Below are 72,089 nucleotides of genomic sequence, written 5' to 3'. Positions count from 1 at the left end.
AAGAGATACTTTTTCTGAGGTTTTCCTGCACCCAGGATCACATCCGGGCACAAAGCGCCAACGCTCCGTCTTCTTTTTCGCTGCCGACTGCATCTCGCCCTCGAATGACAGGTTGTCGCAAGGAACCCTACAAAAGAGGCGACGAGACCAAGCGACAGCGGAGGCACCGAAGCGCAGGCCAGCGAGGCTACGAGTACCCCGCCGCGAGCGGCAGCGCCACATTCCGCCAGGTGGCATCGGTGCGCAAGGGGTTCGCGCGCGCCCGAAGGAAAGCGCCGCCGGTATTTCACACATCCCCTTCTAGCCACCCTACCGTCGTGTTCGCGCTGCGCTCGCCGCTCGCCACAAGCGCTGTTATCAAACGACGCTTGAGAGTAAGAGACGTGCTTCCTTCGCCCTCTTTCTTTTCGGCGCAAGCGAGCAGCGGCGCGCGCCTACGGTCGCAGCACCGCGATAGCGGAGCGCTGCTTTTTTTTTTTACCAAGACTGTACAGTCGCGGACAGAATAAAATGGACCACGGCTCAGGCGGCCGGAGCGGCCGCGGCGCCGCACCACGCGCTGCTATCGCGCTTCGCGTAAAACCCCTCAATTTTTCAAAAGTAGCGACAATCAGATCTTTCCGGCACCCCGCTCACCCTGGCGCGTCCTCCTCCACGCCTCCTTTCGCCCCAGCCTCCTCCGCTCCCCCATTGGCCAATCTGTGTCACGTGGAAGCAGGCGCCACGCTTTTGTACATTTTTTCTTTCCAGCGCAGAGCAGGCGCCGCGCTTTTGTATATTTTTTTTCTTTCCGGCGCGCGCCGACCTCCATTGTTGGGCCTGCGCGACGACAGTAGGGCAGGCGCACTGACGGAGTGCGTTAGCGTAATAGAATGTGTAGGGCCGAGAACTTATTGCGATGCCATGCTGCTGCGCCTTCGGTTGCCGCAACAGACACAGCGAGGGCAAAAAGCTTTTTGCTTTGCCGTCCGGCGAGCGCAACGCAAAAATAAGTGTGGATTCGCAGGATCGGGCGGGCTGACTTCGAGGAAGTGGCAAAGAGCACACGGCTTAGTGAAGTAAGGGCCACGGCTACTCACAACCTCTTATTTCGAGCCTAGTTCACGCCTTCCGCTTCGAAAAAGTGTGTTCATGCTCTGCGTGGTTTTTAGCGCGTTGTTTGACTTTTTTTTTTCGAATGTGCTCTCTTTATTTCATGTAGTTTCGTCTTGCGGTGAAGTGCACGCATCTGCAGCTGGCCTGTGACATAAAAGCGACTTTATTCAGGGTGCGTTTAAGCTCCACCAGAAGTTAGCACATTCTCAACGTTTTTGCAAGGCTCAATATGACTTACGATGCAGTCTTTCAGCTTCGAATGTACGCCCGCATGTATTGATTTGGTTTGTGGTGATTAACGTTTTTATCGTTCCGAAGCGACTAAAGCTAGGATGCAGGTCGTAGTGGATGGCTCCGGATAACTTTATCTAGCTCGCCTGGGGATGTTTAACGTGCACTTTGATCGTAGAGTCGTACGTGGGCCGGTAAATTCCTCGTTGGCGTTTTATAATACTCGCGAGGGCGCGCGAGCGCTGCTTTAGAAGTTGGCGCCTCGGCGCGATTTTATTTCTTCAATAAATTTTATTTACTAGTTGTAACACCTTGTCATTATTTCGTATTATTGACGGCGCCTCCAGGGCACCAAAGCTAGAACCAGGGCTGGATGGGGCTCGCCGAAGCCTGTGCATGCCAAGGGGGTATAAGATCGCGGACAGCCAATTTTGTATGCGAACACTCCCTGCGACGCCTGCATTATTGTAATGTCACGTGCTCTGCAGAGGCCTCCGTTAGCCATTATATGTGCCCTCCTAGAGCAGTACTTTAAAGAAAAAACAATATATCGTTACGATTACCAAAGCACCCCGCAATGAAAAAGACGGCCCCTCAGGGCCGTTTTTTTTCACTGCGGGGTGCTTTGGTATGATTGTGACCGTACACAGCCATTCCGGCTGTGTGCCGGAATGGCACACAGCCGGAATGCCACATGCCGGAGCACACATGCCGGAGTGGGTTGTCGCGGGCGCGATGGCTTTCGCCCAGCTCGCGCTGTAGCTGACGGCTGCCACCTTAAAGCCACACGGTCTACAGATTTCCTTTCTTCTGCCGGGTGACCACAATACCGCGTAGGCAGATGGCCGATGCGGCGTATCGTCTGTGAGAGTACCAATTATTCATGCGCGACAGGTCGTTGGAATGACGGTGCGCGACCCACCGTTTATATTCGCACTGTCTGGATGCTGCTGGGTTTATTCACATTATGTAAGTGGCTTCGGTAGGCTTTCTCTAATGAGAACTGCTATCGTCACATCTTCGCTATTTTTTTATCTTTGTTTTTTTGTGTTTGCTGAAACATGGAGTGCTTGACACCTTGCAAACCGTGCGACTTCATGCGCTATACCACTCACGGCTTGCTGTTAGCAGACTGCTTGACCGGTGCCGCGAGCTTGCTGGCGGGCAGTTCTTGCTCCAGCATGTTCCAGGCGACAGTTGTACTGTAGGGGCCTTGTTAAAGTGGCGACCATGTTGAATAGAATTATCTGTTTCTGGTACATGATATTAAAATCTGTTCGTGATCCGTGAATAACCTGCTTGACATTTCACGGGCTACATATGTTATTGCATCTTTGGTATATTTCCTGGAAATTCGCTACGTGCGAAAAGGTTTAGTGCTTACGTTGCTGGGAAGTTGCTATTTTGCCATGTTCTGCGACGTTGTAACGGCACTGTGTCGGATGACACGAATAATTTTCTCATGAAAGGAAAGCTGTTCTGTCGCAGTGACTGCGTGCGAGTGACTCGGCTAGTATGAGAGGGGTGGAGGATAAATTCATGGGGATAGTTCGCGCTTCTGCTATGCATTAAAGCATCTGTAGTACATGAATGTTAGGATGTAAACATGCACGGAACGTCACTGGGGCAGGAAAACTGCTTCAGTGAATCTAGCGTACTGGTGGTGGTGCGTTCGACAAAAAAATAAGTAGAAGTGCCTATTGACTGGCAGCTGAATCGTCACTACCACTACCAGTGCACACGTAAAGGAGCTGGAGACGGTATGGAGCACGAACAAAAAAGAATAAACACGCATCCTTGCACACCAAGGCAAGGATGCCCCATGGAACGGCAACGCAGTCTCGTCCTGGTGACCGATAGCTAGCGTTGCACAGTGAAAAGCATACGATGGCGCTGATAAGTTTTTAGGTTGCGCGTAAAAGACTGCGGCAAATGAGTATGATGTCAGCGATCACGGATGCACGCTCGCTTGGCTCCAGCTGGCAGTCGGAACGGCCGCTGGTCTGGGCGCCGCTTTGAGCTGACATTTCCGCATAATGTGTTCACATAATCACGAGTTGTCTTTTAAAAAACATACACAAATAAAGCTTGACCAGATACACCGGCGCGATGATAAAGCTAGATTCGCGTTCTTTTCCTAACTGGGCATGGGTATGCTACGGAAGCTATAAATGGATGTAGCAAATGGTTCGCGTCGTCTTTCGCCAAGATGCCGGCTCGCGTGCCTATTGTGGAGCGAAGATTCATCGTGCGGCTTTACATAGAACGAATAAGCCAGCGTGAAATCTGTAGGGGAACAGGAAGAACAAGAACGGCAGTAAGCCGCATAACTCAAGCGTACCACGACAAAGCAAGATTCGGTGACGCCCCCCCGTACAGGGAGACGAAGAATAACGAAAGAAGAGGAGGACCAGCTTATAGTTGCAGCCACTTGGCAGACCCTTTTCTCACGGCGAGAGGTATTAGGGCTCTCCTTGCATGTATCATGCAAAACAATTCAAAGGAGGCTTCAAGAAGCCGGTCTCGAAAACCGCGTCGCTGCCAAGAAGCGCTTACTCACTGAATCCCAGAGTAGGACAAGGTTGCCTTTGCACAGAAGGTTGCTGGCTCGACCGTTGAAAATTGGAAACAAGTAGTTTTCACGGACGGGTCAACTTTCTGTACAAGGTGAAATCAACAGCAACGATTCTGACGTCCTTTCAACAGCAGGTGGGCAGCGCTTCACTAGTGCCCTTTATAAATTTCTGCCAGATGTTTGGTAGGGGCGGCGGTATTAGTTATGACAGCGCAATATGAAGCACGATAAATGTTCAGGTACTACAAAGCGATGAGCAAAGATTAAGTTGTCGAGATATCTTGCCTAACTTTTTGTTATTTGAATGACACTTGAAGATTACAGCTTGCAAATAGTGACCTCATCCTATGTCAGTCTATCCTCAGTTCATTATATTTTTTGCGCTATTTACCATAAACTAAAACAGATGTCATACAAACCCTCCTTCTTTAGTGCAGTCAACCCTTGAGGGTTAATTTTCCTGCTTTGCCACTTTTTCCCGGTCTCCCTGTAAGTACCAAGAAGCGTACATAAGAAGCCTACTCTAAAGCGGGCGCTGCTCGGTAAACGTGTGGGGCGCCATCCCCTGAGACCGCTTGTGCGAATAGAGGACCGCTTCACGGCGAAGCAATATTACGACATCTTAGAGCACACCCTGATTCCGTACCTGCTGGACGGGCCCTTCGCAGACGGCCTCTACTTGCTCCAACACGACCGGAGCCCCGTTCATACAGCGCACCGAGTGTCTCGCTTGCTTGAGAACCGTGGCATTCAGGAGGTCCAGTGGCCGCCAAATGGGGCAGATTTGAACCCCATTGAAAATATTTGGGGGCTTATGAAACGGCGCCTAGCTTCAAGGCGCCTTGGAAATGCCACTGCGGACACGCTTTGGCAAGCCATCAGTGACGAGTGGTACACGCTTCAAGCGCATCCCGAAATAGTGTCCCTGTACGATTCCATGGCGCGACAGGTGGCGCAAGTTTTGGATGCGGAAGGAAGCTTCATTTGATATCAATTGTGCAGGAGAATGAAAAAAAGTGTCGATTCTGGATAGTTTGAGGGCACGTGATTATTATAGTGCGAATAAACAATCGCCAATGAGTGCTCTTTGTCATGGTTCCCGTTGATTGCTTGTTCGCTGCATGCCTTGGGCGATGAAAGAGAAGGCAAGTGCCACGAAAGACATGCATTAATGTTTGTTCATTGAGAACACTTAGCGTCTCTGCACATTATTAAAGCTAAAAAAGAACACTCCTAAAATCCTGCATTGAGGTAGTTCAGACGTAGTAATACCTGGAAAATCGCCTTATGCCTTTTTCCTTACAATCTGTAGCGTAGTTTCTGTCTTTGAATATCTACTAATGGAGATGACTGAGATTCCAGAGGGGTCTAGCAATGGCTTCATCATTGCTTGTGCTTCGTTCCCACAACCCACCAGCGAGCCCCATGCATGCCCATTTTTAGGCAGTGAAAAGCAGGTAAGTTCGAGCCACTATAGAGGTAGACCATCAAGCCACACGGTTGCACGGCGCCAAGCGCTCCATGTTCCAGAAAAAAAAAAGAAACGAAGATTCGACGATAGCAGTTCTCATAAAAGAAAGCGTATACCGAAGCCACTTATGTACTTCGAATAAACCCAGCAGTGCGAGATAGCATCGGCAAATACAAAGAATGGATTGCGCGCCGTCATTCCAACGACCTGTCGCGCACGGACAATCAGTACTCTCGCAGACGTGACGCAGCAGCGGTCATCAGCCTACGCGGCATTCTGGTCACGCGACAGAAAAAAATATGTGTAGGCCGTGTGGCTTTAAGGTCGCAGCCGTCACCTGCAGCGCGAGCTGGGCGAAAACCATCGCGCCCTGACAACCCATTCCGGCTGCGCATCAGACGCTTCGGCTACAACAGCATCATCTCGTGCTGCTCCCTACCATTAAAGAGCGCTAAGCCGATGCTCACGGTTTGCAGAGGCTGCGAGCTAAAAAAGGACTAGCATGCGAAAGCAGACGTCGCGACACCAGGCACATTTTACACTAGTTTGCACTGGTCCGCGTTTTTTAACCGAAGCCATGCTTCGTGTTATTGTGTCATCGACTGCACATGGCCGACCAAAAAGAAAGAGATCGGGTTCTCGTTCCTTCTAAGTGTCTAGGTTTGATTAGCCGCGGCTGTGCGCTGCTGCGCGACAGCCAAAGTGCTGAACCACTGGCGATTCGCGCGCTCCTTCATCCCGACCTTAAGCAGCAGAGCAGCCGAACGTTGTACTAGAAATTTATCAAGGGCTACAAGCACCAGCGCGAGAGCGAGGGTGCGGTGGAGAAGCTTGACGTCACTCCGGGTACTCTCGTCGCGAGCGCGCGAATCGCGATAGCAGCGCTGTGGTGCGGCCCCGCAGCCGCTCCGGCCGCCTGAGCCATGGTCCATTTTATTCTGCCTGCAACTGTACGTCATAGCGGCATTGGGAGGTGCAAGTTCTGCCGATGTAGATGTAGTCATGTGTGCCAATTTGAATCTAACTGAAACCTGTCTTAGCTGGTAAGACGAATGCGGAAGTTGAGCTGGTATGTTAGGTGGAACCATCGGCATTGTATATAAGTGGTTATGATACGTCTGGTGCAGTAATAGGAGCGTAAGTTGCTTAATGGCCGGCCCTCGATGATCCACCTTGTTGGCAATTCAAGGAATACCCAAACTCACCTGAGGCGGTCGCAGGCACCACAGGGCTTCACCGCCGGTGTATAAGATGACGGTGCGCACTCTTGATGAGCGCTATTCACTCTTGAAAAGGTCACTTGGGGTCTCTTGGCTGGCAGATAGGCCAAATGATGGTCGGGGTTCCTTGACAGATGGCGAATGTGCGCTCTGAGAAAGTCGATAGCTACATATGTCTGGATGGTATAGCCTCCCGCGATGGAAATTGTTGCTGCTGGTGAGGTGCACCGAGGCAACCCTAAACACGTGCGTAGTGCTTGGCCTTGTATGATCTCGAAAGTGCGAATGTTCGTCTTGCATGCATTTGAAAACTCTGGTAGACTGTAACGTAGGAGTTTGAGGAACAGTACCTTGTACAGCTGCATCACAGAATAGACAGGTGTACCACAGTTGTTCCAGCAGGGAAATTTGAACACCTGAGCAATGGCAACTAACTTCTTCAGATAGACGCAGTCAGGGCTGAACGAGAGGTTGCGGTCAATGATGACACCCAGAAAGCGATGCGTCTTAACATGAGACACACCTAGACCATTGATTTCAACGGGATGCAATGACATGTATTTGCGCGTAAAGCCAACCAAGGCGCACTTTTCAGTAGCACACTGAGGTCTGGTTCTCGGAGATAAGACGCCGTCTTGGTCGCCGCCTCCTGAAGCCTGGCTCGTACCTGAGGGCGAGTCACCGCAGGGGCCCAGATACAAATGTCGTCGTCGTATATGATACATGCACTTTCCTCGTTAAATACTCTGCGTGTCCTACCAGGACGAGGTTGAACAATATGGGGCTCAATAAGCCACTCTAAGGCATATCACGGCAGGTGCAATGTTCAAACGTTGGGCCGTCTTCGATCTGTAAGAAAGAGCACTGCTCAGTCAAATAGTCCCGCATCCATCGATATAACCGGCCACCAACTCCCGCAGCCTCAACTGAGTTCAGTATGGCCTCATGGGCGATGTTGTCGTATGCTCCTCTGATATCAAGGAAAAGTGCCGCTGATAGGTGCTTGAGGCTTTTTTTTATATTTCGCACCTGGGTTAGGATGTCAATGACGTTGTCGATGGACGAGCGACCTCGACAAAAGCCATTCATGCAGTCCGGATAGATGTTGAATCGCTCTAGGTACCATTCCAAGCGAGCAAGAATCATCCTTTCTATCACTTTGCTGACGCAGCTCGAAAGCGCAATCGGACAATGTGGTGATAGATCTAGCGCCGACATTCCAGGTTTCAGAATGACGATCAAGCGGCTCGATTCCCATTGTTTAGGAATGGCGCCGTTCTGCCAAGGCTCATTGTAGTAGTTGAGCAGCTCACCACGTGCGTCATGCCCAAGGTGGCATAGGCAGCGGCAAGGAGGGCAGGTGGCCAAGGCGGGCATCATACGTGATGCCATCTGGTCCTGGTAACGAAGAACACCTGCAGGTCACCGACGCTGCGTCGAGCTCTTCGAGTGAAAATGGCACGTTCATTTGTGGTACTCGTGCCTCAGCGATGTCCTTCAACGCTGCGTCATAATGATGATTACGGACCCAGCAACCCGTGCACACTTCGTTTAGCGCCAGAGCAGCGGAGGGCTTCCTTAGATGCGGAGATGAGCGAGAAACCCTAACCGTTCGCCATACTTGCGAGAGCGATTTTTGGGAATCAAGCGACTGACAGAATGTTTTCCATCGATTGTCTTCCAATTTATGAATACGAGGCTAAAGCTCTCAGATACAAGACGGACTTCGCGCGCCGGTAGCTTCTCACCGCCTGTCGGCGTGCCTCACACAGCCTCTCCTGTTCGATTTCCAAGTCTGTTTGCCTTGCTGACCTTGTAAGCGAGCAGATTGATGTTCTGAATGCTTCAGCGATTGCATCTTCCATAGTGTGGAAAAGGCCTTCCCGACATGAGTCATCGATATTCTTCTTAAATCTTGACCAATAAACTGCATGCAAGACAGTAGAGGAGCGTTGTTCAATTCCTCTAATCTTATGTGTGTTGGAATACGGTCGCTTCCATGCATTTATATTTTCCCGAAATTATTGGATGCTCGAGGCAAAGCGCCCTGACACCAAAGTTAACTCAAAGCATCTACTATAGGCCATGCCTCGCAGAAATGTCGGCCTGCCGTCATTCACACAGCACATATCACAGTCGGCAGCAAGGGAGGCAAGACTCCTGCATGTGGAGTCAATTTTAGTTCTTCTCTATAGCTGGTGACGGGCGTTAATATCACCTGTGATAACTCGAAGCCCATTGTTCATTAGTAATATTTTCTTTTGTCTTTTGACGTGAAAGTGACCCGCCGGTGATATGTAGGTTCCAGTTAGTGTAAACTGCACATCCCTCCTTTTGACATGCAGGCAGACATATTTGTTGGCGTCATGACGTTCTACTACGTTAGAGACATATGCAATGTCCGTGCGGATGTAGATGATTACTTTCGTGTTTGCACCGCATATGGACGAGACGAAAGATCCGTAACCGGACAGTCTGAGTAGAGTTGATGTATTTGGTTCAGAAACGACCGGTATAGAATAGCGATTTGTTAAAATGAATTGACGAAAGTCTGCTATGCGGGTCGTTAGACTTCTGGCATTCCACTGAAAGATCGACGCACTTTTAACTTCAGTGTGGAAGGGGACTATTAGTCTAGCTATGATGCGTAAACGATGCTAGCAAGCACTGGATTTAGTGCATCCTGTATTTGCAGAGAACTTCAAGCTGCTGATCTTTGCACCTTCTTCAGTCTGATGCGCATTGTATTAATTAGCGATTGCAGCATTACAGCCACCTGCCTGTCTTTGTCGCACAAATCACCGACAGTAGACCTCGAGGGTTGTCCAACAAAAGTTTGCTGGGATTCTGTTGGTGAATGCTATCGGTTTGGTAGGGCCGGCCAAAATTCGGCAGATGTGGTCTTCTCAGTGGCCACGTTCTTTGTGGTCCTTTCCATAGTGCCTGGACTGGGCACTCTGGAAGAGGAGGTGGTGTTGTAGGCAGTGGCATGCGCGTCGCCGACGTAACAGACTTTGAGGAGCGTCGACGACGGGAACGTCGCTTCCCGATTTCATCAGCGGCTTTGCGATGAGACTATTAATCTTTCGCCTTTTCATTAAAGATCGCCATTTTCTTTTTAATGTGGGCAATTCTTCGATGAAGCTTCATGTGACGCGCCGCAGTTTGAACACTTCATTGCAGTCGCGCCACATTTCTTTGCAGCGTGAGGTTCGGCGCAGCGGGGGCACGGTGCCCGATTTTCGCAGACACTGCTCACGTGTCACAGTTTCATGCATAAAAGGCCGCACTCCATGTCTAGAGCGTCCCACCTTAACATGCGAGGGTATATATTTATTCACCCTTGCATGCAATCTTCACGAAGCGTGAAGTCAACAATGGCCTCATAATTTGCTGGCTTGATAAGAATCGGCAAGTCGTTATTAAGGATGGCGACGTCTATGTCGTAGATAACACCGCTAACTACGTCAGATCCCAGACGGATGTAAGATCACCTGAAGGCCATCGAGGTCCGTTACGCTCCGTATAGTGTTCATAGCAGCCGCATGCTGGACATCAAGCGCCAGTAGATTTTTTTCGGGTGTTCACTCGAATTTCCGATATTTGGTTTGGCACCAGTGCTTCCAGTGACATCGACACAGATTGCCTGTTAAGTCGCTTCATGTTGACGCTGAGCAGCACGGGCACAAATATTGCATTGGCGTCTGGCCTCTGCGTGATTTTTACTGTTTGCGTGCTTGAGGATGAAGACGTCCTGGTGTTCCTTCTCTTTGCTCTGTAGCTCTGCACCAGCTGGAAGTCATCATCGGGAGGGTCCTCGCTGCTGAGAGAGCAAACATGGGTGTCGTCGCTGTCACTGTCGCTCTGCTGACTGATCCGCTTCCTGAAGGCGGCCGCCGCTAACGCCGCCGTCGCAGGTAGATGTGCGGGGTAGTCCACTTCCATCACAACCGAGCAGTGGGCGAGTACCAGCGGATGCGCTTAAATTTTGAAAGAAATAAATAGAAAGAACAGCACTGCATCAAAAAACACTTCGTCGTCGTCCATTGTCCGTTAATATATATGATCTGGGACCTTGCCGCAATGGCCTCTCGAAAAAGAATACGGATCCGTCAGCTGCCGCGACGCGCAAGGACCCTTGTGCACCAATAAATGGTCGCACGAATTCTTAAACTTGGAACGTTTGCCGGGCAGTCAGCCATTGAGTGCCCTGCTCAAACGCACTAGAAAGTATTGCTACGGAACAGCCGCCACAGTGTGGCTGCACTGAGGAGAAGGAAGACGACGTGGCCACCGCTTGATATAGCGTCGCCATCATTGCCACCGCTTGTCTACGTGTAAATATATTGCAGACTCGTACGTCAGCTACACGTAACATTAATTTGGTGGAGGTGGACGTTCCCCGTACCCGTCATGGAGCTTCGCAGCGGTCGCAACGGCGACAGTGCAACTTCGGCTCCTGCTGGCGCCACTTCCTCTACGCAACCGTCTCCGCCTGCAGCCCCGACCTACGTCGCTATTTCCCCACCTCGGGATCCTGGTGTTTTCAACGGAGTCGGCAGTCCTGATGTTGACGACTGGCTCCGCTCATACGAACGTGTCAGCACCAGTCACAGGTGGGATTCGACTATTATGCTCGCGAACGTTGTTTTCTACCTCGATGGAGCTCCACTTGCATGGTTCCAGACTCACGAAGAGGAGATCTCGAGCTGGGATCTCTTCAAAGAGAAGCTCCGCGACCTTTTTGGCAATCCCTTCGGTCGTCAAGTCCATGCCAAGAAAGCCCTAGCCACATGTGTACAGACGTCGACCGAGTCCTACGTGTCCTACATTCTCGACGTCTTGGCCCTTTGTGCCAAGGCTGACCCGACCATGTCTGAGGACGATAAGGTAAATCACGTTCTCAAAGGGATTGCTGACGACGCCTTCAATTTACTGGTGTTTACCAACGTCACCAGCATCGATACGATCCTCAAGGAGTGCCGCCGTCTTGAGCATGCTAAAAGCCGCCGGTTATCCCAGCACATCACGCGACTTCCCAACACAGCTGCTACGTCATCCTGTGACGACCTCTTCCACCAGCCGTCGCGATGTGACAACTTGACCCGCATTATTCGTCGTGAGGTCGAAGCGGCACAACCGGCGGCCCCTTCCTTTCTGTCACCTGATCCTTCTCCGGTGACAATCTCCTTGATCCAGGCCATCGTCCGTCAAGAGTTATCCAACGTCGGCCTGCACTCCATTCGTTCCGCATGCTCGGAACCTCTCTCTCCACGCACGGCCCCACCGCGCCCTTCTTACTCTTATGGACAGCGCAACCCCTCCGAATGGCGAAACGTGGAAGACAAGCCGATGTGTTTTAACTGCCGACGCATTGGACATGTCGCTCGCCACTGCCGCAGCCGCTGGACTTCCCCCACACGCTATTCTCCTAATTACCACCCTCGCCCCTCTAGTGCGTCCTTTTCCTTCGCCCCTTCTATGCCCACCCCATCATCTGACCCTGCGACGCCTTTGACACGACCCCGCTACTCCCGCTCGCCTTCTCCCTCCCGTCGTCAATCTCGCTCGCCCCCGTCTCGCCGTGCTCCTTCTCCGACCTACTCGCCGCACCCCCGACCGGAAAACTAGACAGCGCAGCTTCTGGAGGTGAAGCTGCAAAGACGACATTGGCTCAAAATCCTCGCTTCACCTTACCGACGAACAAGAATCTTTTGGACGTTCTCGTCGACAATGTTCCTGTGTGCGCATTGATTGACACCGGGGCGCATGTGTCCATTATGACTGCTGCTCTTCGCCGTCGGCTCAAGAAAGTTCTGACGCCTGCCCCGAACCCATTTGTACAAGTCGCCGACGGAGGGACTGTCGCTATTGTTGGCATGTGCTCTGCCCGACTCACCATTGCTGAGAGACACACCGTCGTTCTCTTCACCGTCATCGAGCATTGCCCTCACGAACTCATTCTCGGTCTCGATTTTCTTGCCCATCATTCTGCCCTCATTGACTGTTTGGCCGGCTCACTTCGCCTTGATTTGCCTCTTCTTGCCGACCCTGTGGACCCGCCTCCCAGCCATCTGAGCTGCATAGATTTTATTCGCCTACCACCTCACTATGACACACGTAGACTTGTTGTCCTCACCAGCTGTACCTGACGGCAATTACGTGGCCCCACCAATTCCGGCCGTTATGCTTACACATGGTGTTATCGTGCCGCACACTGTGCTGAAAATTACTGGTAACCGCACATGCCTTCCACTCGTCAATTTCGCGCTCACCGCGCAAGTTCTGCCTCAGAGGATCTCCTTGGCTATAATTGGCGCTTTGCAGGATGATGAGGTCGAGCCATTCACAGTGGAAGATCGTTACAGCTCAGCCCATACCGTGACGTCATCGCACAGTACTGACGTCGACATGAAGAAGATGGTCTCCTCTGACCTTACACCTGCTCAAGCTGCAGCCCTTTGCCGCGTTCTTGAAGGCTATCGCGAGATTTTTGACTTTGACCATCGACCCTTAGGTCAAACGTCCGTCGTGACCCATCGCATAAACACTGGCGATGCGCACCCTATTCACCGACGTCCATATCGTGTTTCTGCGTCAGAACGAGCTGTTATCCAACAGGAAGTCAAAAAGATGCTTGCAAAGGACATTATCGAGCCTTCCTGTAGTCCCTGGGCTTCTCCCGTCGTACTTGTCAAAAAGAAGGATGGAACGTGGCGTTTTTGTGTAGATTATCGCCACCTGAACAAAATCACAAAAAAGGACGTGTACCCTTTGCCACGTATTGATGACGCTCTAGACTGCCTGTACGGTGCCACTTATTTTTCTTCTATCGACTTACGGTCCGGATACTGGCAGATATCCGTCGACGACATGGACAGAGAGAAGACTGCATTTGTTACCCCTGACGGCCTTTATCAGTTCAAGGTGATGCCTTTCGGCCTCTGTAACGCGCCCGCCACCTTCGAACGAATGATGGACTCTTTGCTTCAGGGGTTCAAGTGGTCCACCTGTTTGTGCTATCTGGACGACGTCATCGTTTACTCACCCACATTTGACACGCATCTAGACCGCCTTTCAGCGATTCTTGACGTGTTCCACCGCGCCGGTCTCCAGTTGAACTCGTCAAAATGTCACTTCGCTCGCCGCCAAATCACCGTCCTTGGACACCTCGTGGACGCCAGAGGCGTGCGACCTGACCCGGACAAGATTCGCGCCGTTACGAACTTTCCTGTTCCGAAGTCTACCAAGGACGTTCGTAGTTTCATAGGGCTGTGCTCATATTTCCGACGCTTTGTGAAGGATTTTGCGACCATCGCCCGTCCCCTTACCGATCTCTTGAAGAAAGACGCCCTCTTTTCTTGGGGACCTGACCATGCCGCATCTTTTTCGCAGCTCACTACTCTCCTTACCACGCCTCCAATTCTGGCCCATTTTGACCCGTCTGCTTCAACGGAAGTTCGAACTGATGCCCGTGGTCACGGCATAGGAGCAGTATTAGCACAACACCAGCGTGGACATGATCGCGTTATAGCCTATGCCAGCCGACTTCTATCACCCGCCGAGCGCAATTACTCAATCACAGAGCGCGAGTGCCTCGCTCTTGTGTGGGCTGTTGCCAAGTTTCGCCCATACTTGTACGGACGCCCCTTCTGTGTCATCACTGATCACCACGCGCTCTGCTGGCTATCCTCGCTCAAGGACCCCACGGGACGACTCGCTCGCTGGGCTTTACGCCTGCAAGCATATACCTTCTCCGTGGTATACAAGACGGGACGCTTGCACCAGGATGCCGATTGTTTGTCCCGCTACCCCGTCGATGACCCGGCTGATGCGGACACCATCACTGTGTCCGCACCATCACTGTGTCCAAGTTGCTCGAAATCGGCAATGAGCAACGCCGCGATCCTTCCTTACGAGCCCTCATCGACCATCTGGAGTCAACGCCTGGCGACGCCTCTCTCCGGTTGTTTCTCCTTAAGGAAGGGACACTATACCGCCGCAATCTCGATCCACACGGCCGTGACCTTCTGCTCGTAATTCCATCCCACTTGCGGTCGACTGTCCTCCAACAACTTCACGACGCTCCCGTGGCTGGACACTTGGGCGTCTCGCGCACATACGACCGTGTACGCCGTCGCTTCTTTTGGCCGGGTCTCGCTCGCTCCGTGCGGCGCTACGTTGCCGCTTGTGAGCCCTGTCAGCGCCGGAAGAAGCCCTCCACGCCTCCAGCTGGATGTCTTCAGCCGATCGACATCCAACCGGAACCCTTTTTCCGTGTTGGTCTAGACCTTCTTGGACCGTTCCCTCTCTCGGGCTGCGGAAATAAATGGGTCGCCGTCGCTACTGATTATGCTACGCGGTACGCAATCACCAGAGCCCTCCCGACAAGTTGTGCTACTGACGTTGCTGACTTTCTGCTCTATGACATCATTTTAGTGCACGGTGCCCCGCGCCAATTACTCACTGACCGTGGCCGCAGCTTTCTGTCGGCAGTCGTCGAGGACATCCTCCGCTCCTGCTCGACTAAGCACAAGTTCAGCACGTCCTACCACCCACAGACCAACGGCCTCACGGAGCGCCTCAACCGGACCATCACCGACATGCTATCCAAGTACGTCGCGACCGACCACCACGACTGGCATCTTCACTTACCATATGTGACGTTCGCGTATAATTCATCGCGTCACGACACCGCCGGCTATTCACCATTCTATCTCCTATATGGCCGAGAACCCGCGTTGCCCTTGGACACATTGTTGCCCTCGGCCACACGTTCAACCACTGAATACGCCCGCGACGCGATCGCACACGCCGACCACGCGCGCCAGCTCGCCCGCACCCGTCTCGAGGCCTCGCAGGAGCATCAGAGACGCCTCTATGATTGCCACCATCGCGACGTACAATTTACTCCGGGTTCTCTGGTGCTTCTCTGGTCCCCCATTCGACGTGTGGGCCTTTCTGAAAAGCTGCTGTCCCGCTACAGTGGCCCATACCGTGTGGTGCGACAAGTGACCGATGTCACGTATGAAGTCATCCCCGCCAGCCTCTCAGCGTCATCGTCGGCTGCAAGTGACATCGTTCACGTGGCGAGACTAAAGCCATATCACGCACCTTTCGCCGCGGATGTGTGGATTAAGCACCGGGACGGCGCTTCTACTGCCGGGGGTGATGCTACGGAACAGCCGCCACAGTGTGGCTGCACTGAGGAGAAGGAAGACGACGTGGCCACCGCTTGATATAGCGTCGCCATCATTGCCACCGCTTGTCTACGTGTAAATATATTGTAGACTCGTACGTCAGCTACACGTAACACTATTTCAACAAATGAAGTCAAAATTTATCACAACTCGATACCTAGTTAAGCAGTTGTTCCTAGGCAGACACCGAGAAATGTATCATATATATCAATACAGTCCCAAAGCGCTGAGCCGCTGTCGCAAGAAAGAAAAGGTTTCAGCATGTTACTTTGTGCAATTTATAGCGATACCTCCTAATTACAGATTAATGGAATATAATTTCATTCCGTGGTAGGTCATGCTGTGTTTCTCCTTCAAATGACTCGCATCACTGGGTGGATGTACATTCACAGGATAGTTATTGTATGAAATCAACACGAGAAAGTAAAAGCCATCATTGCTGCTGGAATGCGCCACGTAAAAAGCTCCGTCTAGCGCAACAGTACCTGCAGCAAAGCCGTCATCTGTTCAAAGCTATAGAGAGGGTACTCATGAAATTCAGTGTTTGACGGAATCTCATATAGTTGGGAAGAGGCCATACGAAAAGAATCTCAGTACACCTGCGCACTTCCTGAGTCGTGGATGTGAATGAATCAATCTCCAATTGTACGCCGTTGAGCGATGCTTTGAGTTATGAACTGCTCGCGCGCAAGCGAGTAGGATGAGACGCTTGGCCAACTCATTGCAGATAGCTCAAGGCTTTGATCCCTGACATCACGCCACCTTGCCCGACTGCCACAAAATATGAAGGGGACGCTCACGAGTAAGCCGCGGTGATTTGCACGACACCGCTTTCGTCACGCAGGCTTGAAGGTGGAAGTTTTGGTCCATGTAGCGTGACGTCATAAAGCTGTCTAGGATGCGCTGGTTTAGCTCAATGACGTGCCACGTCATTGCTCTTGTCGCAACGGTAGCAACATGGAGCACTGCGCAACCAAGCACCCTTTTCATATGCCGGAAATTGGACGTTGCTTTTCGCCATAGTATGACAACTGTTGCATAATGGGCACGTTTCTTCAGTAACTGCCACAGACGTACCAGCAGCAAGCACGGAAGCCGTAGGTAGGTGTTGTGCCGTTGGTCCTAGGTGAAGTAAGACGTCGTCGTGTAGAAAACGCCAACATGTGGACTCGCGCGCTAGCCTGTCCTTTTCTCTTATTTCAATATTAACGCGCAGAAATTTTAGCATTTCTGCAGTCTGCCGACCCCTCTCTTCAGGAGTCTTGTCATCTACCATGTCCTGCGACGCCTGTCTAGGCTTCTAGCGATTGAACATCGCGAAGTCGTTGGGTATTCACTTCCTCAGCAAGCGATTGGGGACTGCATTGCCGGGATAAGGTGAGATGCCCAAACCGGTCTATGCGTAGACCACAATCTGGACCTTGTCGTAGCGCAGGCGAAGTTTTTCGAACCTCCCTGCCGTATACTTGACTGGTGACAAGGCAAGGAGTTGGTCAACGTGTCCGTTTATGAGCAACTTGCGTCGACCAAATTGCTCAGTTAAAATCTTGATCGCGATGCTGAAATTTTCCATGGTCAGTCAAATGCTTTCTTTTGCTCTCTTGGCTGTGCCAGTCAAACGCGATAACACGTACCAAAATTTGCTATAGGCAAAAGTTCTGTCTGCCTATTGATTGTCCCACTAAAGCGACCCTAGATAGACTACCAATAGAGAAGTGCGTCGGAAAACGTAGGAATTAGCAGTTCCGGCAGGACCACTGTGAGACGACGCCGAGCGTTCTCATGACTGGGAGTTATCGTCTCTGTTGGTATACTTGGTGAAGAGTCAGTGGCCTCATTTTTTTGTGGAGGACTCCTCACTCTCGGTGCCGGCATTCGGTGAAGTTGTCTCCGCGCGTTCACCCCTACCGTCATTTGCTTCGAAAGGTCTAAAGGAAATAACCGCTCTGGAGACTCCGCGTACAATACCTTTCGCTCGTGCTCAGCTGCTTTTTCTGAGTTCTTCCTTGGAATCGTCGTCAGTGGCGTTGAATATTTCCTGGTCAGAGCTGATGACCTCCATTTTCTTTTCAATAGGGTCGGCGACGTGCGAGTCTAACACAGAGAAACCGAGAACGCAAGCACGCAGTCCGTCAGTCAGTATGGTAATAGTTTTTATGGCACTAACCCAGAGGACGCCATGGTTCCTGGCAGCCACTCTACTGATGCCATTGAATATAGAAGCCTAGGAAAATGGATAGCCGCCGGATTACGGTACGAGAAAAACTGTGATGTAATAAAGACCGAAGCCCTAGCCCAAGCCCTCTATACCTTTAGCAACTGATTATTGTGAAGGGCCGGTCACTATAGTCATGACCGGGTAACAGCTGTCAATCCACAACGTGTGTAATAGCGAACCATTCTGTCTGGTGCTATGGCGCCGCAGCTCACTTTGTTGCCGAAACTATGCTTGATGATTTGGCTTCCATGAAAACTTGCTAACAACTTTTTATAGCCGCAACTGTGTTTTTTAAATGCTAAGGATTTTTTGGCGAACATTTCCCACTTTGACAGTATCTATCTATCTATCTTACCGCCTATGTCTCGGTGCTCTCAGGGTCGTTTCGGTATCTTGGCGTAGGCAAAAATTGGACTAATATGACAAGAGCGTATGACAAACATCGTCGTCGCATGAATGTCGTGATATGTGTGTCACGTAGTTCATGAAACAGCCGCCTAAGTCTTGGTGCTCTCATGGCCGCTTCGTTACCTTGGATGTACCAAAATTGGCATAGTATGACAACAGTGTATGAGGTACATAAAGGATAGGATTAATAGGAGTGCCAGGACATGCGCGTCATGTATGTCATAAAATACCGCCTACGTCTTGGTGTTCTCATGCTCGTTTCGTTAACACGGTAGGCTCTCTGCACACTGCTTCGTATAACATCCATTCCCACAGCGCGTGAGATCTGCCGGCCATTTAGATTCGCTTGAATGTTTGAGACTCTATACTCGCGTATTCATATGCGAAAGAAAGACGCAACAAAGAAGAAAAGTGTCACGGCGGCACCGTAATGCGGCGCCATAATAGTGTAGGGCCATAATAATTGGGTCCGGACTTTGAATCGCGTGGCGGCAATTTTTAAATTTCTTTTTCGTTGCTGCATTTTGCTTTTTTTTTGTTCGACTTCTGCCGTACTTTTTTTGTCCTATACTTCACCACTAGGCTTGACATGGAGGGCTCCTGCCGAGAGGCGCGAAGCGGCGCCTTGCCTAGCCAAGGCAGAGGGGGGTGTGGTCCTTAGGTAGACGCCGTTTTAGCTGCCCCAGACCAATTAAGAATGGCGCGTTCTGACGTTTTACTGTGCGTCCCAGCGAAATGGGTCAACCACTGACTAGTGAAACTCTGTGCATAGAGGATATGATGAAATTGAAAGGCGTCTACTCTCTTCAGCCAGTATACAATCAGGGTGCCCGTCATAATAATGTATGCACTATTATGACGCGCCCATACACAGTAATGAGTGCCATATCTTTGTGGAATTGCTCGTGTTATTCTTCGTCTTCCTTCCCTTATCTACTCCTTCGCCGCCCGTCAGCAACATTCTTCAGAAATTTCATTTCGATATACAATGGTCTTTGGCTTAAAAGCGTGGCAGCAAGGGCGTCTGCTTGTTATCTTCCGGCAGGTGCGTCAAAAATTGGTAGTGTGGAGAACCATGCATTCCTGATCAAGAGGCGCTACGGTGGCTTGAATGTACAGCTATGATATGCTGATAGCGTTTTGCAGAGAGGCTATGAAAATGACGCATTTTGAATAATAAGACGTGCGCCTGTATGAACATTTGCGTTAGCCCTATGTACCCAGCCAGGCTCTATCCATGGCCGTGTGCATTGCAGGGAGCGCATGCACTGCTATTGCTTGTATGTTTTTGCATGCCAGCACCCAGTCGGGTGAGAGGTTGGACGCACCAGCCTTAGTACAAACAGCGTATATGCTGACACGAAATGGCCGAATGTTATCGAAAAGCACAGTTTCTGGGCTCGCTAAGAGGTCTACTACAACGCTTCAGTTTGTGGGCGAAGTTGTCGGGGTCACGCGGGTGCAAAAGCGCAACGCAGCGTGGGTTTCTGGAATTATTCGGTATTTCCTAGAAACTTCACCGAAGAATGAACAACACCGTTATCTGCAGTAAAATTTCCTGGAGAAATATTCAAAATGCGTGGTTTACAGTTAAGAAAAAGGCTTATGTAGGCACGTGCACTGCTCTTGCATCACAACAATATCGAAATGCACACAGAGGGCACTAGAAGTCGAAAACGAAGAAGAATGCAGCGCAGTGATCTCTCGTGCCACCGCTTTCTAAGACAAAGAAAACTATTAGAATACTCATTTACCAAACTTGGCCTCTCGCTAACTTCGCCAACCATTCATTCTTTTGGGGCGACTTCACTGGGATGCAGCCACAGGGATGCTTTTCTGGCAGTTTACAATTTTATTATTGACTTAAAAAGAGTACCTTGCTGAATTTCTAAAGTTATCCATAATTTATATTATTTCATTTCTTTACGTTTACTTATTTTATTGGAATTCTTGACAATATTTAATTACACTGTTAAATTACAGTACTATCGTCCCACGCTCCACTATACCAATCTAGTTTCTCTCTACGTCTAACCATACGGAAAACTGCCTGCTCCTTGGCCAATCCCCCATAGTGGTTACGCGCCACTGTCTGGGACACAAGGCAAGACAAGACAAGATGGCACCATTCGACGACCTTCCAGTAGAGCTCATCCTAAAGATATTTTCCTACCTGTCACACCTCGTTCTTTCCTCGATAGCCGAAGTCTCTGAGCGATGGAAAACCCTAGCCTTCGACCCTTGTCTCTGGACTGAGGTGCGTATCCATTGGCGGCAAATGCTTAGCGCGCTGCGTGTGCGCGATATCTTGGACAGAGCGATCCTGATACGCAAGCTCGACATCTATGGAAGCATCTACACTGAACAGATCGCCTCCTCCTCTCACAACTTCAAGTTGTTGAAAGAACTGTTGATCCCTTGCCGCGTGCTGCCACATGAGAGGATGCCGTTCATCCTGCGAAACTGCCGTCTTTAGCCACCATCGTCTTGCGTGGTACGGGCGAGCTGCAGCCGAATAGCGTCCGTGCTCTCAAGACGTTAAAATGTCTGAAAGTGGTTTCGATTTCGCGAGATGTACGCATCGAAGGCGATGCTTTACAGGAGATCTGCTTCAGCTGCCCTATGCTCGAACGGCTCGACATTAGCTCGGATAACATACGCCATAGAAGCACATGGGAGTGCCTCGAATCATTGGAGCGGCCTATATGCCTCTCGATCAGCCAGATGACCACCAGCGCGTTGTTGCACGTGTCTAAGGCTTGTCCGACACTGCAGTCACTCAAGATGACCACCATTCGAAATGACTACGACGTCACAGTGGCCCAGGCTCTTCAGGCTTTCCCGAAGCTACGAATACTGTCAGTGGATGGTGACTGCGGCACCGGATGGTTTTACTCGGGGTTCAAAACACCACGAGGACTGGAACGCTTTGATGTGCAACAGCTTGACATGGATGAGCACCAGATCAACCGCCTCTTACAGATATGTGGAGAGAAGCTTCAGCATGTCAGCATTAGTTCCCGAACACTTACACCGAATGCCATCAAATTGCTGTACGACTGCAAGTCACTTGAAAGTGTCGCAGTTTACGGTGGTTGCTCCGGCAACATGCTCCTCAATATGCCCTGCACGCTGCCAAATCTTCTTCGGGTTGAGATTAACCTTGTTGGAGAGGCAAGGGATGTCGTAGCCCAGGTGCACAATGTGGTAGATTTGATGGACAAGTCTGGCCTAGGCGGCACTCGGTTCGTGCTCCGTGGGCATTGCGCTTCCCAGGAGGCAAAGACGGTGTGATGCGTGCTGTATGGAATCTTAAGCAGTTTCTGGTTCTCAACACGTGCCTATCGCAGAACAACATCCGAAATTTAGAGGATCTGTGCTGGCGGATCGATGACAAGGAAGTGTGCTGGGAGTGCTGGGGAAACAAAATAGTGCGCACCGTCGAAACATCGCTTCCGGTCATCAGCAAGACGTTGAAATACCTTGTTGTCAACGTCTATGAGAAATGAAGGCTCGCGGAAACTCGAACAAAGAACGATGTATTGTCTACTATTTAGTTCGCCCAAAATAAATGCAAAAGTACTTTCAGCAGCCTGAAGTAGTTGTCCACTTTTAGAAAACGCAGGAGATCTTGCGGTTCCAGGGAAAGTCTTGGCATAAGGCGCAACTATAACCACTGCTTCTTTTTTGAAAAAATTGGCTGTAAGGTCAAAGGCTACAGTTGGACTAGCATGTAATTCCAAATTTATATAACGGAATGTTTTTATAATTTGTTGCGTTACGTGCCATCGTTTTATTTCTTAAATATGCTATACTGCTCCACAGACTGAACAAGTCTCCTGTCCTTTAGACCTGATCAAATTTTCGTACAATGCCAGGTGAATTTCCGGAGGCGTCAGCTTCTAAAGTCAGTTGGAACGTGGAAAATACCACCACCGGTGGAGCGTGCGGAGTTGACATTGTGCTGTGGCCAGACTTGACCCAACGCGTCTCTCCAACGGCAGCAGCTCAGCTATGCAGTTTCGCTCACCCCAGTTTATTTCGTCACTAATCGACACCTTTGTTCGTTTTAAATAAAATATTAGATGCTGCGTCTAGGATGCACGCTGAAACATTGTACCGCTAAGCAGGATCGCAACCTGAAAGCGAAATCACGTGAAGAGACCCTGATGGTTTTACGCCTGCTCGAGCTCATTTGTTCGAACTCATACATGCCACTATGTCCGAGCTCCCCAATAAGTTGTGTGTCCGTTGCCGTAAGTCTAACGGGTAGCTCCTTCAATGCTCTACACCGTGTTACTAAGACAGCATTGTCGTGTTGTAGTGACGTTCAAGAATGGGACGGTGGCACAACTTCAAGTCACTAAGTTCGCCCCCGTATTCACAAACGCACCTGGACTAGACCCTGCACTCGAAATGCTCCTTGAGTGCGGTTTTTCGTTTTACAAATCGTCCTCCACTCGAAACGCGCCTTGAGTGAAAGAAAGCTCGAGCGTTTTGCTCGAGAATGTCAAGGTATCCTCGCAGCTACCTTGAATCGCTCCTTGAATGAAGTTAGTGCGTAAACATGGCGGCCTTGTTATCTGTCGCTCGCCTCGTCAGCTTTTTCGGACGGACGCCAGTTGCCTCCGTAAATTTCCTTTGGTTAACAATGGCTCCGCATTTTCAAACCCTTGGTTTTTTAGGCCGGTGCAATCCTCTGGAGCACTTAGGCAACGTAATTATTCCAGTGCAGCGCCGAGACAGATTCGCCGTCCTGTCAAGAAGATTGCGAGCTAGTGCAGCGACTGTCGTATTACTCCTGGCATGAGCCAGTTGTTGAACTGCATACAGGTATTCTTCGCGCGAGTGCTCCAAAACTACTATGGGCGCCAAGGCATTTACGTGTTTCTCGCAGCTGATCGTGCAAGGCCGCATCAGTTCAAGCACGGCGCGATACATAAGTGCGGCGGACTTCGAACCAACGAAAAGAAAACGACGACGAAGGTTCCTGCAGTTAGTGTGTATATTGCTTGTGCAAGCGCCGGAAGTCACCCGCGTTTGCGCGGTTTGCACTAAGGTAGATCGTCACTGACTACTCTAATCCAAGGACGGCGAAGCACCAAGGCGATCATCTCTATAAACGAGCAGCTGCGTTCACTTAATTTTTTTTTATTTTCTTTAATCCATGCAGCAGTTGCGCTAGGGAAACCAAAATAATGTACTGTAATTTTGTGCGGAACGTGTGCACTTGGTGGATTTAAAGTCGTAACCAATAATTACGTGAGCCTCGTTTCAAAATATTAAGTTTAATTAGCCTATCGTGCCTATGAACATCCAAGCCCAACGAGGAAGTGGCCAGTTATGAAACGTATTTCAGTATTATACCTGCATGTATGCACAGGTGAATGGAATGTTTTATTTGAGTAAAAAACGCAATTAAAATACAACAGAGTATACTTTTTGCACATCACATTATTTTTAATGTGATAAAAAAGCTGTAGCAGTGCAGTGACAGCTCCTAGTACAGACATTGCTAGCAAGTGGTAGCAGATATATCTTGCATATTTTTGTTGCGAACATTCCCCGCTCTCTAGAGGGTTCATTATGTGTCCGATCAATGTATGTTGGCGCGGCTGCGCAAGCGCCAAACCAGCTGAGAAATGTTTCTTTGCAAATATAAATAAAAATATTATGAGCTTATTATAGTGAAAAAAAATAGCGCTTTAGACGACAAAATTCTTAAACGAATTTAATTAGCACGAAAAGTAAACTAAAGAAAACGAATACAGTACCTGAGCTTCTTTTGATGCGCCTTAACATCATTGTATATTTATCGCCTACTCTTTGTCTTATGCAGCAGCCAGGCTGCCAACACAAGCACGCAGGGCAACTGTCTTTCCAAGTGTGCTGTGTGGGATGCGCTTGCATTAGTGTGCACGCGGAGAGCTGCAGTTATTGTGTCCTGCTGCTCTACAATAGTTGTCGCAATATTTTGGCGACTATGTCTATCCTACTGTATCGGACATCCTATCAACTCAAACGTCACCACTAAAAGCAGTTTGACTGCATGCATTTGCCTTCATAGACACGTTGTAGCTGAAGTGATTGTATTTTTAAACAGGTGTTTTTCTTCAGCCATATTTATTATTATGGCATGTAGCCCTTAATAATTTCTGGTCGATCCAAGTGCCATTATTTTTTCTAAAACAACTTACCATTGTGCTCGTTTTTTTGTACTTTGATATTAGGAAAATACAGCGTGAACTCTGATCTTGCAATCAGAAGCAGTAGTATTGCTTACAAATGTATTCTAGAATAAAACTCCACCTGTATTCCAGATAGTAGCCTGTCGGGTGTAGGCACCCGATGGCGTGTAATGACAACCCTTGCAGAATATATGCTGTGTCTGCTCTGTTTCTAGCTTGAGCTCAAGATGAATTATGAGGGTTGCAATAAGGAATTTCATGAATGAATGTCACTTTCTTCCATTGGATACTAATGACAGCTGGCTGTCATGGGGCTTGCAGAACTGCACTCCTTGACCGAGGAACAAAACGCAGGGTAGTAGCGTGTCTTGTAGGATCCCAAATTAGGCCAAATGATGTTGCACACTGTCACAATGACGATCCTGAAAAATACATCGTAGAGTGCATCACTACCGCTAATTCAATCAAGCTGCAATTAACCTTAAAATTATGGAATACTTTGAATGTACACTAGCTCATGCTAAAGTAGCTTCAGAATACTAAAGTGCTGGATACAAATGCTACGAGACTGCTGCATAACAAATTGTGGGCAGTAAACGGCTCACATCCTGCACCAGAATACCAAAAATGTTATGTAAACTGGACGTTCGCACGCTAAGTAAAATCAGTGTACCTAAGCAACGGAAATGAAAAGACATAGCACAACTAAAAAAATGTGGCCAGAGCGTGAACTTAAGGAGCAGTTTATGGAACATGCATGAGATGCTACCACATAGCACATTGAAAAAGGCAAGGAGAAAAAACAATAACGCTGGTGATTAACTACTGACAAGGGAAATGTTCCGAAGAATAAAACATTGCGTAGCGTGTGTGTGAAGTGAAGAAGCACTGGAAATGCAGGCACGAATGCTGGCTCACTGAATTTGTGTGCTACAATTTGAACAAACCGACTAACCACCATGGTTTCGTAAACAAAGTACAGGACTCAAAAACGCTTTTCTTCAACCTGCCGGTGCTATGCACACAACCATATGCATTCTTTCACATGTACACTATAACGGCTTCTTCTCAGTACTGAAAGATTTCATACGCCATACCGGAATGGCCGCTGGACATAGGCGCCGATCGGTACATTCTGCATTTTTGTTTAAGGAAGCGGAACTAATAACAGACTGTCCTGCCAAATCTCCGACAAACTCCGATAAGTAAAAAAAAATTCTTTTACGCAAGCTTATGCTGCCTCAAATATGATTCAGGTGCTAATGCCCTTAACATGACCAACATTCATGCTTTAGTATATTGAAAACGTTTTATCGACAGCGCCGCAGCAACCTCGCGAAAACCGCATCAACATGATGTGCTTCTATGCAAAAATGATTCACTCGCCCGTATTTTCTGTCCTCTCGTTGCTTTCAGCAAACTTTCAGCACCAATCGGTCTTGAATCTTGAAGGCAAACAAAGCTGCCCATCGGCCGTTCTATCTGTGGCCTCTTTCGAAGTCAATCTACCTCAGTCACTGTACACAGACGGACAAAATCACCCATAATAACCGCGATTAACAACCGCAACCTGAAACAACAATGAAGCACTGGGAAACAAAGAGCAGCGGACAAATACTGGCGCAAATTTTGTTGATTTTCAGCCATAGAGCCATGCTCTCAGCTGTTGGGATGCGATTGTTGCCAGACCTCAAACACAGCTCCCGCTTGACCGATCAGTCGAATGCTCACAGTGGCAGCGTCGCCGAGCTAAAGTTGTGCATTGCGCCATGTAGCCGTTTGATTAGGAAGACGAATTAACGGAAACGCATACTTGTCCTAAATAATTTTAGTTTTGATATGCACATTTAGGAATAGTCTCGATATCCGACACTTTTCTCGGATGGTGCGCTTCACTCGAGTCAACGGCGCATTTTCAAGGCGTTCCTCGGCGGAGGAAGGGTGGAGTAGTGTTCATGAAACGCAACGGCGCCTTGAGTGAAGGAAGCCCCGTCGCCTTGACTTGGCCGAGTCGAGGACAAGCGTGGAGTGAAGGTGTGTTTAAGAATACGGGGTAAGTCTTAGCGAACCAAACTTGTGCCCACAAAGCAATACTCAAGCACATAGATAGCGGCAGGTTCCCGTCCCGCACACAATCTGATTACAGAAGGTTCTGTGAAAACATAGGCAACGAAGAGAACCAGAGATAACATTGGAGAGACTTCCTGTACACAAAGGAATGTCTTGCGCCGAGCAATGGCGTTTAACATTTGATAGGCGGTGAAAAGCGATCACCTGAAAAAGATAGTTACACGTGTCAATAGCCTCCTTCTTCAAAAGCATCCTCCCGATGCTGCAAAAAGTGCACGAAAGCGAGAAACAAAACCCAATTTATTAGAAAACAAATAACGTACCAAAGCTTGTTAGCGCGCGTACAATGGCTTAAGACGCACCGCGTGGACGGTTTGAGCTTTTGATCAGCGCCGCTGTGATTGCGTAGTGCCGTCCAGCGCGACCTTGTATAGTTGGAAGCACCAATAGTTGTAGAATGTTGCAGAATCGCAATTAACGTTGCACTAGCTTTTCACTCAGTCCACTTCGGAGTACTGTGGCGCAGATCCAAACACGTAGCGGGGCTGGTATGCCACGTAGCGAAGTCGAAGAATGTAGTCAGCGGCGTAGCCAGGCAGAAGGCTGATGGGGCCTAAGCACGGCACCCCCCTCCAATTTTTTTCGTGCTCTCATGTACGCTGACTAAAACAGCCCCCTGCACTGGAAATCATTGGGGATTTTGTCTAGAATGTCTATTTCACACTCGAAAAGGCATTTCGGCGCGAACGTTGAAAACTCGGGCTCGATTTTCTGGCAACACCCATGCACCTGGAGTCACATAGCGCAAGGAGCCCCATACGAGCACAATGCTTCAAGGGCATTTTGAAGGCCAGGCTGCTCGTCGCAGCATGTCGCGGAGGCCGCGGAATTGACGGATTCACGGAATGGTTATCAAATTTTTATAAACTTTTCGCCCGCAGCGGCCGAAAACGTCTGTGGTTTCAAACGATTATAAACTTTTCGGGCGCTTCGGCCAACATGATTTAAAGTTAGCTGGTGTCTACAGCGTTCGCCTTCCATAAGCAACACTCGTGTTTGCGTCCGCCTCGGAAGAACATTTTTAGCTAAATGTGATATTGCTGCGGGCGCGGAGCGTTGACGGCGAAAACTCGCAGTCCCATCTCCCGGTATGGGCATCGGCGATACACATGGCCGGCTTCTCCGCAGTGATAGCAGAGCGGGCGGTGGTCGGGGGCTCGCCAAATGTCCGTCTTCCTCGAGTTGGTGCGCTGGGCGACGGGTGGGCGTGCTGGTGGTGGCGGCGGCGGATGACGGAATTGCGTCGTTGCAGGTCCCTGGCGTGGTCGCGGAGGGGGACCTTGACGGCGTGCGACGGCGGCGTATGTCATCGCTTCTGGCTGGGGCTGCGGTAATTATGGTTGCAGCTCGGGAACTCCAAGCGATCGGTGCACCTTTTCTCTCACGATGTCGGCGAACGAAGCCACTTGGGGCTGCGACGAAGGCAGGACCTTGCGCAGTTTTTAGCGCACAATGGCCCTGATGGTCTCCTGAAGGTCGCCGGAGTCCAGTCCTTGGATGGCGTACTGCCACGTGAGTCCCTGGCGGTTATATTGCCGGGTGCGTATCTCCAGAGTTTTCTCGATCGTCGATGCCTCTGCAGAAAACTCAGCTACGGGCTTCGGCGGGTTACGAATAAGTCCTGCGAAAAGTTCTTGCTTGACGCCCCGCATCAGGAAGCGGACTTCTTTCTCCTCTGACATTTCCGGGTCGGCGTGCCGGAAAAGGGGGGCCATCTCCTTCGTGAAGATCGCGATCGTCTCGTTTGGCAGCTGCCCTCTGGTTTCTAGTAGTCCTTGGGCTCACTCTTTTCGCACGACGCTTGTAAACGTTTGCAAGAAGCCGCTTCGGAACAGGTCCCTCGTCGTTAAGGTGGCTTCTCGATTCTTGAACCAGGTCCTTGCGGCGTCTTCCAGTGCGAAATAAACATGCCGTAGCTTGTCGTCGCTGTCCCAACTGTTAAACGTAGCGACCCTCTCATACATCTCGAGCCAGGTTTCCGGGTCCTCGAATGTTGATCTGCGGAACTTCGGAGGTTCCCTGGGCTGCTGCAGCCCGATGGGGGACGATGGGGCTGCTATTGGGGTTGCCTTGTCCACAATCTTCTTGGTCTTCTCAGGTAGAAGTGCGTGCTCCGGGGGCAGCTGTTGAAGACGGCGGCTTGCTCGATGCTCCGGGACTACGTTGGTGTTCTCTTTGCGGTCCTGGCTTGGATCACGGCTTGTCGGGGGTGTCCTGTACATGAACAAAAAGCACCTCAACCAGATGTCATGTGGTGGTGACGTTGAAGAACACAGTAGCAAATACTGTGAAAGACAAAACTAACTTTTATTGGGCGAACCTGTGCCCACAAAAACAGGCTACACTTATAGCACAACGATAGCGGAGAACACGGTCGGCGATCGTCGAAAATCTGATAAGCGGGTCAAGTGCGTCGGCTTTTATACAGCAGTCATCGAATGTTCCAGACTAATCGTTGTGACCCGCATGCCTTCCACAAAGTTCTACAACATTCGAGTCGCGCGATGAAATCAGGTAACACAAGGTTCGGCGACAACAGACAGTGGATAGAAGCATCGATAACTTTCCAGAAACTTCGGATACACGCAGACGCGTCCCGCGCTGTGCGATAACATTTGTTAGGCGGCGAAACGTGGTCGCCCGCTAAATATAAGTACACATGTCAATATGACATACCTATCTCATGTGCTAAATGTGTACATCGCGCAAACCGGCCGATGCATTAACGATCGGCTAAGGAGCACCACAACAACAGTAACAACGCCATTTTAGTTCATCTAGGCGTGCGCTGTCGAGAATGTGGGTGCAAACCTGCCTTCGACAAATGGAAGATTCCAATAAGGAGAAAATCGAGCATTACTAGAGAGATTATCCAGGCTGCCGCAATTTGATCTCCAGGAAATAACTGTGTAATTTGTCCCCCAATAGCCTTGTAAGAAAAGAGCCGACTTCCCTTGATTGAAATTTGAGTGTGTGATGGCGGTACGAGCAGGTTACGTGCGCATGTGTGGTGTCCTTGCTTTTTGCCAAGTGTTCGCTTTAGAACTAGCTAAGCACTGACAAAATAAAATTTTTTTTCGAAGTTAACGCAGTGTCTGTGTTCATTGTGTGCCTCCGTTGTCTCCGTTTGTTCCAGTGCCGTAGCATAGCACTATGTTCAATCAACAGGCCCAATTAATGACTCTGATTACGCTTATACATTTTATCCTAGGAGACTATTTAATAAATGAAAAAAGCCTGTTTTTGCAGCCGAATTCCTGTATTCGAAGGCAGTAGCCAGTTACAAGCTAAACAGAATCAAATTAGAAATGAAGCACTAAAGCAACTTTTTTTCCATTACTGTTGCATCAGAAGTCGCTTTTGGCTCAAACAGAGCATCATTGCTGGGTTATTCAGAGCAAACGAGATCAGGGATGAGGCACTGAAGCAGATTTTTTTTTTCTTAACGCTGCACCAGAAGAAAATTTGGGTTGGGCCAGCGACACGGGCATACAGTGTTTAGTTACATGCTGTCACGTAGGTTAATTTAGCGTCTAATCCTGCAGGTGACACATTTCTTTCTTATCATTTGCACAGTGTCACCCAATCAACCTTAGTGCCATTCAATGGAGAATTCATTCAGCTTTAAGTGAGGTTGCTGAGCTCGCTTTCATCGGCTTGCACACACTTCACACTCTGCGAGTGAATAGTTAGTCTCCCTCTGCGGCCAAAATTTTTGTCCTGTGTGCGCGTGGCCTTTCTTCTAGACGATAGCTTGGAACCGTGCCGGTGTTGTCTAGCTGGAGTAACTGAATTCTGGCCATCTTTCGACGCAGCTGCTGTCGAGTAGACGGTCAGCACTGCACGTATTCGGCTTAATTCCTGACTGAAGAAAGTAGGTGAACTAGTTGTGTTTCGTTTTTTTGAGGAATGTCGTTGTGGGGGGGGGGGGGTCTCAGCACTGTACTGAGTATGCAATCTCCGATCATATCATCCTGGTGGCTCTTGGATGAAGTCGATTTGAGATGGGATGGTGGCTGCGTTGAAGTCTCAACAATGTGAAGAATGCACTATCTGTGGTCACAAAGCCCATGTGAGCCTGGAAGGGAGTGCACCCAAGGGGTTAGGATTCGCTTTGCAAGAGCATTCACAGCTCAGCAGAAATGATGCCATCAGTGGTCGTGGCTCTGGTGGCCCCTGGGAATAGGCGCTCTCAACTTGTGGAGAAATGGCTGCACGTGAGTTACCACGCCAAACAAGCTTTTACCAGCAGTAGCAGAGGCAGAAATGGAGCCATGGAGCTCAATACTTGTTTCAGAGCACTCGGCAATAAGTTTCAGCTATACACACGTTCAAGCGGCTGGATACCAGGCATATCACTGTCAGAATCCATGTCGTCCTCACGCAGATGTATGGCGATAGGCTCAACATGCGCACTTGCAAAATTGTCTCCCATGGACATTAGTTTAATGTCAATCGCATGCCGAAGAGCGTTTGCCCAGTGTTTGCCTTTTACCTTGACGGTTTTTTTCATTAGGAGCTCCTCTACACCTGCCAGCTTAATTGTGGCATTCGTGGCTGCCAGACCTTGCTTCATATGTGCCTATATGAGCTTAATTGGATGGCGCTCGCAATTTTAGGGCGGGAGCCAAAGTACAATGTGCCTTGCTCTATCAGCGGCACCGTCAATTTAATACTTGACGCCCCGTAGCTTTACAGAGGCCGCAAGGTTCAGTGGCTCCTTTTTGACCATTTTCTTTTCCCAAACAAGTTCTTTCGACATCAGTCAGTCCTGAATGACATTCATGCGCGAACCAGTCGTAGGCACTGCTTCTTCCAGCCGCGGGTGGTACAAGGAATTCTGCATGACAACAATAATAATAATAATAATAATAATAATAATAATAATAATAATAATAATAATAATATATATTTTTATTCACTTCAATTCATACAACGTGTTCCAGCCTGCATAAGCGTTGCCGCTTGTGTGCTGAGCTGGGCAGCCAGGTTAAGCACATGAAACAACAGCGAGTAAATCATAGTTGAAAAGAAGAAAAAATAAAATCAACAAAATACTCCGCAACTGCTTGTGCGAAAAAAGAACAAACAAACAGAACAAGTGATAGCAAATCAACTATGCACACTTTCGTACACGAAATGAAAACATTAAGAACATGGCCAACAGCAAATTACCTCATTCAATATTATCGTTCAGCCAAGGTCGCAGGAAATTCTTAAGGTCTTTTAATCCGGTAATACTCGGGAGGGTTCGTATTTTATTGAAGTAATAAGGAACATAGTAGGTACGGATTCTTTTGCCATAAGTGGTGAAGATGCGGCGAATGACATACTTTTCTGATTGACGGAGAGGCCGTACTTTAATGTTGCAGATTTTAAAGGAGCTGTGAAAGAAATGCTTGCACAATATGTCAAAGACAAATTGCTTGTGTACAGGTAGCATGTCAAAATATTCCATACTCTCTCGGGCTGACTTATCATGATAGTTGGTTCCATAGGAGAGATTGGTTGCAATCCTGTGCACTATGCGGCTTAATGTGTTTAATTTATATAAAGATGCGGTTCCGTAAATTGTTATCCCGTATCGTAATATGGACTCTCCCAATCCCTTATATACCATTTTTCTAACCGATACACCACATATAGATCGTAGAGCATATATATAAACGCACACTAGGCGTAGGCGTTTGGCTAACTCTGCAATATGAATATTCCACGACAGTGTTTCGTCAAATGTGATACCAAGGTATTTAAAATTGGATTTAAGTTCCAAAGGTGGGCATGAACAGCGCGTACAGTTCCTCTCATGAAGGTATATATTTGATAGTCTTCTAAACACTTTATATGGGCTATGAAAACAAAGTAGGCAGGTTTTTGTACTATTAGTAAAAATCTGATTAGTGTTTAACCATTCTATCAAAAGATGCACATCTTGCTGCATCCTGTCGGAGGCCTCTTCATACGTTTCACTTGGTATGGCCAGGGCGGTATCATCCGCGTATAAAAAGAGTTGCGAGTTCAGTGGAAGACAGGTTATGTCATTGACGTAAATCTTAAATAACAAAGGTCCTAAAATTGATCCCTGAGGAACACCTGTCGAAACGTTCAAAATTGGGCTGTATAATCCGCCTAGTTGGACGCATTGGGCTCGATCAGCAAAATAGCTTTTAAAGAACGACATGTATGGACCTCTAAACCCAATACTGTCAAGTTTATCTAATAGTAGATTGTGATTGATAGTATCAAATGCTTTTTGCAAATCAATAAAAAGTGTAAGGACAATGTTATTATTATCTATTTCTTTGCAGACTAGGTCATGAAAATCCTCTAGTAGGTTTACCGTACTGTTGCCTTTGCGGAAACCATACTGGGCTGCATTTAGTAGATGGTACTTATCAAGAAATGATGTCATGCTAACATGTATAATTTTCTCTATGATACAAGCGAGGGAGGACAAAATTGCGATTGGCCTATAATTATTATAATCCTTTTTGGAGCCTTTTTTATGCAATGGTCTTATTACGCTTACTTTCATGTACGTGTGAATTTGCCCAGTTGTTAACGTTTCGTTGATAATAAAAAGTAATATAGCTTTAAGTATGTCAAAATGCACTATTAGATCTCTTATCCTAACACTATCATAGCCTGGTGATTTTGTTATTGGCATTGTTTTCAACACATCCCATAATTCCGTCTCAGTGACAGTAGGCATGTAAGCTGAATGAATGCTCGAAGTAGCGTTCGCCATTTTGCTTCCCCGTCTACACAAGGAAGTAACAGATTCTACGAAGTGTTTATTGAACTCAGTGGCCAATTCTACCTTGGTTTTATCTGGAAAGGCCTGTTCTAAAGTATCGTCAATGCTTTTCTTGGATGGTTTTCCTATGGTGGTTTGCACTAATTTCCAAGTTTTTTTACATCCCTACTGCATGCCGAGAATTGATTAAGCTGGTACTGTTTTTTTGCGAGTCGTATTTTTGCTGTAATCTTATTTCGCAGTTGCCTGAATTCTTCTCTTAGTGCAAAGTCATGAGGGTTCTCATTGCGCCTTCTTAAAAGTTTACTCTTGATGTAAGATAGCTCAATAATTTCCTTGTTTATCCAAGGACTTGCCTGATTTCGCCGTTTCATCCTCACCTTAGTTTTCGATTTATTGTAGATTGATTTTAGTTGCTCTACGAGCAGTTCGTAAGCATGTAGGTGATTGTGCTGCAAAAAGGAAGTCCAGTCATACAACTTAATTAGTTTATCTACTTTTTCATTGTTAATTACAAGCCTTTCTGTAGATATCTCCTGTGCCACCATTTTACTCTCTTTTAACAACGTAAGCGTAATAAAATAATGATCAGCAACTTTTTCTTTGATAATACAGCTGAACGTTTCCTGTTGCGTTACGGATGTACTGATATGGTCAATGCATGTCTCTGTGAATTCACTTCCTAGAAATTCTTCTCGCGTATAGCCCTGAATTTTATTCTCCAAGCCAAAACTGGCCAACAGCGTTAAGTACTCACTTACACCTACCCTATTGGTCACCGAAACGTCAATGTTGAAATCTCCTGCGAGAATCACACGTTTATTTACTCCATACTTTTTCAGGAATCTAGTGAGCTCCTCTAAAAAAATCTGCAATATTCTTGTTAGGAGGTCTGTAAATCGCACAAACTAAAAATTCATCTTCACTGCCTACCTTGACACACACACACACACTAACTACCTTCACACTACCTTGAGCCAGCCGCTCCAAAACGGCATAATACCACCTTCCAAAGCAGCTGCTGTCCATCTGCTCGTGGTAGTCACCGGTATTTTTACCCATAAAAACATCCATGCAACCAACGACGAAGCCCTCTTTGCTGCCTATGTCCTTCGCAATTAGGGGTTGACTTTTCCCTGACGGCTGCTTCAAAGATGTCGTCAGGCCACGCATGAAGACTTCGTGGTGCGAAGCAACAGCCATGCCCGTCCAAATAGTCAAAAGCGTGTGCCCCGAATTAACCCAGATTTCATCCAGGTAGAATATTTTTAGATCGTCCTTCCTGTACTTGACGATGTCATACAGGTACCTCTGCTGCGAAGCGACGATGTCGTCCCGCTCGATCAGCAGCGAGTTCCGCCCCATCTTGTCACTCCTGAATCCGATGTCACTGAGCAGGTGGGGCACAGTCCACGGTTTAAAGGGTGTACTATCACCGCTAGTGTTGAAATCAGCGGCAACTATCTTTGTTGTCGGGATCTCATTAAAGGCGAAAAAAACAGAAGCGATGCACGCAAGGTCGCAATGCACACTTCATGAAATCATCGTGCACTTCGGTGCGTTCTCTCTGGCCCGCGCTTTCCGGTCAATTTCAAGAGGGCGTCGCAACATTTCCATCATTTTCCTTCACCTCCACCTTTAAGTCTATCACCAAAATCACGCTGAGTTCGAGATGATCACTCACTTTCGCGAACATTTTTTCCAGGAAGAGCTCGGGGTTCAGATGTTGCAAGTGAACGTACGCGTTCCTGATCACCGCCCGTCCGGAGCGTTTTTGTTTTTTCTTGTATCGCCGGGGTGGCGTGGATGTCAATGCACCACAGTTCTATGTCGAGAACGATAAAGCACATTCCGATGTCAGCTCATCAGGCTCCATGGCGGAACAGAGAGCCGGCAATGCGCAAAAGCAAAGAGGCGCAGGCAGAACCAAGGAAGCGGATAAGAAAAAATCAGCAACAGCATAAATTCAGCGCCAACAACAAAGCTGCAATCGTAATTCGTTCCTGAGGCTTAGTTTGCTGCAAAATGTTGGCAACTTCCTGTAGAAAATACGTTGATATTCACAACTAAACAACAACAGCAAAAGAAAACAAAACTTACTTTTTTATTGCACTGCATGCCCCAGCGTAGATTATATTTTCACAATGGCTTGGTGCTTAGTTGGTAAAACATCTTGAAGGGTTAACAGCTCAAGCAGACGGGGACAGAGTGAGCAGCAACAGGACACCTGTTGTTGCTTATGCTGTCCCCGTCTGTGCGCTCTGTTAACCCTTTAGGATCATATCTTAAGCTGCATTACCTTTTCTTGTTGAACTCACTACTCCAGTTGACAAATAAGCCATTTTACCTTTTGTACTCTAACGGGCAGATGAATAATTCTAGCTAACGTTTTGTTTTCGCTCAGAATAAAGGCTTCCTTTGCAACTACTTGTACGTGTAGATGCACTCAGAGAAAACGGGCTCCAATGGCGCTACACGTAGGTGTAAGGCGGTCGGCCGCGACGTCACGTTCTCGCAATGACACTATTGGCTGGAAGGGGTCCTTTGACAGGGGAAAATCTGCATTGCTCTTGACTTCTGTCTTGACTTCTATGGCGAGGCAGCAGGTGGGCCCTTTCACCCGCTCTGCTTCGTTGAGGCGCGCTTCTGACGTGGAGTCGCTGCTAATGGCAATGCGAGTTCAGGTGCTGTTCCGCTGCTTCAGCTGACCACACGCCGGCTTTTTCACTCAAAGGGCTATTTGACGCTCTTGCATCAAAAATATTTATATTTGGCAGTATTTATGGCAAAAGACCGCATGGAAGGGCTCGAAAACGTTAGAAGCCAAATTTCAGCTTTCTGAAAAGAAGAAAGAAATACCTTGATACCGTAGTTCACGTCTTGCAAAATGTGGAGAACCATATGAACAATACGCAGGCAGATTTTCAAGATTGTGCCTCATTTGGGGGTTAAATAAACATCATTAAACCCTAAATTTCGGTCTGTTCGTGTGCTTCTATGAAAGGCTTCCAATCTTTCTCAGCTTGCCTTAGAACTTAAAACAGCAGAAATTTGCTATCTGCGCAACAATAGGCATATATTATGGGTTACACGTATCGAAAGTTTCAAGTGTGACGGTTAATCATGCGCTCTCGAAACAGTTTGTCAATGCTCCTCCTCACTCAAATTTTATGCGATGTACAAGGCATGGAGTTGTGCACAGAGTGGTAGAAAAGTACGCGAACATGTGCGCACCGAGTAAAACACACCATGAACAAATTTCACGCTGTGCACATTTCGTGGGGTCATTACAATGCAGGCGCTGGGTCGATATTTGGGAAGAGAAAAAGCGAAGGTGGTGGCTTCCCACATAAGTTGCTAATCTATGTTGGCTGCATGACGTTAATGCTCTCCCCCAGTTTATTTTCTTCCTCCATGGCGATCGCAAACGACGGACGCAAAATTGTAGAAGGCCTGCATGCTGCCGACGCGTCGCGAATTGCAAACCGATGGGCGGCAGCGTATCTATGTGCGGTCTGCTAGGATCGGGGCTGTATGCCAACAAGTGACGCCAGATGAGGTGGTGCACGTTTTTGTACACTAGTACAGTGGCGCTGGGGCTGAGCTAAGGAGTGCTGGCTGCGAACCCGTCCACGCCTTTAATGCAGCAAACCTCGACGCGGCTTGGTACCTGTTTTACGTGAACGGAGGTCATCTTCTTTAGGAATGTGGTTAGTATGGCACAAATGTCGCTCACCACGACCGACCTGTTCTAGAAGATAGATGTTGGGAAAAAGCCGAGGTCTCAATCTGATGCGAAAGAATAGCTCGGCCGGTATGTTAACTTATTGCATACAAAGGAAGGAAAGACAGCTTTTTTCTTCCGCGGCTTACAGTGCTCGCAAAGTATAACGTAATAATTCCGTAAGAAACGGGCAAGACCGGCCCAGAAGGAGCGACGGCGAGCACGACAGCAAGTAAGGAATACTCCGAGATTCCCTGTGGTTGTTGGGTCGTGAGGTTCACGCAGAACTCGCAGGAGCAGTTGCTTTGGAATGAGAAGGAGCAGGTTCGGATCATGGGCTAGAAAGTTGCGATAATATGGCGTGTTGTCCTGACGACGGAACATGCTTAGTGATGCTTCTGTATAGGCGAGGATTAAAGGCAGTCGATGGGCATCGCAAGGAGACAATCCTACGTTATTCGTCAGCAATGTTGAAAATGTGGAGGACGCTTAGGCTTCGCCTTTAAAAGTGGGTCGCGATAGCATTCAAAGATCCTCACTGCTTCTACCGCTTTCCGGCTACTGCAGCTTATGTAACCTTAATGTTTACCGGCAAACACTGGCGGCGAACACTATGCACAGAGGCGAGCTGTCTGGTAGAAAGGCGGCGTCTAGTGTGCACTAGCCCAGAGGTATTGCACAGCCGCACCAAAAATAATAAATCATTTTTCTGGTTTTGGTTATGGTTTCCCACTTGTAATATTTCAGTCTGGGAAAACACAAAAGGCATGCGCTGTCGCTGTTCTGGTTCGTGACATTTGTTTGTGGGATGTAATTCTCAAAATATCGAGGAATCAGTTAGCCATTAATGCCAGACAAGGTATGAGCAAGTTTAGTGATTGAATGGTGCCACAATGTAACCCGCGTATACCACATGTCGCGTAGCAAGGCATGAGATATACGCATACTTAAATATATACGGGAATTTTCGCTCACGGGAAGTCGGAGCCGGACGCCGACGCCAGAATTTCAGCGACACGGGGACCTTCACACTGGCGCGTTAATGCAGCTGCCCTGCTAAGCGTCTCCGACGTCAGGTCAGTAAATGTTGCAATGCTACATATAATCGGAATGTTGGTGTAGGCCCCTGAATTTGCAAGGAATCAAGTACGAACACACTCGAAGTCGTAAGGCTAACGAGGTGAGCCGAGCAGGAGGATCTTTGAGGTAATAAAGCAAGCAGAGAGCATGATGATCAGTGACGACAGAAAAGGGCCGACTGTGCAAGTAAGCGGAGACTTTAGCAGCATACCAGACGAGATCAGGAACGACCCACTCAACAATAGAGTAGCTGCATCCTGGTGTACACTGGAGATGGCTGTCCTAGGCGATAATGCGATAACGCGGTTGAGGCCGTAAAAGGACTTTTACTATGCCGTGACTACACACATTGGTGCCAGCTGGGTTGGAGTGGGTAAAAAAAAAGTACGGGGATCGAAACCTCACACATTCAGGAAAAATAGTGGACGATTGTTTGCAAGGACGAAAGAATAGCGAAGTACTGTTCGCAGAATATATTGGCAGAAGCGTAGCAGCGCCGAGCAACATTCAAAAGAGATCGTGAAAAAATTATTTTGTCGTCTACGCTATGACGACATATATTACGGGCTGCCTCGTAACAATACCTATGGTAAATGTACTGCATATTTCTTGTTTTCTGCACACGGAGCATGGGTTCTTCAATTATCTCAATGTGATCTTGCTGCTTTGGATACACTTCCTGTGTGCTCTGTTGTGGGAGTCATGTCTGCAACTTGAAAACACCATCTGTGCTGCTAGCGGCCTCTCGAATAAGATACATAGATGACATAGATGACAATAAGATGACATAGGTCTATATCTGTCTTAATAATTGATTCACGGCACAATATTACGTTTTTTAGTGAGCACTGACTATCTCAGCAGCATGTACTTTTGCTGAACAACTGTGTCGAGGCATTTCTTTTACATTATCACACACTCTTTCCATAAAGCAGCCGCACGTGCCCAGTCAAACTGTAAATATAGTAGGCCTGTAATTCTTGCGGAAGATAGCACCTAAATTTCTGAGTGATTTGCATTAAAACATATTAATAAAACACGACATGAAAGTCTGCATGCATGCATAATTGTGGATCGTCTTGGGAAATCTGCGATGCCTGTATGCCTGGCACGCAATCAAAGATACTTCAGATAACAGTGTGCTCGGCCGAGTGAAAACGCAAGCATTCCCCGGAGCCTCCTATCAAACAATAGAGCTGGGCTAAGTGGTTACAAGTGGGTAAAATCCTGCGCTTGTGTGGCGCGAGATTGCATGCGCACTGTACTGCAGAATTTGGGTCAGTATATGCAAAGTGTTGGGCCAAAGGGGCCTGCGATTACACTTCCTGTACAATTACATTGCAAGTACCATAACGTGCGCCTTAGTGAAAGTCGATTATATGCAATTTTATAAAATCGTTTAGAAAGCACAGACGGAAGGCGTTTCTTTCGACGTGCGCGAAGCGAGATGCCACTGTGCAGTGATCTCTCCCCAAAAAATTGTGTTCTCCCGGAAGGTGCAGGAAAGCATGAAGTTGGCAAGGTTTCGAATTTCAAGAGTAGCCTGCGCGTGTAGCGTGGTCAACTAGTATTTTGGACTTCGGAAAAAGCTGCCTAATTTTAGGAAGTACTGTGTGTGCAATCTATACGTTTAAGATCCTAATGCACCGCTAAGATTAGTGCCTTGTTGCTGTTCCTCTAAGGATCGCGTATTATTGACTTCGCATACAAATTGACATGCCTTAGGTTTAGATAATCAGAAATCCTTCCATTGAATGCGCCATTCGGCCCAGATTGTGGCACCACAATAACTGTGGCTCCCGGTTTCTTGCTTGCTTGAAATTATTTTCGTTGCAAACCGTGAAATGATGTCATTGATAATTTTTATGCGGAGAATATATTTAAGTGCACATACACAATTTAGCAGCCCGTCCTATAACTTGAATGGACATGCCAGCAAGTCATCCCTTTTTCAAGCAGTCTATTCCCTAACTATGTATGTACAGGGGAACGTTACCTTAGCAACAAGTTGGCACCGGTGCCTCACACGGCTCTCCGACTTGAAGCCACTGAATGGCAGCCTCAGAATGGCAGCGGCTTGCGTCAATTATGACATGTCCGCTTATCAGATAACATCATTGTTAAGTGCGTCGCGCCTTGCGCACGAGTTTCACGAGACCCTTTTTGTCGGCTCTTCGCCGAAGGAGCACCTGCTGGCCTGCAGTGTCTGACACAAAGGTAGGCACCCTTTTGATACCCATCTTCGACTCCCTTCCATTACTTGGTTGAGTCGTTGTAGGCAAAGAACAAATTGATTCTATATTTGGTCTTGGATGTTTTTAAAGTGATTTAGCACTAAACAGTATGAACGGGCAGAAAATTTGCTGGTCATGAACTTTACAAACGGCTCTTTATCATGGCCTTTATCGTTCGTTACGCAAGATTGGACAAATACGAGCGCTCATGCGACCAAACTGTTACTAGAGAGTTAAAACTTTGGTCAGGCATTTATTTTGTTCAGGATTGTCATTTCCCGTCAGATACTTTTAACGGTGAAGAAAACCAACTAGCCGTTGCATTGCTTGCCTAAACATTTATTCCCACAGCTGTGCCAACGATTCCAGGGGGCCTACACAAGAAACTAGAGGGTAAGGGTGCTTGAAAGACTCTAGAGTTGACGGCAATCTTCACACGACACCTTGATTTCTGTGTCCAACATGCACCTTCTCAAGGCATCCTTTCTGGACCTATCTCGAAGACAGGCGGCAGACTGTCCTTACCGACACTTGCTCTTTTTCAGTGATCCCTACCTAGATGTGGCATCACAACGCAACTAATAAAGAGAAGAAAACACTGGTCATATAGAACAATGGGAAGTATATAAAAAAAGAAAAAAAAAGAAAAATATAACGACTACTACGACGACAAAAAATTTAAGAGGAGTATCTGTAGGAGTTAATTCTGACCCCTTATTAAAAAATTCTTTTTAGCAGGTTAGGTTACCCAAATTATTGGTGCAGCTCTGCCAGCCAACGTTTTTCGTTGACAACTCCAGGTTCATTCACTTATCCAGATTCTACGAGCAAACTATGCGCTTTGCGCCTTTCGACAAGTAATATATCGGCGAAAATAAACTGTTCTTTTTTTTTAGCAGTGGAAAGAATGTATCTTTGAATGGTCTAGTGCAGTCCCGGTGAGCGCGACACTGGACGTCGTAGGCGAAACAATGACATGGAAGGTGTTGTATAGTCTCTTCGGTTCCGCAAGGGTAGCACATTGACATGACACCCGTTCCAACGATTAAGCCTTTGTAGATGGCCCTCTCTATCCACCTCTCCGCCCCAAGGAAATCGCGGTCCAACAACTCTATGTGGTAGCGGCTGATTCACGTGGTAGTTGTACCTTCAAGGAAGACGGCAACGTATGCCGACGAAATCTAGAAAGCCAATTCGTATGCATCGTGGCTCGGGACAGGAGAGGAAAATTTGAACGATTAGCTGATTTCGGTGAGCTACCAGGTCTGGGTTATTGTATACAGCGCGATTACAGCAAGGTTTGTCTCCACTGGGATGACTGGCGCTTGAGGCACCTTCGATAGCCTTGGCTGACGCAATGTCAGCTGCAATTCGAAAGATATTAGATTGTGCGTCATCGCTCTTGCATAATATTAAGTGAAAGATGCATTCAACGAAAGGGTCGCTCCCGTGTTCTTCGGAACTGATTTAAGGACTTATGTGCAGTATATGTTGCTATTATGGTCTCTGCTAATGAGACATCATTTCACTTCCGGCAGGCCTGTTTCGCGCGATTGCACCATGTTCCACAAACACAATAAACAGAAAGTGAATTTGTGAATCTTTTAAATTCGTTTTCTAGACGTCGCACAGTCTCGCGCAGTAATATCTCTTTACACAAACCACGTGAACAGGTCGAATCGTGCTATATGCTGCATGTCAATTACAAAAACATGTTTGAAGAAAAGCGCCGTTACATACGTACGTATTTCCACTTGTATTTACGACAACGACCATTTGTGGGCTCCTTTTAAAATAGGAAAGCTGAAAGGAGCACGCCGCTCACCGCTTTGACTGCCGCACGTGGCGACTATTTCTTATATGTCTCATTTTTCCTCAGTCTGAACAACAACTATTGCGCTTAAAAGCTCGCGTCCTTCATATCAAATGCTAGAACGTCACAAATTCATGGGGTGAGACTAGTTAGCGCTGGAAACGCAAGAGTCTAGAAAAAAAAGTGGGAAGAGACAGAAGCATCTATCAATGGGACGCACTTGTTGAGAAGATAGTATGATACAACGAAGGATGATAAAACAATGCGTGCGTTCTCTTAAATTTTGCTTGCCGTCTCATTCATAGAATTGTCGTTGTTACTGTGCTACATGTTCCCTGCAAGGCGTGTTGCTGTACCGGCAATTTGTTGAAACGCTGAACCTATACTATAGCTAGAGAGGCCTGAGTAATCAGAGTGTAATAGCGACGCAAGGCAGTACGTACTCTAATCTAAAGAAGCCACACCAACTGCTACGGATTGTGTGGTAAAAAATTTATTAATAGAACACGCACTTGAGCAATGTGGGTACTATTCATGCTTACTACTAGCATTACCGCTGTTGGGCTGTGTAATTCACGCATTGACGATCGTGTTTATAAGATACTGCCCTTATTAATCTACGCAACAAAGTGCAAAAATTTCAACATAGCACGCACACCAAAGCGCTCTCGACTATCAAATACGACATCGCAGATCAAAACGACTTTCATATGGCCTAGACGGGGCATATTTGACATGATTCATGAGCACGGAAAAGAAAAATTAACAGGAAATCACTTCCTTCGGATGTACGCTTTTCTTTCGTGCAGTGTATGTTTCACAGAGCGCTTTTTTAGTAATCTCTAACTTCATTATGCATCACGCTTACCAAGTCACAGTTCCCTATTGTCACTCACAAAGAGCCAGCAGAAAACATGAACAACAAGGGGATTCCAGCGAAAGCAACGGCCGTGGCCGCTCAGTTGTCATGCCCACTGCGCTGCCCAGCTGAAGGTCGCGGCTTCGGACGCGGCGGCTGTTTTACGATAGGGCGTAATGCGAGAAAGCTCGTGTACCGTGCATTTGGTGCACGTTAAACAGTCCCAGCTGGCCAGACTAATTTCGCAGTTTCCCATGTGATGTTCCTCACAATAAGATTTCGGATTCGGCACGTAGACCTTCATGATTTAATTAGTTCATATTTGACTAATTAGAACCAGCCAAATTGTTACCTTGCCTGAATTAGCGGCGGCTTTTCCTTAGGCCAGAGCATTAAGGCGGACAGAATTTGCGAGACCGTCGCGATTATGCCCATTCTCGCACATCGTGCGAGGGAAAAAGGAAGCGCCTTGTCGTTGGGCTAAAGTGTAGCACACGACGCACTGGATAGTGCTGGTAACAGCTGTATACACAGCAATGTCCGTACTTTGGGTTATCTAAGGGTTTATGAGGCCTGCATGGTCACTACACGTGTGCGTGACAACGCTCGCTTGCTGGCAAATCATGTTGCTCCACAGTGCTTGTTTTGGCTGCCAGTTTATACCACCCACTCATCTTCTGAGCCCTTGTCTGCTCCAGGCTCTCTACCAAATGAGATCCCGTCTTGTCTGCTCTAGAGTTCACAGTCAGTGGTCGGTGTGTAACACCCCTGGCTATCCAGGACTTCCTCAGTTTTCAATCTCGAGTGCTTTATCTAAAGCTAGTGCTTTTGTTGAAATATTATAAGGCAGAACGCTCTCACCAAACGCTTTGCAACGTCCAGTATAAATATAATTGTTACAGCACATCCAACAAACCTCTCGTATTCGCCGTCAATTGGAGCATGAAGGATTCATTGAAACGTTTCTGTAATACGCTATGTCAAGACATACACCATGGGTGCATTTTCATTTTGTTCTAGGCGTGCGCAAGAGACTATTTGCGTTCTTGTCCCATAACAGAACTTTTGATTCTTGGTTATTAGTGCATGATACGAAGCTGTTTCCTTTCCTTCATAACAGCAACGTCATCAGCCGACATGGACTTTCTCGGTGAATATACACTGGAACCATAGCACTGGTTTCAGCACAGTTGACGCCACATGCATCGCATGCTTGTTTCTAAATTGGCAAGCTGAGGATGGAACCTTGCGTGCATGTGTAGACAGCATCTTAATTTTACGGCTTTTAGTACATTTCATATTTCCGCGTGGCTTTAATCTGGTTTAGTTGGGTTTCTTGTTATGTTTTTGCTGTCATGCGAAAACGAGCTCGCGATGCGTTATGGTACCTCATTATTCAATTAATCACACATACCATCAATCCCTCGAGCGATTATAACAAGAACGACAAGTAGAATGGTAGGTGTTGCAAACACCAAACCGATTATATTTACAGCGTTTAACTTGAAGAGTGTTAATGCAAAAGGTTTTTTGCTCTAGATGATAACCAAAAGAGCGAACACACCCTTACAGCTCCAAGATACGGTTACAAGATATGGTTAGCTAGTTAGAATCTGGTGCATCAAAATCAAAGAAACTAATTGAACATCGACATAGTAAGCTATGCGATAAAAATATACCACACTGAAAGGATAAGCATCATATACAAGTCCACATGACGCATTAGGGAAAACCTCAGTGTAACATACAAAAATAGGGCCATACTTCTTAACTGCTGGAACATATAGAAGAAAATGAACGGTAAAATTAGGTAGCTAATAAAGTACGTAATATTATAAATATTAGGTTGTTTACAAGCCATACTACAAAACATGTTGATTACAGACAAATCGGGTAATAAAGGAAAAAGAGAGTGCGGGCGTATAGGGATATCAGTGACAAAGCGAAGCGAGCAAATCACGGCTATAAGGCGAATATTTTACCACACAACAGGCAAGTATATATAATGAGCAGCTGCTACTAATGGACTGCCTCAGATTATTTCACGGTCGTATGACTAACAGAAATAAATAATTCTGAAAGCATTTGGCACGAAAATTATAGTTATTGAGTGTGTTGAGCGTTTAAAGAGGGTTGGCCGTGTTTTAGTTCTGGTGATGTATCTAGAGTTCTGATAGCTAAGCAGGTCATGTGAAAGCAAGTAGGCAAGCCTAGAGTGGGTTAGTACTGCTCGGCTTTGTAGTGTTAGAATTCCGGCTCTCATGAATGTTTCAATGGGCGAGTCTGTTCGTTTATCCTTATATATATATATATATATATATATATATATATATATATATATATATATATGTGTGTGTGTGTGTGTGTGTGTGTGTGTGTGTGTGTGTGTGTGTGTGTGTGTGTGCGTGTGTGTGTACACCTTAACGGGCGTTTTTGCTTGGTACGCCTTCTAGTTTTTTCAGTTTGTTAATTCGACCCTTGGTCTACGGGAAGCCGGAAGAACGTTTGCGTACTCGACAACTGACCTGAGAAAAATTTTGTACGCTACAATCTTTTCACCAGGCGGTTCTAGTCGGAGGTGCCTTCGAAGCAAGAAATCGCGCTTCATAGTGGTGGATGCTATATGCCTAATATGGGAGTTCAGTCTGAATTTGCGTGTAATTGTTCATTCGGGGTACCTTCTTTCTCGAATTTGTACGAGCCGTGCGTCATTAACGGCGAACGAAATGTTTGAGATACTTCTTCTCTCAGTGATTGATGGGACTGCAGATTTCTAAGTATTCATAGTCAGGTGCCAGTCGGCACACCGGTTAGTCATTCCATTTAAGTCATTGTTTAATGTTATGTGGCCTTCATACGAGTAAATATTTCGATAAAGAACGCAGTTATCTGCAAATAGTCTAATGGTTCAAGTGACTTTTCCTGGTAGGTCAGTAATAAAAATATAAATAAATTTAAAGCCACAACGCTTCCTTGAAGCACCCCAAATGTATCATGGGCTGTCCAGGAAATCTACTGGTTCGTCACCGCAAATTGGGTAATGTTAGTTACGTAGTCGCAATTACATGGAGACGACTATGCGGCTTGTACGTAATTATATTATCCATTGTAATGAGGATAATGAGGTGCATTTAGGCTCGGACGCTCGCAGTGAGCGCGAGTGGACATCAGAAGAATAAGAACTGGTGAAGGTTTCTGAAGCGGTGGGTTCCGGTTTCAGTTCAGTTCAGTTCAGTTTATTGTCCTTAAAGATCCCAGAGGGTGTACTACATAAGGGGTGGGTTTAACATAAGTTCTACATTTGGTACACTTTATTAGTTATATTCAAAGTGATCAATCACATGCTGTAGGAATTCTTTTCTTCTGAACAATGGTTCAGTCTATAGGATTCCAACCAGAGCGACTGGAAAGCTCGCCTTCTCGTCCTGTCAGACAACCAGTAGACAACGTGGACACATTGAGCCTGTCCGTAAAAGTGCGACCGACACCGGTAATTGCTACAGACGGCACTTAAGCCTATATGATGTACTGCCAAATTTTTTTCTCAACTGAGACGCGATAATTGTCTTCAAGGCCTCCTATCATCCCAAAACAGCCAGTGTCGCCCACCAATGTCGCTTTCGGTGGCGTGGACGAGAGTAAGGAATACAAAAAGGTGGACTCGAGTTCTGGTGCGCACACTGAAGGCACGATGGCAGAAAAATAAAAAGCAGCAGAAAGCATTCAGAACGATGATCTCCGGTTTTCTTTTTCTTCCTGAAAATAGTGTGTTTCAAAACGTATGGTAGTTTTCAGAAAAATGGTCTCATCGCTTAGCAATTTGCAGGCAGGCAACAGATGAACCTGGTACGTTCTAGGCTTTCCCTCATTGAGGCAACTGCACCTGCAAAGTTCAATAACACATGTATACCAGCTGCCAGATGCAAGCGGCCGTTCAACTCTTTCGCAACCATCGACTGCGCTTGATGCTATCGCCACCATCAAGTTCTATATTATTTGCGAGCATACAGCTTCGAGCATATTACTTTCGAGCAGCTCCGTCTAAAGTAGTTGTAGCTTACTACTTCTCTGCCAACTTGCTTGCCTATCCACTCAGCGTCACAACTACGTGACGGAGGTTCTGATGCTCAGCTCTACCCGAAAGAGCCGGGTTGTCAGCTCAAGTAACGTCTCTGCAGGCGAAGCTGATGTTTCTGAAGACTAAAATGTGAAACAGGTCTTGGTGACTACAAACTCTGTCCGCCAAATTTGAACTCTTGCCTGACATCTTGCGCAGAGTGAAACTGGGACCGACGGCAATGAAGCTCCGCTATATGCCAGCTACACCGAGCCTCCATCAAGCTCTGTTCACATAACGCTAGTCACAAGGGTGCTCTGAATATGTTTTATTTGCGCAATTTTTATATAAAATCAAAGTCACTCAGCACAAGACAACAATGTCTATTATTCTAGTACTCATGTTTATATTTCCAAGAAAATTTACAATTCCGCGATTTCACGTGCAAGAACCACGATCGGATTATCAAATACGCCATAGTGGGCCTCTATGGATTAATCTTGACGACATGAGGTCTTCTTACGTGCACCCAAGGAGGGTCCAAACAAAAATTCTGGAGTGGCAGCGTCCACAATTGCTTACCAGCAGATGTGAAGCGAGAGCTACTCTATACTTCACTTCTGAAACATGGCCGTGACAGCTGAAATCTGCTCGCCTTTCAATTACTTTTATTCAGTTATTGTAAATGTAGAATAATTGGTAAAATTAAGTCTTCTGTGTTTTTCTTTTTTTTGGGGGGGGGGCGGCTAAAACGTTTTCTTTGGCTGCGTACTGATATCATGCTGTCAAGAAAAATTGGGCCACATGTTTAGGCTTCCTTCGCAAGAAAGAAGAAATCCGGGACAGTTGGTGTATCATTTACACGAAAAACTAGTAAAAAAAACTAAGCACAAGAGGCGCGAATTCCCACCTAAACGACGGGACCTACAACTGTGCTTTATCAAAAACAGAGCATTCTAGCAAGGCTAACCGAGCATGCGCAGCAGGACCAGCCCTAGTGACAAGGCAATCATGGAGGAGAGATACAAGCCAAATCTGCCGAGATCGATCTAAAAAAGAAAAATCCTTTTCAAGCAAGCACACGAAAGTTGTCCTAACATAATCATCACCATGCAAACCTATGCAGTAAGCTTGTAGAATCTCGTGCTCTTCTTTGCTCCTGCCTCTGTCAATAACATTGCTGAAAAGCGGGTAGCAACCACATTCAAGGCAATTACAAGGCGGGTTTGGTCTGTGATCAGAACCCAGGAAGGTGAGGTGTTCACGCAGCTGGTGATTATTAAATCGGCCTGTTTGGCCTATTTAACCATTTTCGCACTCGAGAAGTCAGACGAAACTTATATACCACACGTGTAGCATGTGCCGTGGAAACGTTCTGAAGTAGAACGACATAATATTGCAGCACGAAAAAAATGAGAGAAAGATTCTCAGTGACATAAGAGCAAAAACACGGCGCTACCTTAAAATGGGCGAGGGAGACGAGCGGGATCCCCGAAAAAAGGCCAAGTGGTACCAAATTTCCACAAGGTGAGTCACATTCGAAAAGGTGGCGAACAATTAAGGGGTACCTGTTGTGCTTCCCGCCCTGAACAAACTGGCTGCCCCCGAATCACGGTATGTGCTGTGCATACTTGCAAAGTCAAGCACACAGCATGCTACGTGCAAAAGTGTGCCACTGCTGTGGCTTACCAGACACCGCTAAGCTGCGGAAAAGTTTATGTTGGGCAGACGAGTCGTTGCGTGAATGACCGAATGAGTGAGCACGCAAAGAACATAAAAAAATTATACGAGTGCCCATGTCTCTGCATATTGCAGATCGTGCTCCTGTGAACCACGTTTTTCTGATGTGAGAATTTGGGTATGAGCTGAGATAAAACCGCGCGGGTACTGCTCGAGGTGTACAACATTTCTATCAGTGGTCAAGCTAGCGTTAGTAAAACATCTGTTTCGCTATATTATGCAGAAATGAAATTGCTAGGTTACTGGAAAACAATATGACTTGTCGCTCGATCTCCGCCGCTCCCTGGTGTCGAGATGGTGCGCGGTATAAATGTAGCAAGCTTTATGCCATATAAACAGTTGCAGGTATAGCGCCTTCTTTATTGCTCTTCTGTCTGTCGCTTAGAATTATTAGTTTTCCGTGTTTTTACCGCTACACCATGTCATTCAGCAAGCAGCAACTCCCCCCCCCCCCGAAATGTTATTGTTCTCATGTTGCGTCGTACACCTCGGATTCCTTGCCCTGCCTATCAAGACACGCGAGCACAGGCTCGAAAGCTCGCAGGGAGCAGAGAACACAACGTTTATGCCCTGCTTGGCCGCCACCTTCCTAATGTTGTGGGCAACTGTGTGTATATCAGGCATGACTTCCAAAATTATTCGTTCAGTTGTTCGTCCAGTCGTTGTGGGGCGCATTTCGTACTCTTTTCCTTCGTTTTTATTTTTTTACCGGTTTTTCCTGTGAATTCCTTCTCGGACCAGTGACAGGAAAGAAAATACGTCATATAATATCTTTGCTGCAAATTTTACCATCCTAAACCTGAATGGAGCTTGAATGGAGCGTACATTCTCTGCTATTCGGTAACGCTTCTTTCGTGCCTATGGTAAAATTGTAGTGGTCCGCCTTCCAGTTTGGATGCATCCTTTCACCAGTCCAGCAAATTATTTTTTAAAACCCCTTTGCGTGCTCGCAGTTCTCAGTGCACAAGCGATGCAGCATTTTGCCCCTATCGAGGTGCAGCCGCTGTGGCCATGATTCTATCCCGCGACTCTGTGCTTAGCAGCGCAACGCCAATTTCATTAAGCCACCACAGAGGGTGCGTGAGAACCTTGACAAGGTAGAAAATGTGACGTGTGCAATGGCCCAATTTTCTAATCTTGAGTAATCTTTCAACATAAGAGTATTCCTACGTCTTCATACTTGGGGTGCAGTGCTTAGAAATAAAGTAAAGAAGTAAGCTCCGCCTATTTCACACATTCACAAAAATGGATAGAAATTCGTTTTTTAATAGGAAGCCCAAAAAAGGAGCCTATCTTGGGAATTTTTCAATGTTGGTGACAAGAATTGCTTCCACTCAAGAATATTCTGTGCATACGTTGTCAACAGCCTGAACTAGCCACCAGATATATTGACAACCTCGTGTACGCAGCAGTGTTGAATTTCATCGGACAATTTTGCAAAATATTATAAACGCACAAGAGTTCCCAATTTTTTACCGGACGGTAAAAAAGAAATCTATCTCTCCAATGGAGGGCATTTCGCAATGTTCATCTCCTTTCTCCTTGCATTGGTCAGCTGCACTCTCCAAAGAACATACCACCCCATATTGTTGGAAGAACAAAATAGAACAATGAAACATGATGTATAAGTTGAAGTGCTTGGTGACCCTCGGTATCTGCTGTGGAACGGCGCAATGCCCAGGGGCCAGGTGTATTTACGGCTTGCGCTTCTTTCAAGAACTTAGAAGCCATCTACGTTTCTGCGGAACACTGGCCCGTTGTTTACAAAGAAAGTGTAAAGACGTCACTAGTCTAACTGGGTTGACTGTCCATAAGTAAGATAACTTGTCCGCAGAATATGTGATAAAACGCCTGCGAATGATGACAGCCCTTATCGTAGTCTCATTGCTTCCAGAGAATTCACCAGTGCGTTTAACGAAATTGAGCTGACATCGGTTGGTACTAGGTATCAGAAGATTCTCCGTTGCGTGAGGTGACGGATGGCCAGTTTGTCGAACGGGACGGGGAGCGTTTTTTATCTTGACTGAAACGACTACAATCACGGAGAAAGCGTGCAATCGCCTCTGGATGTAAAAGCTTCAAACGTTGAGCGGTTTCTCCGCATTCGCATGTGGATGTCTTCTGGTCAAGATTTGAACCCCACTTAATCTCTAGCGCAAAAAAAAATTATGTTGGCACCTCAGCAGCTTTTCGGGCATTTCCACAATGAACCCCGTCTCCAAACACTATCATTCATTATGTAAAGGCTGTTTTCATTATGGAGGTAACATTTATTCATGTATTGGTCTTGATTTACGTATGAGTGATTGCGGGGAACCAACTCTAAGAGGGAGAGGTGAAAGAAACGCCGAAAGATTAAGCACAAGAAAGAGCCCGATACTATCGTGCACTGGGGAGTAGGAAAAGTACACGTAATAAGGAAATAAAGTTAGCGAGTGAAACGTAGCACATGTAGAGGGTCACGGTTGCACACAGCACAATATAACGGTTATAGCACTTGTAGATGCTACCGGCGCTCTTGCCGATATGTTGTCCCCAAGAAGTGCAACGCTGCATTCACAGCCCCATGCTGCGACAGCTTGTGAGGGCGCTATTCTAAAATGATGTCTGCTGGAAATAGCCTGTCTTCAACACGAGCCAGCCAGCGCAGTTGCAAGCGTTTGCCTCTGTACAGTGTATAGGAAACAGTCGTACACCATGTTCAGTCTACAAGAGCAGCACATGTTCTCCATTCATAGATGATATCGTGGAGGGCTTCGCCTTATTTTTACCATCTGTAATTCTACGACGTACAAATGAATATAAGCAGAGGCCGCCTTTGCAAAGCAGCCTCTGCGGCAGTGAATACAAGCTGAGACGTAACGTCTGGTTCAGCTGCAGAATAAAGTATAAACTGAACCACCGCAGTTAGAACTGTCGCGTCTTTGTTACTCGTTTTATATATAACAGAGCAGTACTTGTTCCACTGCGAACCCATCTACTTATAAGTTCTTGCGAGAAGTGGAAGCGATCGATAAACTTATTGACTGCGTATGCAGCGGGCACCGCGGGCAGGCAATTGTTGCAGCATAAAGATGATTGCATATTTTGCTATTTTGCACTCACAACAAGATATTCCGACGTGTTCCAGCAGAAAACAAGTAACCGATGATAGAAGATATACGTGGAGAGACTTCTGTGAAATCAGAGGTGGTGTTATTTCTTTATTTGCGTTCAAATATTGCCAAATTTCGGACAAATACATTTTTTTTAATTTTCTGCCAAAATTCAAAGCTTGAGTGCATACGAGACACTGAATACCTTTTGCCGCGAGTGCAGAAAGTAACAACGTATATTTAGGAACATTTTTAGCAGCAGCATTTTTAGGAAGTAACACCAAAAATGTCCAATAAACGCCCTTTTGGGCTGCCTGTGGAAAAGGCGTTTGTCAATTTTACGTGTGTGGGTAAATTGTGCAAGAAATTCAATTTATTTTATTTACATTGTGAGTGTTGTGAGTGTAGTGCCAAATTTATGAAGACGTTTAATTGAGTTTATTTCTTCTTTTTACATTATTTTATGCTCAGGGCATCCTGCAATTCGCATTGAGCGTGGTTCTTTCACCGGACAATTCTTTCGTAAAAGGAAAGCTGAGTGTCAGGCCAGGCGACGCTTGAGGCCATTTCAATAACCGGTTCGTTGTGGCGGCATCGTGGTTTTTGATCACTTACGTTGCGTTTTCATCTTGCACTAGAAATACATTTCATGCGAGAACGAATGCGAGCGCAGAAAAAAAAATGGGCTCAATAGTCATGCATCGAGCGATATTGCTAAGTTATATAAAGATTACTTCTTATTATATAAAGATTACTAAATGAATACAAAGGATATCGCTGTGACTCTTGCGAGCAGTGGTACGCGAAGGTATCCGCCGTTTCGACGCTCAAACTGGAGGGCACCTAGGAAGGGTCGGGGTGATACGAGAAACTGACGGCTATTAACAGGGACCTGATGAAGTGGAACTGCGAGATATATTATTCTGCCCTGTGGACTTCGCGATTAACACAGTACAAAAACAATGAAACAAACTTCACAACCCTAGTTGTCCGCGATGGTCACCAGCATTATCCGCAAGGAGCGTGCCGAGGCCCTCTCGCCAACGCGCTACAATTTCGCATCCGTGGCTGTGTTCGTTGACAACACGCAAAGGCTGTAACCCCACTTTGACGGGCGAACGTCACCGTGGAAGAATGTTGTTTACCTAATGCAACTCATGTAAAAAAAAAACTTTTTTTTTTCCGTACGCCAATGATTTGTGTACGTCACTAAAATTAAGCTGCCTCTTTGTCTAGATACGCGCTTCGTTCCCCCGATTCAGTCCTCATTCACTGGACGGTGAATAAATGCGAGGGAAAATGTGCTGAGGGTGGTGCAAATGAAATTTTTAGGATGTGGTGAGGGAGTTGTGATGGAGTGAGATAAGAAAAATCGTGTGTTCAAGGCCGAGAAGGTGTGGAGAAAGAATAATACGCGTCCAGGTAGGGGACAGCGAATACTTAGAACGGACCGGCTTATACAGACATTTGTACTAGCCCCAAGGATGGAACAGTGACCACCTCTGTCCATTACGGAATTAGGCAATGAAACAAATTGCGGCCAAAATATTTGGCGAAACGTTAGGTCAGAACTCGGCACCAATAACTTCCTCTCAGTATGAGAAAGCATTTTGAAAGTTATATATTTTAGACGTCTCGATAGCTGCGCGTGTGCGTCGCGGTCTACCTTGCACCCTCTCAGTTATCAAAGTGGCGTTTCTAAAGTACAGTTTTCTTCTTCATGATGCGAGGAAGACAGGTTGCACGAGGAACATCTCCTTGTATCCTCTCCTTGTAGACAGCGCGGAGCTGATTATATGCCAGTTCATACAAGCTCGGCGGGAAACCACTGTGTAGCCTTTGGGTGCACCAGTAAGTACAGTCTGTGGACATTTTTCTTAGCTGCCTGAACACGTGACGTGCATCATCAAAACCGCTGTGTGTGTTCGTCTTGTGAATTGTCTTGGCTTGGTCGGTTTCTATGCAACAAAAAGAAGCGGTGTAAGTGAATTGGAAGCCTGAATTGGAAATTACTTGCACTATCTGATTGTTTGGCATGGGAATTGAAGCATAAAATCTCTCGTGTACGGGAGAGAAGAAGAAGAAGCGGAGCAGTGCGGACGTTCGTCGCATGGGCTCCGTAGATTCCGACCCTCACCGACTATCTCGACCCACCGGGCCGCCAACTTTTGGGTTGGATCTGAGAGAGCTCACAAGCTGGATCACTCGGACACCGATTTCAAGACGGTAGGACCATTTTTTGGCAAATTACCGGACTTTGACGGGAAACGCTCGCCGCTAAGCCTACCGAGGTTTAGCATGACTACGGGCGTTTGCGGGCAGCCAGGCCCGCTCAGCGATAGCGATGATGCCTGGACCCGACTCCCGCTCCACGAAATATCCGAATTTTGAGCTATCGACGAGTAGACTAGCCCAGAATTAGGTAGAAGCACAACAGATGGATGACGACCACCTCGGTGCCTCCGACTCCGAGAATTCGGTGGACGGGGAGATCGAGGACTCCACCATGCAGGAGCAGCAAGACACTCACAAAGAAGACGAAGCAAATTGGGAATTGGTTATGACCAAACGCCAAAAGAATCAACAGAGGAAGAACGGACGGAACGCCGCCAGCGCCGGGAATTCCCCGGCCCCACCGCCGACAACTGGCGCGCCAGCTTCCGGCGTGCTGAAAAAAGACGGGAAAGGAGCGCAGCGGCAGCCTAGGCAGAGGCTGCCCCCGCTCCCCAGAGACGACTTCAAGCTTATTTTGCGACCGAAGGGACTCGTAGTCAAGTCGCTCCAGCAATTTCAAGTGGCCCGGGCCGTAGCCGCGGCATGCAGCAACAAGTTCGAGGGAAGAGACCTGATCACGAGACTCCGCACAGGGTCCAACATATTAATCGTGAGCACGCCGAACGAGGAGGCCGCCCAGCTAGCGAGGCGCATCACTAGCCTAACTATCGAGGGACGCTAATATGACGTGAACGCTTACGTGGCCGCACCGGAAAACACCCGGCGTGGCGGGATACACGGAGTGGACCCCGGAGCGACACCGGAGGAACTGAAAACCGACTTGTGGACGCGCACACAGGGTGTCACCATCCACAGCGCCCGAAGACTAGGCAAGACCAAGACGGCCGTCATCACCTTTGATGAACCCATCACACCGAAAAACGTCATCTACTGCGGAGCCGAGTACAAGTGCTACCCGTACCGGCCCACAAGACAAATCTGCTACGTTTGCTGCCAACAAGGTCACCGCTCCGACGTGTGCCCCACACCGGACGCCCAGGCTTGCAAACAGTGCGGGATGCAGAACCCGCCAAAGGATCACCAGTGTACCCCGAGATGCCTGATCTGCAGAGGCAACCACGCTACCGGATCGCTGGAGTGCCAAGACCGACTCAAGAAAGCCAGGGACCTGCGAGGCAAGGCCAACGGTGGCAACAACGGCGGTGGACGCGAGAGCAGACGTCGCAGCCGGGACGACCGCGGCAAGAAGCCGAGATGGTTCAGCTCGGAGAGGAAGACTTCGCGGAGCAGTTCGAGATCCCGGGCGTCGCGGAGCCGTTCACGGAGCCGATCACAGTCCTTCCCGCCCCTGCCGCCCCTGGCCATTAAGGGAGGGAGCCAGCTGCAGCAGCAGCAGCAGAAGAAGAAGACGAAGAACGAGCCTACCCGAAAGAGCGGCGGCGTCAAGGTGAGCTGGGGAGCTGAAAACGCTTGGTTTGCTCCGCACTCGGATGGGGTAGCTAACGAAAAGAACAACACAAACAGCAACCGCGAACAGCCTAGACAGGAGGACGCAGAGAAAATAGCGCTGAGACGCGAATTAGACCTATCACGCGCTAGGCAGAAAGAGCTAGAACGCCAAATAGCAGAGCTAACGAAGGCAGTGCGAGACCTTAGGTCGAACAGCTCTCCGCAGCCGCAGACCGTACAAACCCAAGCCCCATGGCAAGCAGGCAACGAGGATTTCGCCACGTTTAAAGCGGAGATTCAGCAAATGATGCAGCAGATGATGTAGCAACAGCAGCAACAAATGCAGCAAGTGCAATTACAAGTCACAGAGCTCCGGAGCAGCATCCGCAAGCAGAAGTTTACCGAGAACATTAGAGAGAAGGCCTACCACCGCCCCGCTCTGGCATCCCTCGCCGACGCATCCGCAAACAACACCGAGGCATAAACATGGCCAGTACAACTTTAAGCAAGCAAGAAACCTTAGATATATGGCAATGGAACTGCAGAGGCTACCGTAAGAAGCAGGGCCTCCTCCAACAATACATTCACAAGCAACAAACATCGCCCGACATCATATCGCTTCAAGAGACGGGCACGACACCAACACTCGCAGGATACACGTGTTACGAGACTCAAGAGAAAGGAAGAACTGCAACCCTAGTCAGCAAGGCACTCATCGCCATAAGCCACGACAGGATAGCCGACACCGAAGTAGAGCACGTGATTGTAGAAATTATACCAAAGAAAAAGAAAGAGGGGCAGTATATTTATTGTATATGCATACAGCCCCCCGAAACAGAGGAACGCAAAATGCTACGAGCTTTTCCATGGCGCACGCAAACTAGCGAAAGACAGCACGCTAATCATCCTAGGAGACTTTAACGCCATGGACAAAAGCTGGGGATACCAAACAGCAAACCCAAATGGCTAAACGCTAGCGGAGGCAGCAGAGAACACCGACTGCAACCTCCTCACAGACCCAGACACTCCAACCAGAATCGGAAACAGCGTTAGTACCGACACCTGCCCCGACCTCACGTTCATACGAGGAGCGGAACAAGCAGTGTGGGAGAACCTGTTAGAGAACCTGGGTAGTGACCACTACATACTCAAGACGCAAGTAACTTCGGACAGGCTAAGGCGTCAGCTGGGATCGGCAAAAATTACGGACTGGAGCGCTTTTCGAGAGGCATGCGATAGGAATCTCGCCGAGAACGGGATCCAATCGATAGAAGAGTGGGGGAAAATGCTCATTGAAAAACAGCGCAAGTACACCAAAGAAATCGCGCGGACAACGCAGACGCCCGAGGTAGACGCCGGACTGCTCAAGCTGTGGAAAGCTAGACGCGGGCTCACCAAGAAGTGGAAGAAACAAAAATACAACAGGAAGCTAAAGATAAAGATCGCAGAAGTCACAGCGAAAGCAGAGGAGTACGCGGCGCAATTGGCAAGGCAAAATTGGCAGCAATTCAGCGACTCCCTCAACGGAACTTTGAACACAGCGAGGACGTGGCATATCCTCAAGGCTCTCATAGATCCGACCAAGACCATGGCAGAAAACAACAAAACCATCTACCGGTTCATCCACCAGTTCGAGGGACCAGACTCGGAACTCCTGGAGAAGGTACGCGTTAAATGCTTCGGGGACACAAACCCAGCAGCTTACGCAGAGCGCTACCTAGGAAGAGATAACGTTAACATGGACAGACCCATCACGCGAGAAGAGGTCTACGCAGCGATTCAAAACACAACCAGAAACACAGCCGCGGGTGCAGACAAGATAAATAACGCACTCATCCGCAACCTCAGTGAAGAGTTAGTCGCAGAATTAACCGACTTTCTCAACAAACACTGGGAAGCTGAGACCATTCCCGAGGAGTGGAAGCATGCGGAGGTAGTGATGATTCCTAAACCGGGCAAGAAACTGCAAATTGAGAACCTCAGACCGATCTCGCTCACATCGTGCCTGGGAAAACTGTACGAACGAGTGGTGACGCTGACACTACAACAGTACATGGAGGACAACGAACTGTATCCCCACAACATGTTTGCATTCAGAGCAAAATTATCGACCCAGGACGTACTGCTTCAAATCAAAGAAGAAGTACTCGGGAACGTCCCCAGGAGCGGGGAGAATATAATAATGGCATTGGATATCAATGGGGCTTTTGACACTGTAAGCCACGAAGCTATCCTCACGGGCATGAACAACCTGAACTGCGGGAGGAGAGTCTACGGCTACGTCAAAGCCTTCCTTTCAAACAGAACGGCAACGATTGGCCTCGGAGGGCTCCGATCAGAGAAGTTCCTTACTCCAAACAAAGGGACGCCTCAAGGGTCGGTCACCTCCCCCACGCTTTTCAACATATCAATGATTGGCTTGGCAAACAGTTAAAAGAAATCGACGGCATACACCATGCCATGTATGCCGACGACATCACCATCTGGGTTAACACAGGCTCGCTCAGACAGAAAGAAGAGAAGTTACAAGAGGCAGCCACCTGCGTAGAGGACTACGTCAGAGCAAGAGGGCTAGCCTGCTCCACTGAGAAGTCCGAGCTGCTGAGAGTTTGGAGAGGAAAGCAAAACCTCACAGTCCCCACCAGCGACGAGTTAAAGCTCAACGTCTACCTTGAGGGGAAGCCGATACCGGAAAAGACGCTCATCAGAATCCTGGGGATGTGGATACAGTCAAACCAACGCTGCACCCACACCCTCGCCCTACTCGAGGCATCCACCCTACAAATGGCCCGCATGATCACGCGCATCTCACACAGACGCCACGGCATGCGAGAGGAGGACACACTCAAGCTGGTCAGAAGCTTGGTCGTCAGCCGAGTGGCATACACCCTTCCATATTACAATCCCATCAAGAGTGAGGTACAACAGGCGGACGCGATTCTACGCAAAGCCTACAAAACCGCACTCCACCTTCCCCACAACACCTCAACCGAAAAGCTCCTAGCCTTAGGACTACACAACACCTTCGACGAATTGAAAGAGGCGCAACTAGTCTCCCAACAACGCAGACTACAGCAGGCCCCATCTGGCAGGGAGCTCCTAAAGAAACTAGGCTGCGCCGATTAACTTCAAGAGATACAGAGGACCGAAACAATTCCGGACGAGTGTCGCAACACACTAAAAGTAGCACCCATACCCCGGAACATGGATCCCAACCTACACAAAGCACGCAGAGAAGCGAGGGCTGAATACCTACAAAAGACACTAGCACCCCAAGAAACGACAGTATACGTGGACGCAGCCACGTACGCCAGAGCAGCGGGGCAGAGCAACAGCAACGCGGTAGCAACGGTGATTGATTCGAACCTACGGGAGATCACCAGCGCATCACTACAAGGCTGTACGATAGTCGAGGCTGAAGAAGCGGCCGTCGCTCTAGCGGCAGCGGAGGGATATCGGTCTAAACGGTCTCTAACAATCCTTACAGACTCGCAAACAGCGCGCCTCAACTACCTACGCGGCAGAAAGGGCACGGAGCGCTCCGCATACTCCGCTCCGGAGACCAGATACCACAACGACAAACAAAAGAAGAACCAATTAGGCATACGATAGTATGGATGCCGGGACAAACGGGAGTGGCAGGGAACCAAGAGGCGGACAGCATAGCTCGAGGGTACACTTATTACCGAGCATCCAACGTAGGCGACCTCGAGAAGACCGAACCTGTACCTCAAGACTATTCGGCGATACTAAATTACTACAAGGGCTGCAGAAAGCAGTATCCACCACCGCACAACTCCCTTAGCAGAGAGGACTCTGTCGCGCGGAGGCAGCTACAAACGGGCTCGTACCCGAACCTAAACGTACTCAGCAAAATTTATCCCACACAATACAATGACAAATGCTCCTGGTGCCACGAAACACCCACGCTGTATCACATAACGTGGGCATGCCAGAAGATAGACGTAGTACCCGTTATACCAAACCCGAGTGCGGAGCAATGGGAGGGAGTGCTCTCCAGCGATCACCAGGTCGACCAAGAAGGTCTGATTCGGCGAGCACAACTGGCAGCAGCATCCAGCGGAGCCCTGGACTAAGGGCAACCAACCGTTGTGCTAGAAGATGGACGATTCCATCTGAAGACCGCAGAAGACCAGCGAATCTAGAGCTGATAAAAGTTTTTCACTCACTCACTCACTCACTCACTCTCGTGTACGGCCAATCCAAGTCAACCTAGAAACATACAAGCAATCGTAGATATAGAATATCAATGATCCTCCGGCATTGTTCTCATGCATTTCATGTATTCTATGCTGTGGCAACGACAGCCTCCTGTATGAGGTGGATGGCCTGGTCACAGGGATCACCGCGGTGGGTAAACCAGCATGACACATATAAGCTTTACGATTCGCCATTACCTCTTTGCCCAATCAAGAAGTAACATAAAAACGGGATCGCCTAAAAAGAACGTGGCCACTTTTTTTGAGGACATAACTTTTGAAAGCTGGTTGAATGCGTGGATGTTCAACGAAGCTGTAGATAGGTTGCGCCTAATGTAGGGCAACTTATCAAACACCGATCCCGTTACGTGCGCCCGTTATACAGATTGCTCCACAAAGTGATATATGACACAAACACACGTTTGAATGCAGCTTTAAAACTTTTATTGTATTTATTCCTTTGAAATGTCTGCTACACTGCTTGGTGGTCGCTATAATAGGCACTGATGTTTTGCATTCTTACTTAAGAAATGTTATTACCCAAAGTTAAATCGATGCATGGACCATGTGGGGTCCATGTATCCATGCATCCATGCAACTCTTCCGCGAAGTGAGGGAACCACTGCTATGTTTCTGGTTTTGAAATGTCAACGTTAAAGTGTCCCACAACAACCACTGGCGAGGGATTCGCGGATACGTACGTTGATCAACGCGCAAGTGCGCGCGCCTCGGGATCAATCGTGGGGTTTGACGGCTGTTATTATCTGTGCGTTTTGTATTAAAACGAAAGCTGTGCCGTACGCTAGCTTCATGCATCTGCCTTACGGAGGCATGGGCCATTGCTGCTGGCCCTGCACCGCCACCAAACTCATCCATAACCGGGAGGCCGGCTCCTCGAACCCACATGCGCTCGCAGAGGCCCCCAAATCCTATGCTGAAATTACAAACTTCTACAAGGAGAGGAGACGCGTGTACCCGGCTCCCCACCCCAACCTCGAAGAGCGCAAGCCACCATGCTTCGCAGACTGCAGACCGATTTAATTCTCAGTCATTCTAGGCTTTATTTATTCACTGGAGGGGATTACGACCCCGTCTGTACTAAGTGCGACCATGGAGTGTTCGCCACTCGGGCACACATTCTTTGGGGATGCGAGGGTAACCCTCCCCCACGATCTTTACTGCCAGCTCCCTCCGAGGAGGGTTGGAACCAGCTGCTGACAAGAGCAGACAAGAAAACGCAACTGTCACTCCTCTCGTGAGCCCAAGACATCGCCCCCACCTGGGAGCCACACTAGGCCTACCTGCCCTAACTTCCCACCCTGCAGTGGCAAATAAAGTTGTTTCTCTCTCTCTCTCATCCACAATGTGGATGAGCCACTCTTTTCTTTCCGGTTTTGAGATGCGCGGAATTGCGTGCACCTCGTCATCAAATATGTGGTTGGACGGCTTTTTTATTTGTCAGTATTGTATTGAAACGAAAGCTATGCTGTACGCTCGCTTCGCGCCCCTGCCTTACTGAGGCATGGGCCACTGCTCCTGGTCCTGAGCTGCCGCCGGGATCGGCCCACCTGCGTTGAGTTGCCTGTAGACGGACGCGAAGGTTTTCCGGGATCCTAATCATAGATAGCTTCGCTGTGAAAAGCACGCCCTAACACCATAGTGCGACCACGCATGGTCATACCGCATGATCGGCCCACGCACCACAGAACAACCTGACGTGTAACCAAGCAGTTATAGTTCGAAATCTCGCGCAGTCCGTAGTCCGTCGCACGACAATTGAGATTCAGTATGCTGTTATTAATCACAAAATCTGTTTTATTAGCGGGAGGAACCCATGTGCGGCAAAACTAGGTAGTCGTCTAAAGGAATCTGCACATAACAACTTCAAAGGTTGTCAAATAAACAGCAGAAATTATTTCGTAGCAGGATGGTAACCACACTAAGAAACAAGCAATCAACAAAGCATGTGCCGACTACCAACGAAGCTGACTACCGGGATACAACGAATGTAGGGACGCATGTATTTGAGATAGTAGATATGAATTCTGGTTACGAATTTTCGCCATCAAATTAAAATTTTTAGAGTTTGTTCTCTTGCTGAAGGCTGTGCGTGCGAAGGCTAGGTTTGCAGAAGCCTCGCTGTGGAGTATTAAGGCTGCATTTTTCAAGTAATAAACTCAGTTGGTAGCAACGTGTGTGCTGTTGTTTTTTGCTTCTTGGTTTCGCAAGCGGTGCTTTTGAAGATGGACTGTTCACAATTTCACCGTAGGCAACACAAATACGTTCACTAGGTTCTTGTATTGCTCTCAAGCTTTTCGTGTAAAGCAAAATGTTATGTTGCATATATATTTCCTGTTCAGGATGGATCCTCAGGATGAACACAGAATCAGTGCCTCGAAGACGCCGCCTAAGCCAACTGCCGCTCCGCGGGGAATTGACCAATGCTGGCACGTGGCTATCATCTGCGCCATGACCACATTCCTCACTTCCGCCACCATCAGGTCATCTGGCTTCCTTTACATCGGCATAATGAGGGAATTCCAAGCCGACCGTGGTCAAGCCGCCTGGCCAATCTGCCTCATGGGAGCCATGGCCAACATGGCAGGTGAGTTGTTGGCAGTAGGGAACAGAGTTACTCGTGGTAATCGGTACACGACAGAATTTCAGCATCGCCTGTCGATGCCAGCTACAATTTCGTCTCCTGTCGAGGCGTCGCCCATATTACAGGGAACGGTTAGGTGAATAAAATATCTGGTTCTTAGAAACACTGCACAAGTTTCCCGTATGCCAAAATTTTGCTATATTCTAATTAAGGGTGCACTTCAACAGTTGTTTTTTTTAAGAAGCGATATAAATATATTAGTAATCCATAGCAATTTACACCATGGATGACTGCGATTTCTTCCCCAGACACCACTGTAAGTAGACAATATGCTATTTAACATCCGCTATTTACCAGGTTCCATACCGCGCAAGTCAAGTCTTGTTGACTAGTAAGAAATGAATGAGGAGTCTTAAGGTTCATGAACTGGATGAAGCGCTTGAAACACTCATAATGCATGAGCTTACCCTTGTTGGCCTTCCGGAATCCTTACGACGCATTTTGTAGCAGTTACTTTTCATCAACTGCATCGAGTCGCCCATGCCGACGATAATCACAATGCGCAGAGGCCTCGGAGCCAGTCACCACTGACAATAACAATGCTTACAAAATCGGCGCCCCCAGGCGTCATTTTCTCAGAATTATCTTCCTGCGATGTTATTCCTGTCTTATTATCTATACTGCCGAATGGCGAGAGCCAACAAAATAGAGAAACATGTTCTGGGGCTTTGCGTGCCAAAACCGCGATGTAATTTTGAGGTAGACCGCATGAAGGAAACGAGGATTCATTTCGTCTCCCCCTCATCCCCACCCCCCTACGGGGCACCCGCTGCAATGTCCACAAGCCTTTTTGCATTCCGTCGCCACCGAATTGCGGTCACTGTGGTCAGAATTAAACCCGCAACATCGTTCTCAGAAGTGCAGCGCAATAGCCGCTGAGCTGCCGCGGCAGATTGGCGAAAAAAAGAAAAAGGGAAGCCAGAGAAATTGTTACATAATACAGCTTAGAAGATAAGGGTCATTGTTTCGCTGAAAGCTTTTTTCTTGGAGAGCGGTTAGCGACTTCTAAATTACCGAACTATCAGTAGTCACAGCAGAGCTTGCCATTTTCATAGATATGCGGATGGACATGCCTGATTGCTCTCTTATGTCTCCTGCCTTCTTAATCTTTCTCCGGCGAAAAATGTGTCTTTTCAGAGACTATAGTGTCGGATCCTATAGACATTCCGCCACTTGTACCTAGAGTCCAACGCCTAAGGCGGTACACTGTCTAAATTATGCTGGTCGAATGAAATTTGACCAACTTGACAAATGAGCTCTTTTGTTCCTTAGATCCACCGTACTAAAGTTGTTCCTTCCGAACCACTTACCGCGATGGGAGGTTTCTCCCAGATGTGTCGCCTATGGCTTTAAGTACAATTTACTGTTGCCTACTCCTTCTTGTGAATTGCCAAAAGGCCAGGATGTGATGTTCGTGGGTGTGAAGAGACAATTGTGCACCTTCTGTGCAATAATCCAAGTTTCAGTGCTGAGGAAAAGCAGCCTGCACCATGGAAAGTAAAGTTGACAACCGTGCTCTTATGGAAATGTGACTTCTCGGATTATGGCCCCAGCGTAAGGCCGCCAGACTTGCTCAGAAATCGCCAGTGTTTTTTTTCAGTTGCTCTGAGACTGACTCAAAATCGAGTCGATGTGAGTTGCTTTCATTGTGTTTGTGCATACAGATTAGCTTCCGTATCTGTTCTTCTTTTCTCCTCATATTTTCGACCGTTACCCCAGCTCCTGCTGCAGTTTAGCCATTAAGAGATTTAATCAGCTTGCTGACGCCTCTGCCGTTCATCTCCTATTTTTGCTAACTTTCTGTTCGAGCATCCTCAGCGAATATTCACTCAAGAGGCGTCAAACTACAACCGTATAAGACGTATATAGACGTAGGCTGATGTATCATAAATTCACTTGGCCACTACTGCTATTTCTGCTTGAGGGGGGCCTTAGTGCTTTACTATTAAAATAGATCAATCTATACAACAGGGAAAGCGGCCAAAAAAGTATGAAGCAGAGAGCACTTTTTGTGCTTGCTCATTCGGCAATTAAATCATCTCTGAATGTGCTATACGAAGTGACCGCGACTTGAGCAAAGCGACGGTGCACACGCGGCTCAGTGGGACTAGCTGAACATTACACTCTTGGACACTGTATGCATGCTGCTTTAGGGTGAGTCAACGCTAGTGGCAGTCAAGTTAACATTCAATTGTGTGTGCGCGACTCTATTCGCACAGTTCAGTACAACGTGCCTTGTTTTATTTGATTAAAGAGTGCTTATGCTACAGTAAATACTGTTGTTTACCGCAAAGTGACACTGCTTATTATACTTTACAACGCTATAACAAGTCCAGGAGAGAAATAAAAATACGCAAGTAGTGTTGTGGGAATAATTGTGTATGACTAAAATTTCGGCCATTCTCCTGCGAATTGACTCTTGAAAAACTATATTTTGGGAAGAGGTCTTTTTCTTTATCTTCCTTACACTTTTCTTCTCTTACACCCTCCCCCGCTGGGGAGTAGCTAACCGGACAATTAACCTGGTTAGCTGCTAACCATTTCACCTTTTCTTATCTCTGTATCTCTCCTCTCTTGGCAATTGGCGACAATGAGCACACAATGTCTTCCGCATTCCCTTTTTATTCCTGCAGGCCTAGTCGCCGGTCCTTTAATCCAGAAGTTCACGCCTCCGCCTGTCATGTTCGCCGGAAGCATAATAATGTCAAGCGGTATCATCGCTTCGAGTTTTGCACCGACCATAACATGGATTGCTGTTACTCAAGGGATTGTGTTTGGTAAGACTGCGATTACGTTATAACGCCTTTCAGTATTTCATGACACTAAAAAATTGACACCTCTTTTCTTATCAGATGTGGTAATAAAGCAATTAATAATGTACTGAAACATTTAAAGTGATGTGCCCAAACACCGCCTGATGTCATTGTCTGCGGAAGACTGCATGGGTCGAAGCGCAATTCTGAACGAGAACGTGAATCAAAGCTATACAGGTTCTATCCATTGTTCTTAGTGGCCTGTTTCTTGCAAATTTTAATTATACTAGTTGATTTGTGTGTTGTAGTTAACCAGTTATTAGCTTTATTTTAGGGGGGGGATTAAATACTCAGTGTGCTTGCCTGTAGATACTACACATGTGCAGGTGTTTTCCTCGCACGTAGGCTAACATCACAAGCGTATACATAGACTAACTGCTTGCAAATATATCCGTATTACCTCCGAAAGTGATAATGTTTACTACAGGAAAATGGGAAAAAGTTCCTCCAGCGCGCGTGGGTTACTGAGACGAACAGTAACAATGATTCTGCAAGGACCTTGCCTTACAACGTGACGGAACCTCCGAACACGCGCACTGTTACTTCCAAACTTTTGAGAAGAGTCTTTGCAATCGAGATGGAACTGAATCTTGTAACCTCAGCTTTTTACCTCGTTGCATACCGTGGCTGTTTGGGGTTTTGTGACTCGCAACAAACATATTTTGAAGCATGCGAATGGTAAACCAAGCCCCGTATTTTATTTCCTGTCTGAACTAAATAAAATTTTCTACAAAAAAATACAAGAAATGCAATGTACACAGTAGCGGACAGCTCTCACAGGAAATACTTCATCAGATTTGTGAAGCTTTTAGGAGCCTATTTGTGGCATGGAGCTCCGCTGGTTAACGTGCACGAACCGTTGTGACGATTCATTTAGGCTTTGGGCTGCTGAGCACGGGGTCGCGGGATCGTATACCGGCCACGGCGGCCGCATTTCGATGCGGGCGAAATGCGAAAACACCCGTGTGCTTAGATTTAGGTGCACGTTAAAGAACCGCAGGTGGTCAAAATTTGCGGAGTCCTCCACTACGGCGTGCCTCATGATCACAAAGTGGTTTTGGCACGTAAAACCCCATAATTTTTTTTTTCATTTAGGATACATTGTTTCTGCAAGGCTGAATGAATACTTATGAATAAATAGAGAGGTTTTTCTGGAAGAGTAAAGCGATCCGCACAAGCTTAATTAGTTTATATTATTTTATTTCGCACACTGCGGAGACTGCAGTGGCTTAGGCCAAACGTAGTACAACAGATGACTATGGCAGGATGTCATTGCTTCTGACATCTTGTCTAGAGGTGCTGATTTTCGTCTTTTGCTGACCGCATCTATCACTAGTACGTCAAAATGCAGTTTTTCGTTTCAGGGGGCGTCGGTATAGGAATAATAAATGTGGTGGGCACTTTGTTTGTCGTTTATCAGCCTAAGTGTAGGTGTCGTGTGTAGATAGCAGAATGGATTATTTTTGCTTGCTGCGTAGCATAACATGCCTATTTTTGTGTTTTCTTCGTTCGTGAACAAGGCATAGGATCAGGCCTGGTGTTCATGACGCTCCCCGTATTCGTCAACCAGTACTTCGACAAGTACAGGGGCTTCGCACTTGGCATCATGTACACCGGTTCCACGAGCTCGGCGTTCGTCTTTCCGCGGTTGCTGCTGTACCTCGAGAATACGTACAACTTTCGCAGCAGCATCATGATCTTCGGCGCTATCATAGGCCACGCCATCGCCATTAGCCTCCTCCTGAAAGAGCCACCATGGATTCGCCGCAAGCGAGCCGAAGACGCACTGGCAGTGAAGCAAGCCAAACAGATCTTCACCATCCAGAAAGAATGCATGAAGGAGCGATCGAACACCATCCTGAAAGACGCTCTTCCTGGTGAAAAAGGAGTAGGTAACGCAAAAGATAAAGGAAAGAAGCCAGTGAATCCTTGGAGTCTCCGTCATGGGCTTACTGTGCTCGAGAGTCCCATGTTTTATGTCGTGGCGTTCACATATATTGTGTTTGGTTATAACTTTGACGTCTTCATGGCCACCATTGTCGACTTTGCTATCGACAAAGGCATGGATTTGGAGGCAGCCGTGGGTCTTATACCGCTTTTCTCCATGACCGACACTTTTGGACGCCTGTGCATCCCGCTGCTCGCCGATAGAGGGTACCTGAGGCGCAGTACCCTGGCCATGCTCACCTACCTGTGGATGTCTGCAGCACTGCAAGTTTTTCCGCATGTGTGTGGCTACTACCATCTGTTGGCTGCCTGTCTGTGCTTCGCGATGGCCATTGGGTGTGGCATCATCATGTATCCGATTCTTATGGCCGACTACATGGGCATCCAGAGGCTTCCTATCAGTTATGGCATCGTCGGGACAGTGGCTGGCCCATTGTTTATAGTCAAGCCACTTTTTATTGGTAAGTTGATGTCTTCCACTCTGTTCTTCCTCGGCCATGTTGCTTCATTGCGAAGCGCCTTTGGGATGTACAAATCGATGCACTATCAAAAAAAATTAGGCATTGAAAGAAACATCACCATAGGCGACCCTTCCCTCGGTCTCCTTTTTTACATGCATGAACAGCCAAATATTTAAAAAGCTTCCGTAACATCAACCTAAACCATTCTTGAACCACGACTTCAACGGACTCGGATGAGCAAAATACAGAACTTTAGTAAATATTTGTTCATTTCTTCTCTCTGTTGAGCATAAGCGGTTACGGCATAATGCGAATCACAGAAGAATATATAGAACTTACAATGTCGGTTCCGCACTTTTACGCTCCTCATGATTAGCTCAGTTGTGTTTAAAGTCTGCAATCACTCTGTATACAAATGCCAATACCTTCCAAAATTGGTGTCGCTTTCTTTTCGCTAAGTTCAAGTGTTTCAATGTTTTTTAGAATATTTGAAGCAAATTCTTTCCTTGGTTTTTTCTTCACTTACGCAGTGGTTGTATACGTAGGTCACATGCATCACTTTGTTCCTTTATTATGACATTTCGCAGTGTGCTGTATTGCATTAGAAATGTCAAATCAAAGCAAACGACAGGGACGAGAGAAAGACGTCACGAACTTACAAGTACTATCCAATCCTTTCTGCGTTTTTTCCGCCTACATGTCTTTTCTCGCTGCATTACCATTCCTAAAGTGGCACCAACTAGCTGCCGTGCTTATATGTTGGTTAACAGTATTGCTGACGATCAGTGCTAGTAGCATGCCAAACAATTGGTAAGCGGAAAATGAAGCAAGAGACAAATTTAAAGCCACTCTGGCTTCCAGAATCAAATGATCTTGGTTCTTCAAGGCGTAAATTAATGCTGTCATTCTTGCCAAAAGTTATGCCGGTGTGTCGTCACGTGCCATACCAAAGCGACATGTCTTGCAGTAATCATCAGCGTGCTTTATTTCATGACGGACTCATAAACGCACGGTGCCTTTTCCCCAACATCACGTGAGTGATTTTTCGCAGTAGCTGCCAGCAGCTTGAGTCTGTGCACCATTATTTCAGGATATTAAATTGTAGACTCTACCGATATTCTTCTGCGCCTGTTACCGCCACAAGTATGAAGCGGGCCTGGTTTAATTTTCTGCACGACTTTTCCAACCTAGACTTTTTTCAGGGTAAGCATACCGCCGTTGGGATACTTAGCTTGCAACCATCCTTTCTATAACCTCTGCGGTTCTGCCTGCGTTGTGAATTTAGCGTTGCTCGGGTTGGTTTTGCACTAATCCAGTGTCCACAAAAAATTAGGTTCCTTTAACAATAAATCCTGCAGATTGTAAGCGTTGAGAGAGTAGAAAAGTTTGTGTCGGCTGCGTAGAATGATCTAGACGTGGTAGAACGCAGGCTATGACAGCAGCTGCATTCAGCAAACCATTATCATCGGAGTATAGTCCCCGCATACTTTTTTATGCGTAAAGATGAAATAGCCGTGATGAGGCAGCCTGATGAGGCAGCCTCTTATATGTATGTACATGCAAATGGAGAAATCGTTCTTATCGCCACCTAAAGGGCCAACTTGGATGAAGCTCCTGGCTTTCAAATTAAACGATTAAAAATATAGTTACTCCAACAACCACAATATTTATTGAGGCTGTCAACTTTTTCACTAAACTTGCTGCAACATTAACACAGAAAAAAAGAACCTCATGCACTAGAGTTAACAATAATGATAAAATAATCACATCAATTGCAGCTACTAGGGTATCTGAAGCGGGAAAAAATACTGATTAATTACCCGTAACGCAAAAAGCGACAATTAATTTGGTAGTAGAGACTTTCGCGAGACCAGTGTAAACTTTGAAAAAACACCACCTAAGTTGCCAATCTGTACGTCAAAGTTCTCTGTTTTGGAGGCTTTACTAGATCCAATTCACAGAAATGTGGCATCTGTTCTTGGTGGAGACTCACCAATTTCGAAACTTCTTTATTCAAGTTAAGAAATAACGACTTTCGGCAAATAATGTAAACAATATGGTTTCAAATATTAAAGTTGGGTTTTCCTGTGGTTGGTGAACTTGAACTGTATCTCACAAATGAAAAGAAAAGAAAAAATTCAAATCGATCGAGCGGTTTTCGCACGAGAGTATTTCTACCAGCTTAATCTCTTTGAATAGCAAAAAAGTCAGCGTTTCTCCGACCCCACGCACATACCCTGCGCGGTATCTCTGGAGCTGTGGCAACGAGCCGCTGAACACGAGGTCACGGGTTCAATCCCGGCTTACACGGTCGTCTTTCGATAAGAACGATGCAATACCGTTCGTGTGCTTATATTTAGGTGTACGTCTGAAATACCTCAGCTAGTTGAAGTTATTTCGGAGTTCCCATTACGGCGTCCTTCATAATTAGATAGTGGGGTTAGACGGACGATTTCAGAAAAAAAAATAAGAGTGAGCTCCGAGCTAAAGAATTCTCTCAAATGAATTCTGGCTCTTACAGCTCGACTGAAGGAACTAGTGAACATATCCGACTGAAGGAACTAGTGAACATATCCGGTGCTCTTGCCTGCAGGCTACTTCCGGGACCACGTCGGGTCGTACGACAACATGTACCGCTTGCTCTCGGTCGGCGTCTTTGCGGTAGGCCTTGCTTGGCTAGTTGTGTGCCTGAGCGAGCGTCGCAAGCGCAAGACGTGGCAGCCACCTGCAGAGGGAGCCACCGAAGCGATCGTCGTTGCTGGCCATGCCATCTACTGCAACCCCGGTTTCGCGGCCACGGAACCTGGCTGCAGGGACGTTTACTCCGCTGGGTCGAAGGCGCGAAAATGTGACCCAGAATGCGGAACAGTCTCGACATGAGGTTGCGCAGGCGAATTTATTTTTGTTGAAAACACGACATGTGCGAGTGCGTTCGCAAAATAGCCCCGCTACAAAAAGTGCTGCGGGCGTTAAGACCCGCGTGTCCAAGATAGCGGGTTTTAACACGGTTGTCCGGCTGCGTTTAAACCATTTTGTTCACTTTGAAACTAGCCACTATAAAGTGCATAGTTTCAAGTTTCGCATAGTTTGGAAACTAGGCGGCATGGATGCGCTATCGATACACGCCGCGCAGCGGATGGTGAAACGTCTCTGCACCCTATCGGTAGCACAGAAAGGGACAAAGATTGTACCAAATGTTTTATGAAATTTCCATAACGTCTCAGATATCGTTACTATAATATACGAAAGTGGTGAAGTGGGGTAGTTGGCACATTGTAACACGAGTAAAAAAAAAAAACCAGTGGAAACACACAAGAGACCAAATGAAGAAATCTAAGGGACTAGCTGGACGGGACTAGAGGGACTAGTGACGGATGTCTGCTACATCTGGCCTGCCGTGTGTTCCCGCTGGTTTTTCATCCGTTTTGTAACGTACGAACTAGTCCAGTTCACCGCTTTGCTACTCCTGCTAGTCCGGTCGTCTTCTCCATCTCGACTGCCGTATGTTTCCGCTGCTTTTATTTTGTTTTCCATATTTAGTTATTCCGAAAATATTTTGGCAACACTGCAAGGAGCAATATTTCCAACGCAGAATTTGAAGCAACCCGTAATAAATAGAAAAAGCACAGACTCAGTAGCCCTGAGTGAACGACTGCTGCTAAACAGCTCCACTACTATATAACCGTTCGCATGACCTACATACACTCTCTGTCATATCACCGAATGAACGTTTACATCAGCAATATTTAACAGTTCCTCATTTTTCTTCCGGGAGGCTATGCTTGTGAGCGGTAAAGTAGTGGTTCACAAATTCCTTCTACTGTTTTATTATTGCCATGAATTCCTTTGCATGGTAGCGAAAAGCAGCGTGCAATTTATATTGTATCCAAACCCTTTGCTCTTGTCTTACTGGCGCTACTCTACAAGCTTCAGTTTCTCTTTTTTCACACTATGTCACGGCTTGTTGTTTTAGCCCACCAGTATTCATATGACAGATACACAGGCCCATTCTTTCCGAAACCATTTAATTCGTGATAACTTTGCTGTCACAAAATTTTGTAACTAAACTGGTTATGAGTGGCGCCACGCAGTCTTAATTTTTTTACAAGAAGATAACGGGCTCGCCGTGGCGTATATGTGACGTATAACTTTCTGGATGCGCTATATAGTACCTGCTATCAGAGCAAGACATCACTGGTTGCAGCTC

The 72,089-nt window shown here is 47.4% G+C and overlaps 1 protein-coding gene across 1 annotated transcript; it reads left to right on the top strand.

Annotated features, from left to right (window-relative positions):
• Positions 1–40,460: 40,460 nt before the first annotated feature.
• Positions 40,461–71,693, top strand: LOC142576509 (monocarboxylate transporter 9-like). Its single transcript, XM_075686662.1, has 5 exons — positions 40,461–40,514; positions 62,360–62,604; positions 65,295–65,438; positions 66,995–67,882; positions 70,476–71,693. The coding sequence occupies exons 2-5, from the start codon at positions 62,361–62,363 to the stop codon at positions 70,760–70,762; spliced, it is 1,563 nt and encodes a 520-aa protein (XP_075542777.1). The 5' UTR covers positions 40,461–40,514; position 62,360; the 3' UTR covers positions 70,763–71,693.
• The last annotated feature ends 396 nt before the right edge of the window (positions 71,694–72,089 follow it).

This window comes from Dermacentor variabilis, chromosome 3 (assembly GCF_050947875.1).
Source record: "Dermacentor variabilis isolate Ectoservices chromosome 3, ASM5094787v1, whole genome shotgun sequence".
Lineage (NCBI taxonomy): Eukaryota > Metazoa > Arthropoda > Arachnida > Ixodida > Ixodidae > Dermacentor > Dermacentor variabilis.
This window is presented reverse-complemented; position numbering and strand designations above follow the sequence as displayed.

Coding starts and splice junctions, on each gene's coding strand:
- LOC142576509 (XM_075686662.1), top strand. CDS start 62,361: ATGGATCCTCAGGATGAACACAGAATCAGTGCCTCGAAGACGCCGCCT. Junction 65,439..66,994: donor TACTCAAGGGATTGTGTTTG/GTAAGACTGCGA, acceptor TTCGTGAACAAG/GCATAGGATCAGGCCTGGTG. Junction 67,883..70,475: donor AGTCAAGCCACTTTTTATTG/GTAAGTTGATGT, acceptor TCTTGCCTGCAG/GCTACTTCCGGGACCACGTC.